At 48.1% G+C, this 69058-nt stretch overlaps 12 protein-coding genes and 1 pseudogene across 15 annotated transcripts in view; 10 read left to right on the forward strand and 3 right to left on the reverse strand.

Annotated features, from left to right (window-relative positions):
* Nucleotides 1-321: 321 nt before the first annotated feature.
* LOC308237543 (histone H3.1) lies at nt 322-732 on the forward strand (the record flags this gene model as incomplete). The annotated part of the gene is made up of 1 exon (XM_080648287.1): nt 322-732. One exon carries the CDS (start codon nt 322-324, stop codon nt 730-732), a length of 411 nt encoding a protein of 136 aa, XP_080504413.1.
* Nucleotides 733-7131: 6399 nt separating this feature from the next.
* LOC308237195 (histone H4) lies at nt 7132-7443 on the forward strand (the record flags this gene model as incomplete). The annotated part of the gene is made up of 1 exon (XM_080647763.1): nt 7132-7443. The coding sequence occupies one exon, from the start codon at nt 7132-7134 to the stop codon at nt 7441-7443; it is 312 nt and encodes a 103-aa protein (XP_080503889.1).
* Nucleotides 7444-9036: 1593 nt separating this feature from the next.
* On the forward strand, nt 9037-9447 carry LOC308238013 (histone H3.1; the record flags this gene model as incomplete). Its single annotated transcript, XM_080649508.1, has 1 exon — nt 9037-9447. One exon carries the CDS (start codon nt 9037-9039, stop codon nt 9445-9447), a length of 411 nt encoding a protein of 136 aa, XP_080505634.1.
* A 3080-nt stretch (nt 9448-12527) lies between these two features.
* Nucleotides 12528-13208, forward strand: H1-5 (H1.5 linker histone, cluster member; the record flags this gene model as incomplete). Its single annotated transcript, XM_080648207.1, has 1 exon — nt 12528-13208. The coding sequence occupies one exon, from the start codon at nt 12528-12530 to the stop codon at nt 13206-13208; it is 681 nt and encodes a 226-aa protein (XP_080504333.1).
* Nucleotides 13209-13533: 325 nt separating this feature from the next.
* On the reverse strand, nt 13534-13926 carry LOC308237132 (histone H2A type 1; the record flags this gene model as incomplete). Its single annotated transcript, XM_080647645.1, has 1 exon — nt 13534-13926. The coding sequence occupies one exon, from the start codon at nt 13924-13926 to the stop codon at nt 13534-13536; it is 393 nt and encodes a 130-aa protein (XP_080503771.1).
* A 10645-nt stretch (nt 13927-24571) lies between these two features.
* Nucleotides 24572-28983, reverse strand: LOC308237176 (histone H2B type 1-C/E/F/G/I-like; annotated as a pseudogene). Its single transcript has 2 exons — nt 28881-28983; nt 24572-24848 (listed from the first exon to the last, which is right to left on the reverse strand). The product of its transcript is annotated as a histone H2B type 1-C/E/F/G/I-like (transcript).
* Nucleotides 28984-29303: 320 nt separating this feature from the next.
* Nucleotides 29304-29696, forward strand: LOC308237191 (histone H2A type 1; the record flags this gene model as incomplete). The annotated part of the gene is made up of 1 exon (XM_080647759.1): nt 29304-29696. One exon carries the CDS (start codon nt 29304-29306, stop codon nt 29694-29696), a length of 393 nt encoding a protein of 130 aa, XP_080503885.1.
* A 1186-nt stretch (nt 29697-30882) lies between these two features.
* Nucleotides 30883-31293, forward strand: LOC308237388 (histone H3.1; the record flags this gene model as incomplete). Its single annotated transcript, XM_080648045.1, has 1 exon — nt 30883-31293. The coding sequence occupies one exon, from the start codon at nt 30883-30885 to the stop codon at nt 31291-31293; it is 411 nt and encodes a 136-aa protein (XP_080504171.1).
* Nucleotides 31294-34006: 2713 nt separating this feature from the next.
* On the reverse strand, nt 34007-34405 carry LOC308237316 (histone H2A type 1-H-like; the record flags this gene model as incomplete). The annotated part of the gene is made up of 1 exon (XM_080647879.1): nt 34007-34405. The coding sequence occupies one exon, from the start codon at nt 34403-34405 to the stop codon at nt 34007-34009; it is 399 nt and encodes a 132-aa protein (XP_080504005.1).
* Nucleotides 34406-34723: 318 nt separating this feature from the next.
* On the forward strand, nt 34724-35104 carry LOC308237442 (histone H2B type 1-C/E/F/G/I; the record flags this gene model as incomplete). The annotated part of the gene is made up of 1 exon (XM_080648124.1): nt 34724-35104. The coding sequence occupies one exon, from the start codon at nt 34724-34726 to the stop codon at nt 35102-35104; it is 381 nt and encodes a 126-aa protein (XP_080504250.1).
* A 10157-nt stretch (nt 35105-45261) lies between these two features.
* Nucleotides 45262-46333, forward strand: LOC308237550 (solute carrier family 25 member 44-like; the record flags this gene model as incomplete). Its single annotated transcript, XM_080648294.1, has 1 exon — nt 45262-46333. Exon 1 carries the CDS (start codon nt 45407-45409, stop codon nt 46331-46333), a length of 927 nt encoding a protein of 308 aa, XP_080504420.1. The 5' UTR covers nt 45262-45406.
* Nucleotides 46334-51909: 5576 nt separating this feature from the next.
* On the forward strand, nt 51910-52842 carry LOC308237317 (putative olfactory receptor 2W6; the record flags this gene model as incomplete). Its single annotated transcript, XM_080647880.1, has 1 exon — nt 51910-52842. One exon carries the CDS (start codon nt 51910-51912, stop codon nt 52840-52842), a length of 933 nt encoding a protein of 310 aa, XP_080504006.1.
* Nucleotides 52843-63565: 10723 nt separating this feature from the next.
* ZNF165 (zinc finger protein 165) overlaps nt 63566-69058 on the forward strand; it is an 8579-nt gene continuing 3086 nt past the window's right edge. Inside the window, exons 1-4 of one of the 3 annotated variants that reach the window (XM_080647580.1) lie at nt 63566-63621; nt 66909-67388; nt 67644-67782; nt 68366-69058. The exon at nt 68366-69058 is cut by the window's right edge and continues 3086 nt beyond it. In XM_080647580.1, coding sequence (XP_080503706.1) covers nt 66981-67388; nt 67644-67782; nt 68366-69058 — 1240 coding nt within the window. In that variant the 5' untranslated portion in view covers nt 63566-63621; nt 66909-66980. Of the gene's footprint in view, nt 63622-64006; nt 64492-66908; nt 67516-67643; nt 67783-68365 lie in introns of those variants that run through there. The other 2 variants (XM_080647579.1, XM_080647581.1) reach the window with 2 other exon arrangements.

Consider the following 69058-nt stretch of genomic DNA (forward strand, 5'->3'; position numbering starts at 1 on the left):
TATAATTGTAATATTTACATTAAATTCTGCGGAGGAAAGACAGAGAACACTGCAAAGAAAATGCGCACAGACCGTAGCGACGAGAAAGGGTAGAAAACAGCTTCTGTTGGAAGGGTGGGTGGGAGGAAGAAGTTAATTTCTGACCCAAACGCGCGGGCGGCTCCGGTGATCAGAAAGCGGACGCGGCTTCCAATCACTTCACTGCGGGCCTTGATGGGCAGGTGCCTCCTCCAATCACAGTGGCACTTGCCTTATATATATTTCCTTGTTGCGAGCCTGCGTGGTCACCTTACAGCAGTTTTGTGCTTCTGTGTGTTGGGAATGGCTCGTACGAAGCAGACGGCGCGCAAGTCCACGGGCGGGAAGGCGCCCCGCAAGCAGCTGGCCACCAAGGCGGCCCGCAAGAGCGCGCCGGCCACGGGCGGCGTGAAGAAGCCGCACCGCTACCGGCCCGGCACCGTGGCCCTGCGCGAGATCCGCCGCTACCAGAAGTCCACGGAGCTGCTGATCCGCAAGCTGCCGTTCCAGCGCCTGGTGCGCGAGATCGCGCAGGACTTCAAGACCGACCTGCGCTTCCAGAGCTCGGCCGTCATGGCGCTGCAGGAGGCGTGCGAGGCCTACCTGGTGGGGCTGTTCGAGGACACCAACCTGTGCGCCATCCACGCCAAGCGCGTCACCATCATGCCCAAGGACATCCAGCTCGCGCGCCGCATCCGTGGGGAGAGGGCGTGAGCTCTTCGCGAGCGGCAACCTGGAACCCAAAGGCTCTTTTCAGAGCCACTTCCATCCTCACTGACAGTGGCTGTCGCACTCCTACTTTACGTGTTAATAACGCAAGCTCAGCGCACAATGGACGGAAATGGGGACGGGTTTCTGGCCTTCCCTCCCGAACGTTGGGTATCATTTTCCTCAACTAATTGGGTGTAAATGTTGGCAAGGCCTCACTTTCAGTGTTTACATTATAGTAGCTATTTGGGGAAACTAAGTTGCTTAACAAACTCTTGCTTAACACTGGCAGTTTCAAAGGAAACAATGTATCTGCAAAGATATAGTCACCTCTTGACCCTTGTTATCCACGTGGAAAGAGGTAAAGGGAAGGAATCTGTCCACAGGAAAGTAATTACTACAAGCCCATCCCGTAACAAGGGATTCAGAGTATATATATTGGCACCTCCCTTACCCACTTCTGATATTCACAAATTTGCTAATTGAACCTGAAAATAGCTCTCAGGGTCTAGACAGGCAATCTGTACTCCTCTAGCTCTAGAAGTATTTTTTCCAAAGGCCCTCAACCATTAGGGATAAAGCCCATGCAGGTTCCTTTCAACAAATCTGGGAAGGAAAGGAGAAGATGGGAGTTCATCCTCCATTGACTGTAGGAAAACAAAGTTGAATTAGGGTTATTTTGGTTTTCACTTGCCCAAGTGGCCTAAATGACAGGTCAGGTCTCTAGTAGTTTATTGTTCACTTTGAAGGGAAAAGTCTTATTTTTTAATATATATATTTTTATATTTTATTGGTGTTTTTTTAACAGAGTGGAAAGGAGAGGGATAGAGAGTTAGAAACATTGATTAGCTGCCTCCTGCACATGGGGATGTGCCTGCAATCAAGGTACATGCCCTTGACCAGAATCAAACCTGGGACCCTTTAGTCCGCAGGCCGATGCTCTATCCACTAAGGCAAACCGGTTATGGCAAGTCTTATTTTTTAAATGGAGACAGCTGAGTGGCTAGCAATTGCATGAATAATTTTTAAACCTCACTTGTAATCAGATAATGCAAAATAAAACAACAGTGCATAATACCCAGCAGATTATCAAAATCAGAAGTTAGGTTTGCCAAGCATGAGAGGTGGAGAAACTTGATTTTATGTGGTGGTTTACTGATGGTGGTCTTACCTACACAGACATTTAAAGAACCATCTAATTTAGTAAAATTGGGTGTGCCCAGGACTGTGCCCAAGGAAATTCTACAGATTCATTAGAATATTCATCAGAATGTTATTTGTGATAGCAAAAAAGGCATAGATAATTTAAGGCAATGAATAAATAAAATACTCTTCTAAGGTCAAGGAACAAGTAAATGGGGGGGGGGGTAAGAGACATATACAATACTGTCAACAATAAAGATTTATTTAAAAAAGAAAGGTGGGGAAGTTCCTGGGCAAGTGGAATGGGGAAACTGAGGTGAGATAATTAAGGAAGGCCAAACAATTTAAACAATTTTCCGACAGCTAGTGGATTGACAGACCTTATCTTCCCTAACTAAGGACACTTGAGGACAGATGGTTTCTATCTCTCCTCCCTAACCGGAGAATAAAAAGCTTAAATTCCTCTGGTCAGGGAGCTAGACAACAGAGATCTTTTTCTTTTTCTCTTACTTTCCAGTAAGCTAAAAGCAGCCCCACCTTGGCTCACTTCTTTCTTATAATGTTTTTATGGAGCCAAAGCAGACTACCACCTTGGCTCTCCCATGCTGCTTCTACAAGCCCTTCCTTCGTTTCACTGTCCCCAGCTTTAATAAACATATTCAAAGAAGAAGAAGAAGATGAAGAAGAAGGAGAGGAAGATGAAGAAGGAGAGGAAGATGAAGAAGGAGAGGAAGATGAAGAAGGAGAGGAAGATGAAGAAGGAGAGGAAGATGAAGAAGGAGAAGGAGAAGGAGAAGAGAAGGAGAAGGAGAAGGAGAAGGAGAAGGAGAAGGAGAAGGAGGAGAAGGAGGAGGAGGAGGAGGAGGAGAAGAGAAGAAGAAGATGAAGAAGAAGGAGAGGAAGATGAAGAAGGAGAAGGAGAAGGGGAAAGAGAAGGAGAAGGAGAAGGAGAAGAGAAGGAGGAGGAGGAGGAGGAGAAGGGGAAGGGGAAGGGGAAGGAGAAGGAGGAGAAGGAGAAGGAGAAGAGAAGGAGGAGGAGGAGGAGGAGGAGGAGAAGGAGAAGAAGGAGAAGAAGGAGAAGAAGGAGAAGAAGAAAGAAGTAAATGGCAAAAACAAGACCTGAACCCCAGGCTCAGTTAATCTTGCTACTGTTATTCAGTTCACACCTGGACACTTGTACTATGATCTCCAACCGTTTTCTAGCTTTACTTCCAAATTACCTGTAATAAACACCAAAACCAAAGGTAGTAAATCTGAGTACTTTTTACCCGTTGCTTGCAAAACACCAGTGGCCCAGTCCGTTCAGGCTGCTATGCCAGAATTCCACAGACCCTGTGGCTTACAAACAGCAGAAATTCAATCCTCACGGTTCTGGAAGTTGACAAGTCCAAGAACAAGGCCCCGACGGACTTACTGTCTGGTGAGAGCCCGCTTCCTGGTCCAGGGACAGCCATCTTCTCCATATGTCCCCATGAGATGGAAGAGGGGATGGGTGGCGGGGTCCTCTGACAGGGGCTCTAACCCAGTCAAGAGGGCTCTGAGTTTATGGCCTAAGAAGCAACTCCCAAAGGCCCCACCTGCAAACATCATCACATTAGGGATTGGGTTCCAACCTAGGACTTTTGATGAGACACCCACTTTGTCTATAGCAGAGTCGGATTTCAAAGGACAGAAGCTGAGGCACTGTGATCTCCACCCCTGTCCCTATTCTAAAGCCCTGGAGGTGAGACAGCAGGGGAGCCCTACACCGGGACGCTCCCCTTCACCCTAATTCTTGTCCTGTCAACATCCAACCCTGAAGATAGGAGAAGGAGAAGGAGGAGAAGGAGAAGTGCATGAAAGAAAATCAGAGCTTCTGCAAGGTATTATTTGATATATTCCAGTCATGAAAACCAGCGAAATTAACAGAAGCTTAAGAGGAAACATGAAGATCATCCGTGGTCATATGTAGGAAACTGCAGAAGCATGGTAGGGTTTTACGTAAAATAAGGCATGAACAGCTTTATAAATTGGAGGGTACTTCTGGGTCCTGAGAGAGTCTCAGGAGAAAGTAAGGGGTACCTCTGGAAGGCAGTTTTAAAGCCATAAGCAGACAAGAGCATGGTACAGTGAACCCCAGGAAAGGGGGTGGTAAGATGAGGGGAGAATGAGGCCTGAAGTTTGGGGGACAGTGGAAGTTTGTTTAATTGATATTTTAGCACCTGGAGGCAGCAGAAGCTCAAGTGAGTTTAAGGATGAGAACAGAGATGGTGATGGCTCTCAGGTATGAGCAAGAAGAAGGGACGCTCCATGCGATCATGCCTCGTAGTTCAGATTTTGACCCGGACACTGTAGAACGGGAGGGAGATCTGAGGGCATAAGTTCATGGAGTGGGAAACTCTCCAAAGGGCTTATGCATGAATGAGTATGTGTTTTCAGGATAGAATAAATGGGAATTAAAATAGGAACTAATCACTAGTAATAATGTTGAATGCAGAGCAAGAGAAAAGTAAGAGACACAGCACAACCTACCAGCCAACTCCAAACCCTTAGCCCAAACAAACGAAACAAAACCAGGTGCTAAGGGAATAAATATGTGGCATAAGAAGTTGGAAATATAACCATATTGAAAAGGATCGACTCCACTTGTCACTAAACATTGCACAATGGTCAACTAGGGACGTGTGGACCCGTAAGTAACCCTCAGCATTGCTAAGGCCAGTATAGCTCATGTGTTCATCTGACTAAAGGGCAAAGTAAAAGTCTGCCAAATTTCTCTTGGAAAAGAATGTCTCCTATTGTGTGAGAGAAAACGTTATTTACCACAGTTATTCAACAATAATGTATTGGGAAACTCATGTCATTCAGCATTATGATTTACTGAGAAAGACAAAAGGAAAGCATCCGAATCATACTTTATTTAAATAAAATGAAATTCTTAACTTTTTTAAAGCTAAGAAATCTGCAGAGCCTGTCTCTGTGTCTCTTCCACGAAGCTGGAAGAAGAGAATTAACAAGTCTCTGATTTAACAGAGAGAAGCATAGATGTGACTGTTAATATCATTTCCAGAGCAAAGCACCGTTACTGCCATTAAGTTACAGACCTTTCAGAGTGTTCCCGGCACCAGATGGAGAAGCACTGGTAAGTTTCCCCAGTGTTTCCAGAAACAACAAACAGGAGTCCTCCCTCATCCTCCGGAATGTGTTTCTAGACCCCGCAGGGCCTGCTAATCGACTCTCCAAAGAAAAACAGCAGACCTTCCTCAAACAACTTTAGAAAATGGAAGTGTTTCTAACCGAGATGAAGTCACCCCCACCCCCACCCCACCGGACAGCAGCGGGGGACAGGATGTGTAGCAGGTGAGGCAAAGGATAGAGAAGCCAAGGGGAGCAGTGAGGAGCCCACCTGGACGTTCCCTGTCATCAGGGCCATCACTGCCTCAGCCACTGATTCAGTTACCATTCCCTAGAAAGCACTTTGCATACAAGGCTTCCCAAGTGGCCCAGCGGACTGCCCTCACCGCTCTTGAGACGGGCCACTCAGATCCAGCAGTCACAGTCACTAGAGCCGTGGATGCTGAGCGGGCAGAAAATAAAGACCAAAATAGACAAACAAACAAAGTCACCCCAAAACAGCAGCAAAGCCGGACCCGGACAGAGGCATGGCTGTGCAGGAGCGGGCAAGCACAGAACTAGAAGAGAAGGTGGACTGAGGAGTTTTTTTATATTTGTATTGATTCCAGAGAGGAGGGGAGAGGGAGAGAGAGAAACATCAATGATGAGAGAGAATCATTGGTCGGCTGCCTCTTGCAAGCCCCCCCGACTGGGGATTGAGTCCACAACCTGGGCATGTGCCTCTGACCAAAATCAAACTCGAGACCTTTCAGTTCGCAGACTGACGCTCTGTCCACTGAGCCCAAACCGGCCAGGGCAAGGAGTTTTTAATTAGGCTGTAAAACATTTATCTTTGAAGAATTTGTCTTTCTCTATCTGACTTATTTCACTTAACATAATACCTTCTAGGTCAGTGGTCCTCAACCTTTCTAATGCCGTGACCCTTTAATACAGTTCCTCATGTTGTGGTGATCCCAACAATAAAATTATTTTCATTGCTACTTCATAACTGTAATTTTGCTACTGTTATGATCGTAATGTAAATATCTGTGTTTTCTGATGGTCTTAGGCTCTACAGCAGCGGTTCTCTGTGAGAAAAAGATGTGAGATATATATATATATCACATCTTTATCCACTCGGCTATTGATGGACACTTACGTTGGTTCAATAACTTGGCTATTGTGAATAGTGCTGCGACGAACATAAAAGGATGCATATAACTTTTTGAATGATTGTTTTGAATTTCTTTGTATAAATACTCAGAAGTGGGATTGCTGGGTCATATGGTGGTTCTATTTTAAATGTTTGGAGGAACCTGCATACCTTTTCCCATAGTGGCCGCACCAGTTTGCAATCCCACTAGCAGTGCACAAGGGTTCCCCCTTTCCCACATTTGCTCCTTGGTGATTTATTGATGATATCCACTCTGGCAGATTCCAGGTGGCATCTCATCGTGGTTTTAATTTCTGATAGTGTTATTGGTGTATAAACATGAAACTTATTTCTGTGGTTTTAATCTCTTTCTGATAGTGTTATTGGTGTATAAACATGAAACTTATTTCTGTGGTTTTAATTTCTTTCTGATAGTGTTATTGGTGTATGAACATGAAACTTATTTCTGTGGTTTTAATTTCTTTCTGATAGTGTTATTGGTGTATAAACATGAAACTTATTTCTGTGGTTTTAATCTCTTTCTGATAGTGTTATTGGTGTATAAACATGAAACTTATTTCTGAATTCTAACTGTATTCTCACGCGTTACTGAATTCATTTATTAGTTCTAAAAGGTTTTTTTGTGTGGAAACATTAGGGGTCTCTAGAATCATGTCATGTGCGAATAATGAATTTTACTTCTTACTTTCCAACGTGGATGCCTTTTATTTATTTTTCTGGTTTGATACACCATGTTGAATAAGAAATGGTGAAATGGACATCCTTGTCTTGTTACTGGCATTAAAGAGAAGGCTTTCAGCTTGCTATCCTTGCATATGACGTCAGCTGGGGGGGTTTCTAAACCAAGAGGTTTGATGAAGCGCCGCCCTTTTCTTTTTCCGGAAAAAGAGCGCAGGGTGTGGGGGGGGCGAGTCGGTTCCCAAACAGGTCCGCAGAAGATGTATATAAACGGAGCTTGCCGGGGTCGAGAGGCCGTGTTCTCTGTCACTGCAGACATGTCCGGTCGCGGCAAAGGCGGGAAGGGCCTGGGGAAGGGCGGCGCCAAGCGCCACCGCAAGGTGCTGCGCGACAATATCCAGGGCATCACCAAGCCCGCCATCCGGCGCCTGGCGCGGCGCGGCGGCGTCAAGCGCATCTCCGGGCTCATCTACGAGGAGACGCGCGGGGTGCTCAAGGTGTTCCTGGAGAACGTGATCCGCGACGCCGTCACCTACACGGAGCACGCCAAGCGCAAGACGGTCACGGCCATGGACGTGGTGTACGCGCTCAAGCGCCAGGGCCGCACCCTCTACGGCTTCGGCGGCTGAGCCCGTCCCCCCCCCCCCCCCTCGTCTCCCCCCAAAGGCCCTTTTCAGGGCCGCCCACTCCCTCTCGGAAGAGCTGAGCGCCCAGTCCTGCTTTAGGTTTAGGGGAAAGGCGGGAGAGACCCGGTTCACCCTCGGGGTCCCAGCAGTCCCAGGACGGGACGTGAAGGTTTGTGGTGGAAACCCCCACTACCCGGGCCCCAGGAAAGGGGTCAACTCCAGGCTCCGCCAACAAACCCTAAGTCCCTCCTGGGGGTTGGGGGTGGTGTTTTGGGAAGTTATTCTGCAACGGTTTCACCTGACGCCCATGGAAACTGCATTAAAGCAGGACATTCTCGGAAATGCGGGCTGTTCATGCCTCACCTGCTTGCCTCGGGCGTCAGGAAAGTGGGAAGGTAAAGCCCATCCATCTCCCCGGCCTGTTTTGGGTCCATATCTCACTGCCTTAAAGAGGGACCGTCTCCGGGCAGGCCCCTCCCAACGCCCCAGGCTAAGCAGTTACTGCTATTAGCTCCGGGTCAGGGTATTAACCGGTATCGGCATTTTTTTAGGTGGATTGACCGTTTCCCGGTTAATGCGGATTTTGTAATCAAAGAAAATACAATTTCAAGAGAAACATCAAAAGTGCTTTGTTCAAAGTAATGTCCATCGCCAGCTACACATTTCCCCCATCTTTCAGGTAATTTGTGGATACCGTCCCAATAGAACTTTCCCTGTTTTGAGGCAGACCAGCCAGAGACCCAATTTTTCACTTCTTCGTACGTTTTGAAGTGCTGCTCAGAAAGTACGTGTGCCATCCATCGGAACAAGTGGTCATCTGAAGGAGCAATACAACAAAATAGCATACATATCAAACCACATGTATATCAACGTATGTGTAACGCCATTGGAAAAAAAAAATCCGCATTATTAACCGGTACACCTAGTGAAACCCTTTATTTCTCAGAGCACCGCCCTCGGGAGTTCGCTTAGGGACTTAGATGGTGTAACTTGCCCCAGTTTCAGTGCATTTGGTTATGGCCATGCCCCCCCCCCACCCCCCGGCCCCGAGTGCCCATCACCTGGGCTGTGGCAGGTTCCAGTGCCCCCAGCCCACCCCGCGGGGTCTGATACCCTCATGGGAAGCTAGTGTCCGGGACAGGAATGTCACCGCCTTTTACAGAAGAGCTGGCCGCCCTGTCACACGCTCTTGGAGCGATTACTAAGCCCGCTCAGGTGTAAGACGGGGCGACACAGTGACGGGAAGTTGAAACCACAAGTCCTCCGTTTAAATGGTTTATTTCCCTTTCATGCTCAGTTTTGTCAAGAATCCCATTAGGACATCTTTTACTTAAACCAGTACCAGGAGCTTTCAGATTCTCAAGACCGCCTTTTCTGAAGAATTTTTAATGCATCCTAGAGGCTTCTTAAAGGTCACCGAGATATTTTCTTTGTACATCATCACAGACCTCGAAAAGGGGGGAAATGTTTCCCAAACTAAGAACTAAATCCGCGGGGAGGCCATGGGAGGAGCAGGTACCAACCAATCGGAGCGCGAGAGTCGCTATAAATACAGGGCGGGCTGGCTCTCCCATCACTGGAGGTGAAACCCTCGGCATGGCCCGGACCAAGCAGACGGCGCGCAAGTCCACGGGCGGGAAGGCGCCCCGCAAGCAGCTGGCCACCAAGGCGGCCCGCAAGAGCGCGCCGGCCACGGGCGGCGTGAAGAAGCCGCACCGCTACCGGCCCGGCACCGTGGCCCTGCGCGAGATCCGCCGCTATCAGAAGTCCACGGAGCTGCTGATCCGCAAGCTGCCGTTCCAGCGCCTGGTGCGCGAGATCGCGCAGGACTTCAAGACCGACCTCCGCTTCCAGAGCTCGGCCGTCATGGCGCTGCAGGAGGCGTGCGAGGCCTACCTGGTGGGGCTGTTCGAGGACACCAACCTGTGCGCCATCCACGCCAAGCGCGTCACCATCATGCCCAAGGACATCCAGCTCGCGCGCCGCATCCGCGGGGAGAGGGCGTAATTGCGGCTCCCAATATTCCCCCCGCCCCAAAGGCTCTTTTCAGAGCCCCTCAACTATTATCTGGAAAGAGCTGTTGTTTCTAGAGACTGCATGGCATCCTCATGGAAAAATTAAAGTGTGGGCACGGGATTCTGGGCACATTTCCCGTCTTCCACGCTTAATGCACACGAAGGCTGCCCTGGCTTTTCACAGCTGCCTGTGTGTGCCCCGTAAACTTAACCGAAGCCTAGGTGGCTGGCACCTGCTCCTCTCAGCCGTGAACAGCATTTTGTGGGAAAACACTCTTAGCCAAACCTCAGCCATGTTATCAATTGTACATTCAGCTACAAGAAGTGTTTGAGAGGAGACTGCACTTTTAATTTTTACAGAGTTTTTTGGTGCCTTGAGATGGGTCCCATTTGCTTCCCTGTCTCAAGGAAGTAACAAGTATTACCCCGAATGTGTAAAATGTTGCTGGTTTTTGTTTCAATGTAACGTTTACCTTTGTGTAGGTGAGACCAGTGGGCAGATGGCCTGCAGGCTGTCCTTTGTAAGATGAATTCCCAAGACTTCTGAACATTGTTTTCCAAGCCTTTTTCTCAGTGTTTTAAATATGTCCTTGTCCGTGATTTTTTTAAAAAATAGGGTCAGACTAGGGGTTATATCTGAGAATTTTTAAAGCTGTTTCTTGTGTGCACTCATAATTTTCTGGGTTCTTTTTAACAGAACTCGGCTCTATTTACTTTGTACAATATTTCCAGTTTTTTAAAGTCTCGTGTGCTCTTCAGATATGTCTCATTTTGCTGCTTACCTTGTGGGGGTTGGCATCTTCGCCCCAGGAGGTAGTAGGGTTATATGGAAGCAGTTGTTCTCCAGTGTTTTCAGTCAGGGCAGCCATGGGGGCCTGCCCTTCCTGTTTTTGGATTTGGATTTGCCCTTCCAGAGTGCCTTACATCCCCACTATCAGCTCCTTGGAAAGCGTTTGGAAGGGGCTCTGAATGGATTCAGTAACCATTCTGGGCCATGGGGCCGAAGCCTCTTCCTGCAGAGGAGTTTGGAGCTCCTGGAAGCTGTCAGGTGTAGGGACAACTTGGTGCTGCCTGTTGTGAGCTTCAGAGATTGTCCTCTCCCCACACCTCGGATTTCCCATCATAATGGTCTATGTTCAAACCTCAGAGCCACCAATTAGTAAATGTACAACCTTTGACAAGTTACCCGTTCTCTCTCTCTCTCTCTCTCTCTCTCCCTCTCTCTCTCTCTCTCTCTCTCTCTCTCGACTGTATAGTTATAAAATGTGGTAAATGAATTAAAATCTGTAGAGCATCCTTAGATTAGCTCCTGGCACATAGTAAATGCTCATTGTACATTAGCTGTTCTTATACCTCTCTCCTGCCCCTAAAGCATAGAGGCTTTTACACACACACACACACCCTACCCCCTGGCCGCAGATCTTCTAAAAGTTTTATCATCCAAACAGTGAAAAGTGCTTGGCTGGAACGTTTTCTCATTTTTTTTTATTCCCATTGTTCTGAAGGAGGCAAGCTTGTAACTATATTCCATGATCCATGTCTATGTGGATGAGTTCAAACACAGCAAAAGGGACAGATAGTAAATATTTTAGATTTTGGTGGCCAAATGTGGTCTCTATCACATTTTTTTTCTTACATAAAATTCCAAACACCACTTTTAGCTTGAGGGCCTTACAAAAACAAGACACTGTCCACATATGGCCATCCATGGACACATAGGTCCACCTCCAGGGATGCTGAAAGAAGCGTGTTGGCTGTTTTGCTACAGTGTTGCACAGGGAGCACCAACTATGGCTGAGTGTGTGAGAGGTCACAGTCATCATTTCATCTCCCTTATCATCCGGGCCAGGCACAAAATCCTATTCATTCCCCATCCTACATGCCTCCAAGTAAATGGCAAACTTCTCCGCCCTCCATGCCAACCTCCTGTTGGTTGCCTCAGTTCCATGGATGGTAATGTTTTTCTGAATTCTTCTGAGGGTAGGAAATCCCCAATCCACCTTTCTCATAGTCAGTTGCCAATTACTTTTGTAAAATACAGGTCTGTGTTTGCTTAAACACAATAATATCCACATGGATGTCTCCTGTCTGCTAACAGAAGGGGTGCCCTTTGTTAAACGTCGATGGACAGGAGGCGTTTGAATGAGAGCATTGAGAAAGCACCTTGAAAATGGACAAAGTCCCTTTTTGCGCTTTTGATAGCTACTGGAAGCCCTTGAATAATTTTTTTTGGCAAGTTCCAGAGTTTTTTTTTTATAAAAGATTATCTGGACTAAACATTTTTTTTTCATCCTTATTTTAATAGATTTGGGTAGGGACTAAAGAGAGAACACATCTTAATCATAAACATACCAAATTCACGTTTGAGTTTGAATCTATATCTTTGGATCATGAAGCCAAAGGAATTTATCTTTTTCCTGGTGCAGCTGAACTTTTCCGAGTTGCAAAATACCCGCGTCCAAAGACTAGCCTCCTGGAACCTCCTAGGAAGCAGAATCGGTTTCAAAGGAAGGTCTACCTGGTGACCAGGTGCCCTGAGACCTGTGTTACTTGCTACAGTTAGAAACAAAGTTTATATCCAAACCAAGGAACCTAGTGTCTTTCCTCTTGTAAAAATCAAAGGCCAAATTGAGGGACGAAGCTTTTTAAAAAAGGTTCCCTTGATACTTAGTAGAAATTTGTTGCCACAGGCAACTAAGTAGCGCGATGCTCTAAACCAGGTGGACTCCTATGGAAAACGGTAGCGATTTTTTAAGAAAATCTTTCATCCGTTACAGGGGAGGCATGAAAACACGAGTAAGTGAGCCGGGAGACTGTTTTCCGCTTTAGGAGCTCCAAAGCGTCACATTCTGTACCCCAGTTTCGAACATTTAACCAGAATTTTGGGATGAAGAAACACAGTTTGTAAATCCAGCCGTTAAAGGCGGCCGCCCGAGGGCGGTGGATTGGACGCCCCACCAATCACAGCACAGCATCGGCTTATATAAGTCCAGGCCCCAGCCGGCAGCCAGCAACCTCCCTCTTTGGGTTTTGATTTGAACCTTCTCTGCTCTCCCAGCGACTCTCACCGCCATGTCGGAAACAGCTCCCGCCGAGGCCGCCACCCCGGCGCCCGTGGAGAAGTCCCCGGCCAAGAAGAAGGCGACCAAGAAGGCGGCGGGCGGGGCCGCGGCCAAGCGCAAGGCGTCCGGGCCGCCGGTTTCCGAGCTCATCACCAAGGCGGTCGCCGCCTCCAAGGAGCGCAACGGGCTCTCGCTGGCCGCGCTCAAGAAGGCGCTGGCGGCCGCGGGCTACGACGTGGACAAGAACAACAGCCGCATCAAGCTGGGCCTCAAGAGCCTGGTGAGCAAGGGCACCCTGCTGCAGACCAAGGGCACCGGCGCCTCGGGCTCCTTCAAGCTCAACAAGAAGGCGGCCTCCGGGGAGGCCAAGCCCAAGGCCAAGAAGGCGGGCGCGGCCAAGCCCAGGAAGCCTGCGGGCTCCACCCCCAAGAAGCCCAAGAAGGCGGCGGGCGCCAAGAAGGCCGTGAAGAAGACGCCCAAGAAGGCGAAGAAGCCTGCGGCCGCCGGTGTCAAGAAGGTGGCCAAGAGCCCCAAGAAGGCCAAGGCCGTGGCCAAGCCCAAGAAGGCGGCCAAGAGCCCGGCCAAGCCCAAGGCGGTGAAGGCCAAGGCGGCCAAGGCCAAGCCCGCCAAGCCCAAGGCGGCCAAACCCAAGGCTGCGAAGGCCAAGAAGGCGGCCCCGAAAAAGAAGTAGGAAGTTCGCCTCCTGAGCGGCCCCAAAACCCAAAGGCTCTTTTCAGAGCCACCCAGAGGCCTCGAGAAACGGCTGGGCACTGCCTGCTTTAGGGCCTGGATCTCCTTAACGACATTGACATCCAACATCTATGATTGGTTAGAATCTCCTCCCACCACTCAATTCCCTTTTCTCGCCCACTCCCCCATCACCTTCATTAGATACCCAGCTCCCCACCCCCTCTTCACATTCCTGGTGCCACATACACACACAGAAGCAAGCCCTTCAGTGAAAGCGTGGGTGGCTCTGAAAAGAGCCTTTGGTGTTGAACGTTGCGGTTTGCTCCTCACTTGCCCTTGGCCTTGTGGTGGCTCTCGGTCTTCTTGGGCAGCAGCACGGCCTGGATGTTGGGCAGCACGCCGCCCTGCGCGATCGTCACCTTGCCCAGCAGCTTGTTGAGCTCCTCGTCGTTGCGGATGGCCAGCTGCAGGTGGCGCGGGATGATGCGCGTCTTCTTGTTGTCGCGGGCCGCGTTGCCCGCCAGCTCCAGGATCTCGGCCGTCAGGTACTCCAGCACGGCCGCCAGGTACACGGGCGCGCCCGCCCCGACCCGCTCGGCGTAGTTGCCCTTGCGGAGCAGGCGGTGCACGCGGCCCACGGGGAACTGCAGCCCGGCCCGCGACGACCGCGTCTTGGCCTTGGCGCGCGCCTTGCCGCCCTGCTTCCCGCGCCCCGACATCCTGACTATAAACTTCACTGCAAAGAGCTGCAAAAGTGAAAGTGCTCGGCGGCACTTTTTATAAATGTTTGTGGCGCGAAAAAGCAGATGTGTCATTGGTTAAGGTCTCAGTCACATCTTAACCAGTGAAAGTGCAAAGTTGGGATTCTGGCGCTCTGATTGGGCAGAGCTAAGCTTTTGAGATTGCTCTCCAATAACCAACAGCCACAGGATTTTGATTTATCACCTTATTTGCATGCGAGGTTGTATATCAATCGGACACAGCTCCTTCTGCTCTTATGTTTCCTTTCACCCACCAGGTCCGCTGAGAGAAGACTATGCCAAGTCGGTGCTGGTCCCCAAGAATGGCTTCAAGAAGGCAGTGGCCGAAGAGAAGAAAGAGCCAAGATGCGCAAGCGCAGCCTTACAGAATCCTGGAATGAACGAAGGACATCGAAGTGGTCATAGGGTCTAAATGTGGTTTTAGTGAATTGTTTTCTTGTGTGTTTACAGTGATTCTATTTGAGGATATTTCGAATTTACCCGCGGGCGAGGTGCCTGGGAAATGGAATTTAGCCCAAAAAAACCCCCAGACACCCACCCAATTTATCTTTGAGTCAAATATAAACATTTCCTACTGTACTGCCTCACGAACACCCGGAGTGTGTGGTTTCGTGGCGCAGTGGTTAGCACATCTGCTTTACAAGCAGAAGGCCCTGGGTTCCATTCCAGTGGGACCAGAGAAGGAGTCTTTTCTTCTCTTCCCCCCTCCAAGGCAAACAGGGGTCTCTTGTTTGCGATTCTCTCCCATCGCGTCTCTGTGAGACCCACTGACACCTAAGCTCAGATGGTCACCAACAATCGTCCTGTGACTTCCGCTTCCAGACACAGGGGACGTGGAGAAAGGTTTCAGGGAATCCTGAGGGCTGGAGTCACTCACCATCCCTTTTTTTTTTCCTTTTAGTTTTTATTGTTGAAAGTATTATAGGTCCTCCTTTTTCTCCCACTAACCTCTTCTGGCCGCTACCGGCCCCATGCCCCCACCGGTGAGGCCTATATGCACACAAGTTCGTTGTGGACGTCTTCCCACCCACCCTCCCTGCCTTCCCTCGGAGGTTCAGCAGTCTGTTCATGCTTCTATGTCTCTGGGTCTATCTTGTTCATCAGTTTATTAGGGTCATTAGATTCCACATACAAGTGGGATCATGGGATACTTATCTTCCTCTGACTTATTTTCCTGAGCATAATACCCTCCGTGTCCATTCATGCTGTTGTGGATGGTAAGAACTCTTTCTTTTTTACAGCCGTGAAGTACTCTATTGTGTAGATGTACCCGTTGTGTGTTTTTTTATCCACTCATCTGCTGATGGGCACTTAGGCTGTTTCTGTCTTAACTGTTGTAAATTGTGCTGCTATGAACATAGGGGTGCATATATTCTTTCTGATTAGATTTTCAGGTTTCTTAGGATATATTCCTAGAAGTGGGATCTCTGGGTCAAATGGGCGTTCCATTTTTAATTTCTTGAGGAAACTCCATACTATTTTCCTTAATGGCTGCACCAGTCTGCATTCCCACCAGCAGTGCACAGGGTTTCTTTTTCGATACATCCTCGCCAGCACTTGTCGTTGGTTGGTTTGTTGACGGCAGCCATTCTGACAGGTGTGAGGGCTCTAACCATCCTTTTCCTAATCCACAGGAATTCCTAAAACCTTGAACCTGGGCAGAGGGCTGAGGACCCAGGGGAGAAATGTGTGGATGGGCCTGAGTAGGAGCTGCTGGCCAGTCCTGCTCAGTCCTGGGGTTCGGGGCCTCTTTCCAGAAATTTCCACTCCAGCCCATGCCTGGCAACTGCCAGGAAGGAGACCCCTGGGTTATCCCCCTCACACAGGTCTCTGGTCTGGGGTGGGTATTTGATGCATTTTCCTTAGTGAAAAGGAGAAATCTACAAAAACCTTACCCAAGGAGCCCTCCCTGACCTCACTCCTACTCACAGCAAACATGGGCAAAATCAACAGGAATCATCATTTCTCTCTGCTCCTGTCCTGGAGGCGTTTGCTAGCTCAGCTCAGGTAAGAGCCTGCGTTTGCAGCCCCCTGTCCACAGGAACTGTGTCCCCGGCCTCACACTTAAAGACCTAGACGTGTTGTGTAGGGAGCTGCCAGGCCATACGCATGCTCATAAACACACCGGGAAATGCCCGCCAACCTTGTCATCCCCCTGCTCCATCAGAGCTCACTCACCGCCACCCAACGTCACTGTGGCCCTATAACAAGTGCTTGGCACCGCGTACCGCACGGCCCCTGCCAGGCACCCTCAGCTCTGAGCAAACCAGGGCGTCTGGGCCTTCCTCCCCTGCTCGCTCACCTGGCACTACAGGTTAGTTCTGCACCAGGCGCAGGACTCCGACCTTCTCCCCAATGTTAGGCCTGGTCAAATAATTGAGTCAGTGCCCGCCCCTGGGAACTGACCTTTAGGCCCCTTCACCACAGAGTCCCCTTTTGCTTAGACCACATTCCACTTGCTAAGACCATAATCTCTCCCCTCCAGACCTTCCGAGGACCCAGACCTGCACAGAGAGTCCTGCCCCCGAAAAAGCCGCCTAGAGTCCTTTAAAACCTCTGACGCCCCGTCTTTGGGTGCTGGCACCCTTTGGGGGCTCAGCCCATCTGGTACCCAGACGACCTAACACATTTATAATTCTTACCGCTTCCAGCCTCATGTATTCCTCCTTCGGCGACCATGACATACGTCTTTCCAGAAACTGTCCCAGATTGTCACATTCCAGAACAATATTTACTCCCTCCAAATCCTTACAGCAATTAACATTAATGTTATTGTAATAATCTATATTTAATATTAACTATACAAAGCATATTTTATATGTCATTACATATGTACGTAACAGGCACAGATACATATTTTATATAGAAATGTAATAGCATTATTCTGTCACTTACAGTATGTTATTTTATTAAGTTATAGTTCACACTTCAGTCATTTGAGTTCCACTTTCACAATATTTTTTGTTCCTGTATCTGGATATAATCTAAACTGTTATTTACTTAAGTTTTTTCTTTAAATATACTCTTTAGAAAACAGTATTTGAAAGGCAACTTTACATCGTTGTAGAAGACCAAAGAAACCCAAGCGACACTTAGAGAAAGGGGGTTACACAGCTGTATTACGGTCTCAGAGGAGCTGCCTCCAGAGTCTGAGCAAACCAATGTGGTGATAGCCCTTTTTCCCCCTCTTGGTTTCTTTGTCCCCCAAATATGGATGGGGACTGTGGGTTGGGATGGGGGTCTTGAGATCATATCTAAGGGCCTGGCCTGGCACCACCGCTGATAACCCCCAGTAACAATTCATGGATTATGGCCTCTATAAAATGTGAGCATTTAGGTAACAGGTCTTGCAAGACCAGATTGTGGGGAAAGGGGCAGTGACTTAATTATAGGCTATCAAGAATGTACATTAGGTTACTGCACAGATTCACATTGCTAGCCCCCCCAAATATCAGTTTACATTGGAATTCGCCTTTTAGCCTTCTCAACATCTCTACCCTACCTCTGACCCTGAACAGAAAGAAAATCACAGTGGAAGAATATTTTTTTCTTTATTTCCATCACCACTTTGGATCAATATTTTAAAAAAATATCATGCAATTCCAGGTATATGCTGTTTACTGCATTACAAAGAGCTCCATACAAGCTCTTTGTTATAAAGTTGAAAGAGGGCAGGGTGGGTGGGATTAGCAAATGTCAGTGGAGTACCCAGTTGACACTTTACCGGTTAGTTCATCAGAAAGATTTAAGGAGCAGGGAACAAAGAATGATATTTTGATTCTCTATTTCAATATTTTAACCACTAAAGTTCACATACTATTTACCATAATTTCCTGGGCTCCCCATGGCACTTTGTACAGATTTAGGAAAAGGTTAGTTTAATGATTGTATTAAACGGAACCACTATTATATGCCTAACTCAGGAAATAAAAAATTTATAACTCAAGAAGTTCACATTGTGATAAAACATTTATAGTGATACTTTTATTTCTCAAACTTTTAAAAAATATATACTTTTATTGCCCTAGCTGGTTTGGCTCGGTGGATAGAGCGTCAGCCTGCGGTCTGAAGGGTCCCAGGTTCAATTCCGGTCAAGGGCATGTACCTTGGTTGCAGGCACATCCCCAGTGGGGTGTGTGTGCAGGAGGCAGCTGATCAGTGTTTCTCTCTCATTGATGTTTCTAACTCTCTATCCCTCTCCCTTCCTCTCTGTAAAAAATCAATAAAATATATTTTAACCGGTTTGGCTCAGTGGATGGAGCGTCAGCCTGCGGACTGAAGGGTCCCGGGTTCGATTCCGGTCAAGGGCATGTACCTTGGTTGCGGGCACATCCCCAGTGGGAGGTGTGCAGGAGGCAGCTGATCGATGTTTCTCTCTCATCGATGTTTCTAACTCTCTATCCCTCTCCCTTCCTCTCTGTAAAAAATCAATAAAATATATTTAAAAAAAATATATATATATATACTTTTATTGACTTCACAGAGGAAGGGAGAAAGATTTAAACATCAATGATGAGAGAGGGCGTCATTGATTGGCCACCTCCTGTATGCCCTGGGGATCCAGCCCCCAAATCAGGTATGTGCCCTTGACTGGATTCAAACCTGGAACCCTTCAGTCCACAGGCCAGCACTCTATCCACTGAGCCAAACCAGCTAGGGCTATTTTTCAAACTTTTAAATCATTACTTAATCTGTTGAAAGAAAAAAAAAAGAATGTGATACATTTTCATGGTAACGTTTATATGTGTACCTCACCCAGGGCTCAGGAAGATCCTTGGACTCAACATTGTTACCGTAAGGAAACATTCAAACCTGTAAAAAAATGTTGTGTTTCTTGGAGCCAAACTGTCGACAATTGCCAGGAAGCAGAATCTCATCGCATTGAGACAATGCTCCGGACGATGGCGGGTTTCACCTATTTTTATCCATTACAGTCACAGGAGGAACATAAATGGGTTCATAAAGTTCACTGGTGGTAGATTAGGAAGGCGGGAGAAAGCAAGGCTGGAAAACCTCCGGAATTCTTCTACACGGTGGGTGCCGGGTAGTTAACAGTCCACGATTAGCGCCATAACAGTAACAATTTAGGAATCTGTGGTGTCCATCCTGGCGCCCTGGGGCATGGGTGGTGCCCTGAGGGGTCCGGGAAAAGGGACACGAGATGGAAAAGACGACAGACAGGCTTAGCTAAGGTAAAGACAGACTCTTGTCGGGGAAGAATCTAGCCTAGGACATGACTACCTGCCATAACCTGCTTTCAGTTACAAAGTTTTCATTTCAGACCATCCTATGTGGTGACTTTAGGTCTCTGGAGAGTTTGCAAAGGCCACCACCACACAGGCCTCCCAGAGCTCGTGAGGCTGGCATGTGGCCCCCTTGTCCGCAGTGTGCACCGTCTCATGAAGCCCTAACAGCATCGGGCCTGTGATTGTCTCCGTTTTGCTCAAGAATCACAGGCTCACCCTGGCTGGCAGGGCGGCTCGTTTGAAGTGTCGTTTCTCTCTCTTCCTCCCTCCCTCCCTCCCTTTCTCTCTCTCAGAAAAAACCCCAAAAAACAAAAAACAAAAACCACCAATAAACATATCCTCGAGTGAAGATTAAAGAAACAGAGAGAATCACAGGCTCTTTGAAGTATCCACAACACCCAGCTAGCAGGCATCAGTCTACCCAGGTGAAAAACTCAGGAAAAACTGTCCTTTGGAATCAGATTTTTCTCATCCACTTCTATGCTTCAATCTCTTTCTCTCTGTTCTATAAATTATTGTTTAGGTAAAAAATATTGACGAAAATTATTTGGAGCAAATCATGTGAATTATTGGAGCTACCAGCTATAAATTCCAATGAAAAACAATAAAGTGACAAAATGCTGGTGTGTGAGGGGCCTGCGGTGTGAACCTTGTGCAGATGGGCCAAAATGCCCTCTGCGTGTTCAATCTCCTTTCTGCTGACTTTAGCCACCTCCCTCCATATTCTTCTAGACATCGTCTTCTCTGCCGACCATTCCAGGTCACTCAAGCTGTCCCTGACACAAAGCCCACATATCTACTGTTAGGTCTGATCAGATAATTGAATCGATCCTCCCTCCCTGGGAACGGACCTTTTGGCCACTTCACAACCAGCATTCCCTTTCGCTTGGACCACATTCCACTTGCTAAGACCATTTCCTTCCCCTCCAGACCTTCCTAGGATCCAGATCCGCCCAGAAAATTTCCCGCCCAGAGAAAGCCGCCTGGAGTCCTTTAAAACCTCTGACTCTCCACCCCTGGGTGCTGGCACCATTTGGGGACTCAGCCCATCTGGTCTCCAGATGACCTAACACATTTATCATCCCTTTACCGCTTTGGCCTCGCGCGTTCCTCTTTCGGCGACCCTCACATATTCCCATTCTCCAGGCGCAGAACGTAAGTGTTTAGGTATCTTAAATGTGGCCTCTAAATTCTGTTCCCGTTTCCTCTCCTCGAGACTATCTGCTGATTCCCTCATTCCACAAGACAAGACAATATCAGAATTGGCTGTTTATTTTCTGCATCTGTGCACTCACGGCCGGATCAAAGGCACCTGTGCTTTGAAAAGTAGTGACTTAAAAACCCCAAATGTATGGGGAACTTACCCACAAATATCTTGAGATGGGGAAGGAGAGAAGATACTTTTTTTTTTTAAAGTGTGATTTCTCTTATAACAGAACTAGTGGCCCGGTGCACGAAATTCATGCACATTAAAAGGGGATTAGAGGAAATAATTTAATATTGCTATTTGCCCTTTCTCTATAACAGAAGTGTCAGAGATGAAAGAAAATTAGTAAAATGTATATGAAAACCTTCCTCTTGTCAGAGTCTGGGGCACACCACGGGGCCCAGAGTCAAGTCCCCGCCCACCCACATGCACCTCAAAATTGAGTGAGACCCAGACCTGGCCGGCCCCCCTGCCCCTCATTGGGATAGATCCAGACCTGGCTGGTCCCATCCTTGTCAAGCCCCGCCGGGCAGGGAACATAGCCTCAGGTCCCCTGGCCTGGCACCAGGACGTGGGGTGTAGCCTGAGGTCCCCCAGCCCAGACTGGGGTGGGGGGGGGGCGTGCCTTGAGGTCCCCCGTCAAGCCCTGCCAGCTGTGGGACATGGCCTGAGGTCCCCGTCAAGCCCCACCAGGCGGGGGGGGGGGGGCACAGCCTCAGGTCCCCCGGCCCAGCACTGGGAGGGGGGAACAGCCTCAGGTCTCCTGTCAAGCCCCATCAGCAGGGGGGTGCAGCCTCAGGTCCCCCCTGGGCGGGGGCGCAGCCTGAGTTCCCCCAACCCAGCAATGGGGGTGCACCTTGAGGTCCCCTGTCAAGCCCCACCAAGCAGGTGGGCACAGCCTCAGGTCCCCTGGCTCGGTGCTGGGGCAAGGGGTGCGGCCTGAGGTCCCCTGGCCTGGCGCTGGGGCCAGGGAAGCAGCCTGAGGTCCCCTAGCCCAGCACCAGGACGGGAAGCGCACCTTGAGGTCCCCTGTCAAGCCCCATGGGGGCAGGGGAGGGTGTAGCCTCAGGTCCCTGCTGATTGCTTGTTAAGGCTCCTTATGGGAACTTGGCCTCAGCTGTGGGTGCAGCCATCTTTGTGACAGAGTGGTGGTCAATTAGCATATTCCCTCTTTATTAGATAGGATTGAGGGAAAGGTAGACACACATATAGTTACAAAAATACATATCAGTATAGACTAAATACATGCATGTGTGTGCAAACACATGCATGGCCCTGCAGAGGCTGTCAGAGGTTCTGTGGGAAGCTGAGTTAACAGCTGGAGAAGACTGGCTGCTGACTGAGCTAAAATCTTTTGTTTTCTGAATCTACATGTCCTTCCAGTGACCTCTGTCAGTCTTTTTCTTCTACACTCTCGAAGAGAAAGTCATACTATCGAGAGATGAGCCAGTAGGTGTGGGGTCCTCACAGGATTTCCATGTGACTGCATAGATGATGCTTGGAACTTGTTTTATGCAACTTCTATTTCTACCTCGGAGCTTTTCTTCATTCATTCCGTTGCCCTGCCTGGATCAGAGGTAGGCACTGTCTGATATTTAAAAACAGTTACTTATGAAACTACCTCTTAAAATTAAAAAAAAAAAAAAAAAATCACACACCTGTGCTTCAAGAGAAATTTGGTTTTATTTTCAAGCTTATAAAAAGGTACCACATATATATCAACCTTCTGAGGTTTATGTTTCTAAAGTGCTGTGTATTTCAATCCTTTTCTGTGCTATATGCTATCCCACTGTGTGAATGCACCCCAATACACATATTGGCCATTAACATGTGGTTGCTTCTAGTATTTTGTTATTAAAAATAGCATTGCTCGGCCCTAGCCGGTTTGGCTCGGTGGGTAGAGCGTCAGCCTGCAGACTGAAGGGTCCCAGGTTCGATTCCGGTCAAGGGCATGTACCTTGGTTGCGGGCACATCCCCAGTAGGGGGCGTGCAGGAGGCAGCTGATCGATGTTTCTCTCTCATCGATGTTTCTAACTCTCTATCCCTCTCCCTTCCTCTCTGTAAAAAATCAATAAAATATATTTTAAAAAAATAGCATTGCTCGGTTCTCATGTACTCACTGCCAAGTGTGCAGAATACTCACAAGTAAACACCTGGGAGTGGAATTGAGTCACCAGGGGACCGTAATTGCATACAGGGCGTCGTCAGAACCCCTCAGCAAATACAATTAAATGTGGAAGTCATTCCACGACAATCCTGGGAAAAGACCCAAAGTTGTCAATAGCTATGCTGTCCCCAAGGGCTTGCAAGGGAGAGGTGGGTTTTGACATCCTGGCTGGGGGCGGGAATGCCCATCTGCTCCTTTTTACTTCTCTGTGCCCGAGCGGCAGCTGCCACAGGCACAGGCAGTCCCAGGGCAGGGATGCCATCGAGGGCTTGCAGCACGCGTTTCCAAAGCCTGGCCCACTGCTCTTGTTCTTTTTTTTTTCCTGCTCTACTTTCCAGTCTTTAAAAATTTCTTCCAACAAGTAGAGAAAGAGCACATGCCAGGGAAGCAGAGAAAAAACCTGGGTTCAATTTGACAGGAAGAGTAATTTCACTCAGAGAAATGAGAAAGTGGGTAAAATGGCAGTTCCTCTCACAAAGCCTCAAGGCCCATAATTCTCCAATGAACCCTGAGTCGCTTTAAAGTAATCCTATCTAATAAAGAGGGAATATGCTAATTGACCATCACTCCATCACAAAGATGGCTGCCCCCCCCCCGCCCCCAGCTGAGTCCAAGTTCCCATAAGAAGACTTAACAAGCAATCAGCAGGGACCTGAGGCTACGCCCTCCCCTGCCCCTGTGGGGCTTCACAGGGGACCTCAGGCCACGCCCCCCACATGGCCGGGCCTCAAGGTGTGCTTCCCATCCTGTTGCTGGGCTAGGGGACCTCAGGCTGCGCCCCCTGCCCCAGCACCGGGCCAGGGGACCTGAGGCTGTGCCCCCCTGCCTGGCTGGGCTTGACTCGGGACCTCAGGTCATGCCCCCCACCCAGCAGGGCTTGACAGGGGACCTCAAGGTACACTCCCAGTGCTGGGTTGGGGGACCTCAGGCCATGCCCCTCACCCAGCAGGGCTTGATGTGGGACCTGAGGCTGCGCCCCCCTTTCCAGTCTGGGCTGGGGAACCTCAGGCCACGCCCCCCATCCTGGAGCCGGGCCAGGGGACCTGAAGCTACCCCCCCCCCCCCCACCCAGCAGGGCTTGACAAGGGTGGAACTAGCCAGGTCTGGATCTAGCCCAATGGCAGAGGGAGGGGGGAAGTGGGGCGGGGGCAGCCGAATCTGGGTCTCACACGATTTTGAGGTGCATGTGGTAGGCGGGGACTTGACTCTGGGTCCCGTGGTGAGCCCCAGACTCTGACAGGAGGAAGGTTTTCATATACATTTTACTAATTTTCTTTCATCTCTGACACTTCTATTATAGAGAGAGTGCAAATAGCAATATTAAATTATTTCCTCTAATTAATCCCCTTTTAATGTGCACGAATTTCGCGTATCAGGTCACTAGTAACAATACTAGAATCGCACAGGGAAACCTGTTGTTCCTTCCAAACTTCCTGTATGCCTGGATTGGCTGTTATTGCTGCCCACCTGAGCTGACTGATGTGTGAGGTTAACTGAATGGGGTTCTCACTCTTCCTTTTGCCTTTCTAACTTAATATTTAAGAAACCAGCACACAGACGAGCACTGCATCGTCCACCCCGCCAAAGGGACACAGGACAATCGATGTTTCCAGTGGGTGCGAAGTGCCACACCAACAAGGAACACATGGAATTACTGGGACATTCAGTCCTTACAGAGGCCTTCAGCAGGTTTACATGCTTAAATGTAATTGAGTTGTCTTAACGATGAGGACTTTGCTTTTCTTTACTGCATTTGTCTGCAAAGAACCTGATGCTTCTTGACATAAACCAATCTCAAAATGTGGAGGGCTGCCTGGCATGTGCAGCATTGAAGTTTACAACCAGATCAGGAAAGAAAACACGCCAACTACTCTGCGGCGAATAACACTTATCGGCCCTGTGTAAAAAGTGAGTCACAGTTCTCTTTAGAAGACTGAGCGGCTCTGAAAAGAGCCTTTGGGTTTGACAGCGGCCGCAGCTCCTCACTTGGAGCTGGTGTACTTGGTGACGGCCTTGGTGCCCTCGGACACGGCGTGCTTGGCCAGCTCGCCCGGCAGCAGCAGGCGCACGGCCGTCTGGATCTCGCGGGACGTGATGGTGGAGCGCTTGTTGTAATGCGCCAGGCGAGACCCCTCGCCCGCGATGCGCTCAAAGATGTCGTTGACGAAGGAGTTCATGATGCCCATGGCCTTGGACGAGATGCTGGTGTTGGGGTGCACCTGCTTGAGCACCTTGTACACGTACACCGAGTAGCTCTCTGTAGGGAGCGGTTATAGGGTTAAGCCTCGGACTGACCTGCTGGCAAAGTCGCAAACAAGTCCCAGCTTGGAGGGCACAGCCCTCTAAGCATAATTAAGCTTGATCTTGTGACTGCTCCCTAGATCCTTCCTGGGTAGCTAATGGGCTGTGGGAGGGGCAGCAAGTGCTGCCAAAACAAGTGAAACTTATAAGAACATTGTGAATTACCTTGTTTACCTCTGACTATAAAATAAAGGCTCAGCTTGCAGTCTGGATCTGTTCTGTGGTCTCAGCCAGGCACAGGAGATCCACCTAGACCCAGCTTTTCTCTTTGTCTGTCTTTTTCCTCATCCTTCACCGGCCCTCCCTCAGGATCCCCGAACCCTTGGCTGTGCTGGCGCGGCACAAGTGGCGCCCAACACGGGGCTGAGTTCAGCCCAAGTGGCTCTCAATGCGGACCTGAGTGTGAGGGAACTGCAATTGTCAGGTGACAGGAGGCCCCAAGGCGTGCGCACGCAGTAGGTAAGGGAGGGGTGTAGTACTAGCTAGGTGTAAAACATGGGAGATTCAGGATTGCAGGGAAAGAATGTATGTGTATCCATGCTTAAGGCTATGCTCCAAGCAAGGGGCTGTTCTGTGAGGTATGAACAGCTTTTCGACTTTTTAGACTTTGTGGGTAAAATCTGCCCATGGTTTTCTGAGGAAGAAAAGGTAAATATAGAGGCATGGGAGAAGGCAGGAAAACAACTTCGCGATCATTGTATAGCTGAAGGTCCAGAGGAAATGCCTGCCTCTACTTTCAGTCTGTGGTCCCTGATTCGGGACTGCCTAGAGCCCACTCCAGAAGGGAGTGGAGGAATGTGGCAGGGGAATCAAGACAGATGGGGGAAGGTTGCCAAAGGCTTCCGACTCCACCATCGGCGCCTCCTCCAGTCCCTGGGGCTATAGCACCTGTGGGAGAGAGCCCTCTGGACGATGGGCTTTCTCCCAAATATGAGCAAAAATTGGAGGAAGAAAGGGAACAGCGCCAGTGGGTTTGGGATGATGAAGGTGGAGATATGCTAAAGTATTGCCCCAGGGCATGGCCAATAGTCCTACCTTATGTCAGGATTTTTTTTTAAATATATTTTTATTGGTTTTTTACAGAGAGGAAGGGAGAGGGATAGAGAGTTAGAAACATCGATCAGCTGCCTCCTGCACACCCTGAGGCTTATATTATTCATTATATGGATGACATTCTCTTAGCTCATAAAAATGAAACACATCTAAATAATGTCTATATAGACTTGCAGGATTCCCTCCATTGTGCTGGATTATGCATAGCACCTGAAAAGGTTCAAAGGACATTTCCTTTTTCTTATCTTGGCAGCATTATTGAGGGGAAAACAATAAAACCTCAGAAAATCCAAATTCGAACTGACACTTTACTTACATTAAATGACTTCCAAAAATTATTAGGAGATATTAACTGGGTTTGACCTGCTTTAAAATTAACCACTGCTGACTTAAGCCCTTTATTTCATATACTAAGGGGAGATTCATCTCCGTCATCCCCACGCTGCTTGACCGAGGAAGCCAAGACAGCCTTACATAAAGTTGAGGATGCCTTAAGTTCAGCACAGCTTACTAGAATTGATTACTCCCTTCCCTTACACAGGTTTTAATTTTCCCTACGACACATACACCCACTGGGGTCATTTGGCAAGCTCCTAGAGTTGTTGAAGGGCTGTATTTGGCTCATTCTCCAACTAAGGTATTAACTCCTTTCCATGATTCGGTTTCGCAGCTAATAGCTCGAGCCCGCCTTTGAACAGGCCAATTAGTGGGCCAAGACCCTGACCTTATTATAGTGCCATTTACAGCAAGACTGGCTCTGGCAACGATCAACAAATTGGCAAGTTGCACTTGCTAATTTCTCCGGACAGGTTGGTAACCATTATCCAGCAAATAAGGTTTTACAATTTCTCTCAGTTACTACCTTTACCTTCCCAAAGATAGTGAAGTCACAACCTATACCTCAGGCATTAACCGTTTTTACAGATGGATCCAGTTCTGGAAAAGCTGGATACTACTGCAGCAGAGGTGCCAAGGTCCTTCAAACCCCTTATATTTCAGCACAACGGGTGGAAATACAAGCTCTTATCTACGCCTTGACAGACTTTGCTACGGAGCCCATTAACCTATATAGTGATAGTGCCTATGTGGTAAGTATGGCCAAACTAATTGAAACGGCTACTATAGGGCACACTAATTCAGAGGAACTCTTTCATTTATTTTTCAACCTTCAAAAAGTCATTAGAGAACGGCAATTTCCCTGCTTTATTGGTCATATTCGATCTCATTCAGGTCTCCCTGGTCCATTAGCTATAGGCAATGATGCTATTGATCACGTCTTTGCTGTAATGCAAGAGGCTACCCCATTTTCTCTTGCCCAGTCCTCCCAATGCTTTGCATCATCAAAATGCTGCTGCCTTATGCAAACAATTCCGTATTTCTAGGGAGCAAGCTCGTCAAATTGTTAAGCAGTGCTCTCAGTGTGTAATTCATTGCCCTCTACAATTGTTGGGGGTTAATCCTAGGGGTCTTAAACCTAATCAAATTTGGCAAATGGATGTCACCCACATACTGGAATTTGGTAAGCACAGATGGGTACATGTTAATGTAGATACCTGCTCCCGCTTTGTCTTTGCGACTCCCCAAACAGGAGACAGTGACAAGCATGTAATTAATCATTGCCTAGCTGCCTTTGCGGTACTAGGTCCTCCCTTAGAGCTAAAGACAGACAATGGACCCACATACACTAGCTCTGCTTTTCAACATTTTTGTCAGCAATATCAAATTTGTCATAAAACTGGTATCCCTTACAACCCTCAAGGTCAAGCAATAGTGGAAAGAGCAAATCGTACTCTTAAAATGCAATTACTAAAACAAAAAGGGGAGACGGATGTTATGTGTCATCTCAAAACAAACTCAGTCATGTTCTTTATACTTTAAATTTTTTGAATTGCGATGCAGAGGGTCATACAGCAGCCGAAAGGCATCAGGCCGCCTGTACAATAGCCTCCGTGGGGTTAGCCCTATGGAAGGATGCACAAACTGGACAATGGTTTGGACCAGATCCAGTAATGATGTGGGGAAGAGGTTGTGTTTGTATCTTTCCAGAAGGAGCAGCGCAGCCAATTTGGGTGCCAGAGCGTTACGTACGTCACCGCAATGGACCCAGAGAAGCTCCTTGTCCCATCGTTCAAAAGACTGAGAGTTGCCCCGATGACATCAAAGCGGAAAAGGAAGATGACGAAGGCTATACAAAAGACCAAGGTGCCAACGTGGGGTCAGCTGAAGAAGTTAACAACTGAGGCCCAGCAGATGGCAGAAAAGCAAGACGTGGAAGCTACTCCCTCAATCATGTTTCTGGCCATGCTAGCATTGTTAGCTGCCAGTCTTCTGCAAACTCTTGCACAGCCAAGTCCGAGGACGCTTGAGTAAATCAGCAAAAGAAACTTTCATTTAGTAGAAAAATGTTACTGTAGTTTGATTTCTCTATTATGTGTTGCATTGGCATTGTTTTATTAATAGCCATGTCTGGGTTTTACATTGGCATTGTTTTGTTAATATTTTAATAGTCAGAACTTTGTTCTTGATGTTTAAGTTTTACTTCCAATATTAGTAACTTAAAATTAAAAGGGCGAGATGTAGGGAGCGGTTATAGGGTTAAGCCTCGGACTGACCTGCTGGCAAAGCCACAAACAACTCCCAGCTTAGAGGGCACAGCCCTCTAAGCATAATTAAGCTTGATTTTGTGACTGCTCCCTAGACCTTTCCTGGGTAGCTAATGGGCTGTGGGAGGTGCAGCAAATGCTGCCAAAATAAGTGAAACTCACAAGAACATTGTAAATTACCTTGTTTACCTCTGACTATAAAATAAAGGCCCAGCTTGCAGCCTGGATCTGTTCTAAGGCCCCAGCCAGGCACAGAAGATCCACCTAGAACCAGCTTATTCTCTTTGTCTGTCTTTTCTTCATCCTTCACCGGCCCTCCCTCGGGCTCCCGAACCCTTGGCTGTGCTGGCCCATCTTGCCGTCCTTCTTCTGCGCCTTGGTCACCGCCTTCTTGGAGCCCTTCTTCGGGGCGGGCGCCGACTTGCCGGCTCGGGCATGGTGGGGGGAACCGCCCAAGAAGCTGGGGAACGAGGGGAAGAATCGGTGTGAGGCTGCGAGTGTCCTCCGGTTCCAGCTCCTTAGAGGAGGCAGGAGTAAAGGCGTGTCTGACTGGTGGCGAGTCCCGGAAACGTCACAGGGAATTGTCCACTGAAAACAAGTGCATTTCAGAACCGGGATCCCATTGGTTTACGTGAAAGGGCAGTAACTTGCCGCCAATGGCACAGATTCACTTTCGCGCCCTGGCGCGACTATAAAGAGGGCAGCTCCGGGCGGTTGAGCTCAGACCCAGGTCTGAGCGGAGGTTTGTCTGTTCGTCATGTCGGGCCGCGGGAAGCAGGGCGGCAAGGCGCGCGCCAAGGCCAAGACGCGGTCCTCGCGGGCCGGGCTGCAGTTCCCCGTGGGCCGCGTGCACCGCCTGCTCCGCAAGGGCAACTACGCCGAGCGGGTCGGGGCGGGCGCGCCCGTGTACCTGGCGGCCGTGCTGGAGTACCTGACGGCCGAGATCCTGGAGCTGGCGGGCAACGCGGCCCGCGACAACAAGAAGACGCGCATCATCCCGCGCCACCTGCAGCTGGCCATCCGCAACGACGAGGAGCTCAACAAGCTGCTGGGCAAGGTGACGATCGCGCAGGGCGGCGTGCTGCCCAACATTCAGGCCGTGCTGCTGCCCAAGAAGACCGAGAGCCACCACAAGGCCAAGGGCAAGTGAGGAGCAAACCGCAACGTTCGACACCAAAGGCTCTTTTCAGAGCCACCCACCTTTTCACTAAAGAGCTTGCAGTTTCCGTGTTACTGTAACAGCGACTTGGAAGTGATCACTTCCATCCGCCAGGAGATGTCGCTGTAAACATCCTATAAATGGCAAAGTAACTCCAGTGAACACAGCAACAGTGTAGTTACTGAGGGGGAGACACTCTGCACCCGGTAATTAACGGTGAAAGCTGCAGGCCCTCGGGCTTAAACCAGCAGAAACCACGACCGGAACACGCTGGGTGAGAGGCGGCTATTTAAATGCAAATCGAGTTAGGAACCCACAGGGCGATAAAACCACTCCTGTCTCTTGTTCGAGGTGTTTTGCATCTCCATGGGACACCTCTGCGCCAACGCCCACCTCCTAGGGGACCCAGTGGGTTGTAAATGGGAAAGCAATGTGCCCGCCCCCGAGTCGGGTCCCTTCCGCGGGGCCCAGCGTCACTCACGCCGTCATCTTTCTGCCCCACTTGCTCGTTTGAGGGTGCTTTTTCTTGGCCCTTTTACACAAGTCTCAGTGCAAATGGTTAAACGTAGCGGGATGCTGCCTATGAACATGGCAAGGAAAAGTAAGTGTTAATCTAGCTATGATATCAAGTGTGAAATTGAGTTCAACAGACATTTAGAAAAGCCTACAAAACATGTTTAAATCTCCGAGTTTAAATAGAGAAATGAAGAAACTGACGGGAAATCCTCCTTCCTAAACCTGAATGAGGCTGAAAATCACTTGGCCAATCGCACGTAGCGCGCGCTTTTTCAAAAAGATCAAAGGAAAGCCAGTTTCCGGCGCCAAATTTTAAGATTTTTATTCCGCCAACGAGATATATAATTGTAATATTTACATTAAATTCTGCGGAGGAAAGACAGAGAACACTGCAAAGAAAATGCGCACAGACCGTAGCGACGAGAAAGGGTAGAAAACAGCCTCTGTTGGAAGGGTGGGCGGGAGGAAGAAGTTAATTTCTGACCCAAACGCGCGGGCGGCTCCGGTGATCAGAAAGCGGACGCGGCTTCCAATCACTTCACGGCGGGCCTTGATGGGCAGGTGCCTCCTCCAATCACAGTGGCACTTGCCTTATATATATTTACTAGTTGAGAGCCTGCGCGGTCACCTTACAGCAGTTTTGTCCTTCTGAGTGTTGGGAATGGCTCGGACCAAGCAGACGGCGCGCAAGTCCACGGGCGGGAAGGCGCCCCGCAAGCAGCTGGCCACCAAGGCGGCCCGCAAGAGCGCGCCGGCCACGGGCGGCGTGAAGAAGCCGCACCGCTACCGGCCCGGCACCGTGGCCTTGCGCGAGATCCGCCGCTACCAGAAGTCCACGGAGCTGCTGATCCGCAAGCTGCCGTTCCAGCGCCTGGTGCGCGAGATCGCGCAGGACTTCAAGACCGACCTGCGCTTCCAGAGCTCGGCCGTCATGGCGCTGCAGGAGGCGTGCGAGGCCTACCTGGTGGGGCTGTTCGAGGACACCAACCTGTGCGCCATCCACGCCAAGCGCGTCACCATCATGCCCAAGGACATCCAGCTCGCGCGCCGCATCCGCGGGGAGAGGGCGTGAGCTCTTCGCGAGCGGCAACCTGGAACCCAAAGGCTCTTTTCAGAGCCACTTCCATCCTCACCGACAGTGGCTGTCGCACTCCTACTTTACGTGTTAATAACGCAAGCTCAGCGCACAATGGACGGAAATGGGGACGGGTTTCTGGCCTTCCCTCCAGAACTTTGGGTATCATTTTCCTCAACTAATTGAGTGGGAGGATTGGCAAGGCCTCACTTTCAGTGTCTACATTATAGTAGCTATTTAGGGATACTTCAGTTGCTTAAGGAACTGTTGCTTTGAACACTAGCAGTTTCAAAGGCAACAATGTATCCGAAAAGATAGTCACCACTTGGCCCCTTGTTATCCACGTGGAAAGAGATAAAGTGAAGGAATCTGTCCACAGGAAAGGAATTAAGCCTATCCCGTAACAAGGGGTTCAGAGCATAGATATTGGCACCTCCGTTACTCCAGATATTCACAAATGTGACAATCATGAAAAGGTTTACAGTTTTCAGTGTTTTCACACGTCTTGTATGTGAACCTCACAATAGCTCTTGGTCTAGACAGGCGATCTGTGCTCCCTCTAGCTCTAGAAGTTTTTCTTCCAAAGGCCCATGCAGGTTCCTTTCAAAAAATCTGGGAAGGAAAGGAGAAGATGGGAATTCAGCCTCCAATGACTGTAGGAAAACAAAGTTGAATTAGGGTTATTCTGGTTTTCACTTGCCTAAGTGGCCTAAATGACAGGTCAGGTCTGTAGTAGTTTATTGTTCACTTTGAAGGGAAAAGTCTTATTTTTTAAATGGAGACAGCTGAGTGACTATATGAGTAGTTTTTAAACTTCAGTTTTAATCAGATAAAAATGCAAATTAAAACCTTGAAATATTGCATAACACCCAGCAGATGATCAAAATCAGAATGTTGGGTTTGCCAAGCGTTGCATGAGAGGTGGAGAAATGTGGTGGTTTACTGATGGTGGGGGCTGGGTTAAAATCGTGAAGGGATTAATTAAAAAGATTTGGGAGTCATTAGTAAGTAAAAATATTTAAAGGAAGAAGTGCCTACAGATCCCTCCTGGCTCTTTCCTACCTCTTAACCTCTAATTTAGTGCCAATATCCAATTTCGAATCATTTGTGTGCACACATCAGAAGCCCTGGATCTGGCAATGCTAATTCTGTGCTGGAATTCCTGTACTTTCCTTCAATTTCCAATTCCTTTAGCCCTCAGCCCAGAGGTTACCTCTTACAGATCTGACTCCTCCCTTTGTTCCCCTAGCATTCTATGTCTACTTTTCTTGCTACATTGTGCTTTATTTGCTTTTGTGTTACGCCCCCTTAGATGGAGTTTCCTTAGAACAAGCAGTGTCTTACTAACATATTCTTAACTGGTGGGACCTAAGGGCGAAGTACATTATTTGTTGAAAGTATAGATGCATTGTAATTTACAAAAAGACGAACAGAAGAATAGTCTTTGTGCATTTCTTGAAATGGCAAACTGGGAAGTGGCCTGCACGTTCCAATCTTTCCCAAGGCCTAGCCTGAAAGGGTCTCGCCATGCCGGTATAGACACGGGAAACACACCCCAATGTTTGACCTCTCTTTTCTCAAAACAGCCTCAGCTTTATTCAGAGCAGTTGGTTCATATTGTTAAAACTGTTGGTCCCCACCATCACTGCTCTTGGGATCCACTCCTTAGCATCTACTCGTCATTGCTACTGTCACCGGACAATCAGTGGGTCAGTGCTGCCTGTCATACTTCAGCCAATTCAGCAGAGACAGGGTTGAATCACATATGAGCATTTATTCCAATACTGCTGGCAGTATGGGAGAGCAGTAGGTCACCCACAAAAATCTGCCCTGCACCCCACCATAAGCCAGCTGCTTATATTGGGTAGGACAAAGATTACATGGGGAGTTAGCAAAAGGGTATGGCAAATGGGCTGTTGACAGGTAATGCAGGCTGGAGATTTGCAAAGGCCTGCAAGTATGAAAAGGCTGGGGGTCTTCGAAGGGCTGGTAGTTCTGGTTTCTGTAACAAGGTTGTTAATCCTTCCCTAAGAATAGGCAGCTCCCTGATGGGGAGAACAGGCTGCATTTCCAGGTGAGCACCCAGGTTCCACGGGCAACTCCCAACCAGGTTAGAATGTGCCTTCTTTAACCAGAGCCAAACAATCCCGGCGAACAGAGCATGATTCATATTTCTTACAATTATAGCTGGGCCCCAACCTTGTATTCCTGCCCCCTGTCACTATGACATGTGGACATCTAGCATGCCTGTGGTAATACATATACTGTCAAGTAGTCCTAGAAACTAGTCAGGTGCTTTTAGTTAACACACTCAGGACAATAACTGATTAAAGGTTCAAGATTTGCCACCTTCCTACTGACACACAATGGGTATCTATGGAAACCACCCCTGCTAATGTCCCAAGAGATGCTCGGATTTGGTGACACCTGTCACTTCAGCTAATTTCCAGTATGGACCTGGGTGGACATCTCGAGCATGGCGTTGAAATTCTAGCACGTACACAACAAACATAAAAAGTCAAATTGTCTGCATTGCAAAAGCTGCTCAGTGCCTGTTCTGAAATGTGGACAAATATACACAGACAAGGACGGTGCCCTATGTTGGGTCACAAAGTGCACTGAAGAGGTAAGAGGCGGGAGTGATTGCGAACGCGGCTAGGTCGTGCTGCCTTTCTGGTGACTACGGAGGGGCTCTGAAGAGACCCTTTGTTCACTTGTTTTCAAACGTGACCTTGTGGTGGCTCTCGGTCTTCTTGGGCAGCAGCACGGCCTGGATGTTGGGCAGCACGCCGCCCTGCGCGATCGTCACCTTGCCCAGCAGCTTGTTGAGCTCCTCGTCGTTGCGGATGGCCAGCTGCAGGTGGCGCGGGATGATGCGCGTCTTCTTGTTGTCGCGGGCCGCGTTGCCCGCCAGCTCCAGGATCTCGGCCGTCAGGTACTCCAGCACGGCCGCCAGGTACACGGGCGCGCCCGCCCCGACCCGCTCGGCGTAGTTGCCCTTGCGGAGCAGGCGGTGCACGCGGCCCACGGGGAACTGCAGCCCGGCCCGCGAGGACCGCGTCTTGGCCTTGGCGCGCGCCTTGCCGCCCTGCTTCCCGCGCCCCGACATCCCGACTATAAACTTCACCGCAAGGAGCTGCAAAAGTGAAAGTGCTCGGCGGCACTTTTTATGAACGTTTGTGGCGCGAAAAAGCAGATGTGTCATTGGTTAAGGTTTCTGCTCCATCTTAACCAGTGAAAGTGCACATTTGGGATTCTGGCGCTCTGATTGGGCAGAGCTAAGCTTTCGAGATTGCTCTCCAATAACCAACAGACACAGGACTTTGGTTCATCACCTTATTTGCATGCGAGGTTGTATATCAATCGGACACAGCGTGCCCTGTCCTTACTATTCCTCCCACCGGCCACGTCCACTGAGCTCCCGACCATGCCCGAGCCCGCCAAGTCTGCGCCCGCCCCGAAGAAGGGCTCCAAGAAGGCGGTGACCAAGGCGCAGAAGAAGGACGGCAAGAAGCGCAAGCGCAGCCGCAAGGAGAGCTACTCGGTGTACGTGTACAAGGTGCTCAAGCAGGTGCACCCCGACACCGGCATCTCGTCCAAGGCCATGGGCATCATGAACTCTTTCGTCAACGACATCTTCGAGCGCATCGCGGGCGAGGCGTCCCGCCTGGCGCATTACAACAAGCGCTCCACCATCACGTCCCGCGAGATCCAGACGGCCGTGCGCCTGCTGCTGCCGGGCGAGCTGGCCAAGCACGCCGTGTCCGAGGGCACCAAGGCCGTCACCAAGTACACCAGCTCCAAGTGAGGAGCTGCGGCCGCTGTCAAACCCAAAGGCTCTTTTCAGAGCCACCCACACTTTCCCATAAAGAGCTGGCTCATTTTCCCTGTATCTGAGTTTTCTTAAAAGGCGGGGGCTGGTTGGAGAGGAACGTACCCGGAGAGAAGGAGTTAGTGCCGGGGTAAGTGTGGTGCCAGTGTCTGCCGTTCAGTCGGGCTCTTCCAGGCCATTTCAGAGAGGCGTTGCCTTTGGCCTTCTGCCACATCAGCCAGCATTTCCTTGTCGCTTCCACAACCAATGCATGAACGCCCCGCTCTCACTGGGCGTGGGGACTGTTTGAAAAGCCCGCCCTGGGTGCCAACGTGCCGGACAGACGTGCGGGTGCTTTTCCTGGTGGGTCCGCCTTAAGTGCAGGAATCCTCGGGCCCTGCAGCCAGGCCCCTGAGCCACACAGGACGGTCGGGGGCTCCCCAAACAGAAACTGAAGGAGGAACCCAGCAACTCGGCCGAGTTCTCCCTGTTTCCCCGCATGAGCGGGAGGGAGGGACGCCCGGACTCGCTGAGCAGGGCCAGTGCTGGCTGCGATCGGAGCGTCCGCGATCAGAAACCCTGAGACTCCAGTCAGACCCCGTGTAGAATGAGGAGCGGACCCGGGCTCCCTCCCAATCGTGCCTCCGTTCTCATGTCCCCCATTTCAAAGAGATAGCACACTCAGCCGTCTCTCATCCCTCCCGTAGCGATGGAGGTGTGACCACCAGCTCCGTCTCTGTGTCCCGGGTGTCATTTCATTTTTGTTCCACGCTGTGACCTTTGACCAACGTCACTGACCTTAGCCAGCATAGCCAGGGTTGCTAGTGATGACTCCGTTCCTTACAACACAGCTGTTCACATGAGGAACATTCAAACCTGTGAAGAATGTGAGTTTATTTGACCCGAACTGTCAACCATTGCCGGGAAGCAGAATCTCAATGAATTAAGATAATGCTCCAGAGAATGGTGGTTTTTCACCTGTTTTTATAAATTACCATCAAGTGGGTTACACGAAATCCGTTGGTGATAGATCAGGGAGGTGGGAGAAAGCAAAGTGGGGAAACCTCGGTGATTGGCTAAACAGTAAAATGATAGACATATGTTTCCTTTACACACATAGATGAGTACAGGATAGTTAACAGGCAACAATGAAGAGATAACAGTAACAAAGAGGGAATGGTGGTCTCAGCCCTGGTGCACTGGTTGTGCCCTGAGGGGTCCGGGGAAAGGGAAGTTACAAGTTACCCTGACATTTCACAGGGATGTTATCTTAGAGGCAAAAAGACAGCAGGCTCAGTAAAGATCCAAGTTGGTCTTTGTCAAGGAAGATACTGGCCTAGGACGTGCCTACCCACCATAGACTGCTTTTTAGTAAAAAGGTGTTCATTTCAGACCACCCTTTGTGGTCACTTTAAGTCTCTGAGTTTGCAAGGCTGCCAGGCAGGCCTTCCCGGGGTGAGTCAGGTCAGCATGCGGCCCCTTTTCTTCCGCATACCGTAAGTATATATTTTAGCAATAGCCATAATGGCATGAACATCGAGATAAATATCAAACTGGTTTTAGTATCGAGGATAACCAATCATTCATCACAAAACCACCAGGAGTCTATGCCCAGTGCTACTCCATTCTTTGTCCCTCTGTCTTGTCCATCATCAGTACCTGAATCACACGATTTTAAAAGGCCCTGCAACAGATAGCGAGCATATTTTGTGCAATATTGCTGGGCTGGCTGTCTGCTGCGGCCCATTGTCCTGTAAGTAAATCACCTGCAATGAATTCTGTGGATTGCCTGCTCTGATCTTGTGAAGGTGCCTTCTCGTTACAGTGGCCATTACAGTCTTTCTCTTCGTCAGACACCAATGCTAATGAAATGCAGTGGCTCTGGCTGAGCAGTATGGAAAGGTGGGGGGTGGGGGGGAAGGCAGGTAAGCCAGTCTCAGTCCCGTTTTCCTCCTCCCAACCTCATCAGCAGGCACTCGGGTCTCTGCGAGAGGGACATGCCCCACACAAGGAGTTTCTAGGCCTCTGGGGTGGGTGGGGGAATTCTGAAGCTTGGAAATCTCTATGGTCAGCACCCGAAACTACAACGTGAAGTCTGTAATGGGAGACTGGTAGTTTGAGGAATCCTGGCTGCCCCGATGCTCGGTCATTTGCCACATTGTTTTATCTCCCCAGTCTTTGCTCCTCCACTGAAAGTTATCCCCAAGTCCCTTCCCACAGAAATACTCTTCTCACGGGGCACCTGAAGCTATTGCTAATGATGACATATGACATAGCTTTGTTTCAGTCTTGAAAAACGCAGTACAGTAAGTCCTCCTTATCCCAGGGGTATTATAACCGGACAACCAAGGGGTCCGGACTGCCTGTCACTACTTCAGCCAATTCAGCAGAGACGGGGCTGATTCCTACACAAGCATTTATTCCAATATTTCCGGCAGTATGGGAGAGCAACAGGCCATCCACAGAGATCTGCCCTTCCCCCCCCCCCCCCGCCCCCCATAAGCCAGCTCTTTATGTTGGGCAGAAGGACAAAGATTACGTGGGAACGTAGGAATTACAGGCTGGGACGTGGGCATGGGATACTCATTACAGGTTACAAGTCATGCGGGCCGGTGGGGGGTGTCACAGAGGGCAGGGCCTCCGGGGGCCCCAGGACCAGATTACAGGCAATAAATGGGTGGTAAAGAGCAGGTGCCTTGGGACTGGATTGTCTCAGCCACAAGGTCGTCAATCTTTCCATAATGATAGGCAGTTCTCCCGATGGGAGGAGGAGGATGGCTGCATTCCGATGTGAGCTCCCATGTCCCAGGGCGTACAGCTCCCAGGGAAATGGAAATGTGCCTTCTCTAATCAGAAAAGAACAATCGTGGTTAACAGAGTATGATTACTGGTAATATTATACTGGTAATATTCCTTAGTTAGTTTCTAACATTCTATTTCTGCCCCTAACAGTCCCAAGGCCTCCATCAGATGCCTGAAACCATGGATAGTACCAAACCTTACATGTACCCTTTTTTCCCTATACACACATATAATGAAGTTTAATTTATAAATTAGGCACAGTGAGAGATTAGCGACAATAATACTGAAACAGAACAATTATAACAATATACTATAATGAAAGGTATGTGAATGCGGTCACTTGTTTTAGGGGGTCCCTTCCCGTAGGCCCAATGCTTTCTGGTGCAAAACATGGGGGTCAATCAGAACACGTTTCCTGCTCATGCCTTCCACCTGCACATTAATGTCTTTTTTCCTCTTAACTAAGCACTTACCACACCCTGTGGCTGTAACTTTTGCCGTTTGAGGTGCAACAGCAAAGTAGCACAACCTTCTTTTTCCTTCCTCCCAATTTTACAGACGGAAGATTTATTCTTACTGTCGATCTTAGCAACTTCAGCGTACAATTTCCCCCTCTTTCCTTATTAAGTCAAGAACTTACACCTTTCCAGCCAAAGGAAGCACTTTACAGCATCTCTTTGAAATATCTGAATTGCCAGCATCACTACTCTTTCGATTTAGAGCCATTATTAAGTAAAAGAAGAGTTCTTAAACACATGCACTGTGATCCTGTTAGCCCTGATGGCTACAAGTTAACAGTTGAAGAATACTTTAACTTTATGTGTTTTTGTCTTTAACTATAAAGAAGATTTATAGTTAATATGTTCTAATGTTAAACAGTAGATCGATCCTGTGTTGTCATTTTTGTACTCTTCTGTGATTTTTTTAAAAGGTGAAGGAAAAAGGTGAAGACTAATGCCGTATCCTGGTGTTGGGTGTGTTAGAAATTCCAGCTTCTGACATGTAATATTTACCAAATCACCACCGAGTAAGATGTGCCAGCCCGTGTTCTAGATGGTATAGTAACCACGGTGTGAAAACAGACAAAAATCTCTGTTCTTAAAAATTTACAGACCTTCGGGGGGAGAAAATACTAAATATTCATTTAGTATTCAAATAAAATATACAATCTACTACACCGTGGTAAGTGCTAAGGAGCAAAGATTTGAGATTGTTGGGAGAATTATTATGTTAAATATTCCCAACTCCCTTTAACTGAATCTCTGAAACGGAAAATCTATATCTATATCTATATCTATATCTATATCTATATCTATATCTATATCTATCTATATCTATCTAAGATAGATATATACAGTCCTTTCAAACTCTAAACTTACATTCTTGTTTGGTGGTAGGCAGAGATGGACATCCCTCAGCTGATGGGTTAATGTTCTCTGCTCTCAGAGAGGGTACATATGACATTTCCTCAATTAGAACCTTTTCATTATGTTATTTATTTTGCATGTAAAAGGACATTTAAGTTAATAATCCAGTTTATCCAGTCTACAAATACATGGATTTAAAAACAAAACATCAAAATAAAAATGTAAACTTTTAAGATGCTTTATGTCATGTACAAAAATATGTGGTGTATTTTATTTATTTTTTTTGTCTCAAAAGTTCCCTGCAGTTATCTAAGATTTCATCAGCTAGAGACACCGCCGCAGTTGTGGGGAGCAGGGGAGGAGGAGAAGACATACACACAGAAGGTTGAATAAAATTACTTTCTAAATGCCTCCGACATAATTTTGGAAAAGTAACTAGCAGAGGATGGTTTCGATCCATCGACCTCTGGGTTATGGGCCCAGCACGCTTCCGCTGCGCCACTCTGCTCCCTGCAGGGAGCGGCTGATTTAAAATCACTCCTTGATTCTACTTCCCTTTAAAAGTTTGTATGTTGAAAATGACTTTTTCTTCTTCAAGACTATTTATTGATTTTATTGTCTTTGAACAGAACAATGAGTCCAGAATACATCGAGTCCAAATATTCTGGAGGCAAAAACTTTGATGTTTCTGTTAGAAAACAGCCGGTTTCCAGCCTGCCCCTCGCCTAGCATGAACAACTCCAGTCCTATAGCCGGGATGTGCAAGGAGGCCAAAATTCGAGTGTGGAAAGTCCCCGACTTTTGAACTGGGTATTTCAACATGATTAGAAGGACATTTGGGAAAAAGAAAAAAAAAGACACAGCTGCATTGGCCGGGAATCGAACCCGGGCCTCCCGCGTGGCAGGCGAGAATTCTACCACTGAACCACCAATGCCCACATGCTGAAGTGGCTGTGCTAGCGCCAGAAATGTATTTTTTCCTGCTCTTTTGCCGAACTATAATTCATTTTCTTTTAAAAAAACATGTTTAGATGGCGTTTCGTTCTTATTGAGTGGAACCTAGCTTCGATTCCTTTCTCCTAACAAAGAACAGGTAATGACTCTGGCGCGATGTTTCTTTACCAGTACACCTGCAAGACCGGGAAGAAACACCTGGACACACTCCACACGCCCGAGAGGTCTGCACACACGCTTCTGCATTTGAGTGTAGGTTGGGGGCCCAGGAGGGCTCACAGCTCCGGTGGTTCTGGGATTTGTGTTTGTAACCGCAGGAACAGCTCAAAATGGCCCCATTCTGGTCACACGATACTGAAACAGAACAAAACGGCAAGTCATGAGGCATGCTAAGAGGGGAGAACTTCTCGGCGTGCCCCTCCACACACCCCCCACGTCCCCCCATGGAACCCAAGACCCAGGACATGACAGGACCTTGACCCTTTCGGGGGGCGGGGGGAGGGGGGGATCCGCTGTCCAGGAAGACCTGGTGCTGACGCCCCTTTATTCCAACGTCCTCCAGGTAAACCTTGCGGGTCTGGCTCCCACTGACCTGTCTCCCCTGAACTTTCATAACCCGCCCTGGACTCCGGACCCTGGATGGGGTTTGGGCTGTTGAGCAGTAACTTCCCCGCACTCCTGGCTTAGTCTCTGAACACAAAGCGACTCTGATTTCCCCACTGCAATTCTCAGTGTGCCGTGTTAGGCTCTGCCAGAGCTGGGTGGATGAACTCTTGGTTTGGTAACATAACCCCCTCCCCCGCCCCCTTTTATATGATTTTTAAAATCTTTTTTGTTGAAAGTATTACATGGGTTCTCCTTTCCCATCCTCCCCCCAGGCCCTCACCACCCCATTGGCTGTGTCCCCGGGTTATGCATGTATGCACAAAAGTTCATTAGTGGGTCTCTTCCCAGCCACCATCCCCTGCCTTCCCTCTGAGGTTTAACAGTCTGTTCCATGCTTCCACGGCTCTGGGTCTATTTTTGATCATCAGCTTATTTGGTTCATTAGATTCCACATATGAGTGGGATCATGTGATACTTATCTTTCTCTGACTGGCTTATTTCGCTCAGCATAATACTCTCCAGGTCCCTCCAGGCTGTTGCAAATGGTAAGAGTTCTTTCTTTTTTATTGCTGGTAACATAATTCTTCATGTGGGCCTTACCACAACCTTGAAAACAAGTATTACTTCCATTTGTTTTCAGATTTTAAAAAAAGTCACTAATGTTAAGTAACTTGACTCGGATCATTGGGTTCTAAGTAGTGTGCCCTGGTGCTTCTCTTTGGAATAACTAACTTCATTTCTATTTCAGACTCTGGTTTCCCATTCAAACTATTCCTTTTTCCAGGGTTAACTTCTGGGTTTGTGTGTGTGTGTGTGTGTGTGTGTGTGTGTGTGTGTGTGTGTGGTTTTCCCCCCATTGTTAACTTCTGCATGACTTTCCCCCAAAGGCTTGGCTATAGCTACCTTGGTCACTGTTGCTTGATAATTATGCAAAACTATAATGAGAACTATTTGCAAACCCTACTTGGAAAATTGAAATACCGTGTTTTCCCGAAAATAAGGCAGTGTCTTATATTAATTTTTGCCCCCAAAGACACACTAGGTCTTATTTTCAGGGGATGTCTTATTTTTCCATGAAGAAGAATACGGTACACATTTATTGTTAAATGAAAATAAAGGAAATTTATTACCTGTATACGGTACGGTAGTACGGTAGTTGTCAACACAAACCAGACAAACTGTGAATCCTACAGTATCAAGAATTTACTCATTTATTCAATGACAATCATGTCATCATCTTCTGGAACATCATCATAACAATCCAATTACTGAATTTCCTGGTGAATTTCTTGTGACTACATTTCTTTCAGAATCAGTGGACCAAATCTCTCATGTTTAGCAATAGCACTGTCTTTAAATGAGTACTTCTTGTCAAGGTAGTCTGCTCGCAGTGCATTTGCAATGCAACTGTCAGTGATTTTCTCCCATGAATTCTTCACCCAAGTCACAACTTCTTGCAGTTTAGGTTTCACAAAGTTTCCACGCTGATTTCTCTCCATTCTATTTTCAACGTAGTCATTAATTTCCATGCGCAAATTGTCTTTGAATGGCTTGTTTATTGCAATATCAAGAGTCTGGAGATAGGCCGTCATTCCTGCGGGAATCATTATCTGATCTATTTTTCTTTCGTGAAGAAATGTCTTCATGTCTTTAGCGCGGTGAGTGCTGGCTGCATCCCAGACTAGCAGACCTCTTTGGCTTCCTCGCATAACAAGCGGCAGCATGAAATCGACCCACTTCCTTAGAACTGCTTGTGTGGCCCAGGCTTTTTCAGTTTCAAGAATAAAAACGCCCAAAACACGTTCAATCTTTTCCTTCTTGCCCTTAGAAATGATTAAGGGTGGGATTTTAGTGCCATCCAGACGAATTGCCAAAATACAGGAAACACGTGCACTTTCGTAAGCAGTGGAGGGAATGTATGCCAAGGAGGCACCCCGCTGTTCAATTGTTGTTTGAGATGATTGGCCCATAAACACTGCAGTTTCATCCATAGCAATCATGTTGGAAAGACTGTATTTAGAGAAGTCAGCATCATCAATAAAGGACTTGAATGCAAGTGCTCACTTAATAACTTGAGTATCTTCCAACCTAAACAATGTTGTAGATCTTCTTAAAGACAGTTCACTTCGCTGAAGGAAATTATCTAGCCAGTGTTGTGATGCTTTAAAGTCTTCGGGGGCTATGTCAAACTGTGGTGCCATTGCAAGGGCAAATTCTTGAATCTGAGCCCTATTCACAACCAAAGCCTTTGCTCTCCTGTCAACAACCCATTCACAGATCAGGTCTTCCAGCTCAGAAAATAATGTTTGCCGACCTGATCCACACTTGCGCTTTTTAGCATTTCCCTTGTCCACTTGTTCAATGAGGTTACCATACTCTGCTCGCCATTTTCGGACCAATCGGATACTCAACATCTTCTCTTTGCAGAAAGCAGTAAGATTTTGGCCCCAAGAGTCTTCCACGATTCCTTTCTTGTACTCCACAGAGTAGCTTTTTCTTTTTGCGCTCATTTCTAGGGGTAAAAAAAAAAGGAATTGGGGTATCAAGGTGGGGGAGGGGGATCACTCAAAATGACACAGGGGGGAATCAAAATGGCACAGGAGAATCAGAGGGGGGATTACCATTTTAGTAACCCCTTTTGATCCTCCTGTGTCATTTTGATTGCCCACTCTGATCCTCCTGTGTCATTTTAAGTGATCCCCCTCCCCCACCCCTGTGCCACTGAACACCTTCACCAGACATCCCCCCTACCCCTTTATCAGACATTTACCCCCTGGGGCCTGCCTGGGGACTGTCACTGGGCTTGCTGGGGCCTGGATCTGGGCTGGAGCAGGGTCTGCCACTGACCGAGAACCTTCAGTCATCATGAAGGTGGCCGCGAGCATCAGGTAGTGTCACCAGAGACAGACCAGCACTCACCACCTTCGCCGCGTCCTGTCCGCTCTAATCCTCTTGTTCTTCTACATGCATCTGCGAAAGTCTCCTCCTCTCTCCCGCCCCGCGATCACCACTCACTCCGACCTCCGCTTTGCCTCCACACAGCAGTGACGTCAGGACTCCGCATAACTCACTGGTTGCTAGACGCCAGTCGGGGTGGCCCTAGCGACCAGTTTACGGTAAATTAATTTTCATTCTGAGACAGAGCCTGTGGGCCTTATTTTCGGGGGGATGCCTTACATTTCACTCAGAAGGAAACCTGTAAGTAGGTCTTATTTTCAGAGGATGTTTTATTTTCGGGGAAACACGGTAGTAGTCAAATAATACACACAGGTTTTCCACTTCAAATTCACCCTTTTGCAAAGCAAATTCACTTTGGGGTGAAAACAGAGTGAAGTAACACAATAGAGCTATTTTCTCTTTTTTTTTGTGATTGTATTCATAGTTAATGCATGCGTTCAGGCCAGTCGTATTGACTAGCATTCGCTAGGTGATCAATTGATACGTATACATATAGTGATTTGATCTTACATTATAAACAGTTTTCTTTCAATTGGCGAGCCCCCGTTACTTCAAATCACAAAGTACTTACAAAAATTACACTTTCCTATAAATGGTATGATACTAAGGCAAGTTAAATGTTAATATGCACATGTAATAACTGAGTCCAGTCTAGAGAGTATGCATCTGGGAAAGACAGACCTGCTTAATTCTATGTGGTTTGTTACATTGCTGCCGACAAGCTGCCGGCGGTGCCTTTACTGCAGATTGCACTCGTCTCCAAATCCTGAGGATGAATATGGAGGACGCTTTCCCTTTATACTTTGGTTTCTTTGTTTCCCAAATGTGGCGGCTTCCGGACCTTTCTCAGGCTTTGCAAAAAGCCCCGTGTTTGGGGTGGGGGACGGAGATTACACCCAAAGGCCTGGCCTGGCGCTAGCACTGATAACCCCTCCAGGGGTTGTGTATGGTTCATGGTTTAAGGCCTCCGTGAAATGGGAGTGTTCTGGGAAACAGGTTCTGCAAGGAAGGACAGGCATCAAAGGAGTTAATAATCGGCCAGCAAGAGTGTGCGCTAGAAGGCAGGTTACTGGCACAGATTCAGATTGCTAGCCGTGCCCCCCTCCCAATGTCTTATTTCCCCCTTCATTATACTGTACACAAGGAAAAACATACATCACATCAACATGTTCTCTTTTTTCTCTGAACCTAACTTTGTGATACTGTTAATAGGCTTTTTACATATTTTGATTCCATTAAGGTATTTTTACATAAATCTTGAATATTTTTTCAGACCCTGAAAATGGATACATCAAACACTGAATCAAGCTCTGGAAGCTCATTGCCAACACGCGTACGCTGAGGAATGCATTGGAAATTGAGGGATCCAGATCAAGAAGCCCTGTTGTCCGATGTAATAATCTGCCCACATACGATCGTACCAGCCACAATTAAAAAAAAAACACACGGCTTTGAGTACCAGGAGCCCGGTCGAGATGGAGGCTGATGTACACCGAAGCTGGCAGTCGCTGGGTACCGCGGATAGATTGGGAGCTGCGGCCTAGCGGTCTGGGCGTGGAGTTCGCCTCAGACGCAGCGGGACCGCCCTGATCTGAGAAGGACTTCGGGCACAATGGAAGACAAACGCAACATCCAGATCACTGAGTGGGAACACCTGGACAAGAAGAAGTTCTACGTGTTTGGTGTGGCAATGACAATGATGATCCGGGTCAGCGTCTACCCATTCACCCTCATCCGCACTCGGTTGCAGGTTCAGAAAGGCAAGAGCCTCTACCATGGGACCTTTGATGCCTTCATTAAGATCCTGCGAGCAGATGGTGTGACTGGCCTCTACCGGGGGTTCCTGGTCAACACCTTCACCCTCATCTCGGGCCAGTGCTATGTCACCACTTACGAGCTCACCCGGAAGTTTGTATCTGACTACAGCCAGAGCAACACAGTCAGATCACTAGTGGCTGGTGGCTCGGCCTCTCTCGTGGCCCAGAGCATCACAGTGCCCATTGATGTGGTCTCCCAGCACCTGATGATGCAGCGTAAGGGTGAGAAAGTGGGCCGCTTCCAAGTGCGAGGGAACCCAGAGGGACGAGGGGCAGTTGCCTTTGGCCAAACCAAGGACATCATCAGGCAGATCCTGCGGGTTGATGGGCTTCGAGGCTTCTACCGAGGCTATGTGGCTTCACTGCTTACCTACATCCCAAACAGTGCTGTCTGGTGGCCCTTCTATCACTTCTACGCAGAGCAGCTCTCATCTCTCTGTCCTAAGGAATGCCCTCACATTGTGTTTCAAGCCATCTCAGGGCCCCTGGCTGCAGCTACTGCTTCCATCCTCACCAATCCCATGGACGTCATCCGAACCCGAGTGCAGGTTGAGGGCAAGAACTCCATTATCCTGACCTTCAGACAGCTGATGGCAGAAGAGGGGCCTTGGGGCCTCATGAAGGGCCTCTCAGCCAGAATCATCTCAGCCACGCCCTCTACCATTGTCATTGTGGTAGGCTATGAGAGCCTCAAGAAACTGAGCCTCCGACCTGAGCTGTAGACACTGGTAACCTGTGTGGGAGAGAAGCCTGCTGTTTCCCACACTACTCTGGGTAGGGGACGGAGTAGGGAGGATAGCACCCTCTCTAAGTGCCCCTACCACATACCTAGCCCTGCCCTGGGCCAGGTGCCCTGTAGGGGGCAGGAACGGACACTTTGAACTGCTCTTGCTGAAGAGGCTCCACACCTACATCTCCTGTCCCCATTATTTAGTTTTCTTACCAAACTGGCTCCCTCACTCAGTCCCTGCACTCAGTTCCCTGCCCTAAGGAAACCCACCCTCCCCGCTAGTCCCACTCTATCCCTCCCGTTAACCCTTCTTCTGGCTTCCCTTTCCATCTGGGTCCCTGAGATCCTGATAAGAGCTGTACATAGAGCTTGCTTACTGCCACTGGTTCTTCCACGTGGGTCGTCAGCCCAGATTCCAAGCAGTTGCCATCAAGCCTTTTCCTGCTTCGTCTCTTAGGCTTATTTTTATTTTGGGACTGATTCGCCGACCAGACTGCTCTGCTTTTTCCTGCCCCTGGGGGCAAGGTGCCAGGCACTTTTGCACAGGGAGTAATAACAGCGAAAGCTTCAGAGTGCTCATCCTCTCTTTGGAGTTATTAGATTGGGAGAAATGTTAATACTTTATCTTGTGTGTTTATATTGTTTTAACATCCGTGTACCAGGTTACTGTCTTTGTCCTACTAAAGCACCTATCCAATCCTGCAAAAAAAAAAAAAAAAAAGAAAGAAAGAAAGAAAAAAAAAAAAACAAACGGTTTTAATAAAATGTTATGGTGATGGTAGAACGGTAAATGAATCAGCTGCAACCACCAGTATTAAAAACAATATGACAAAGTCAATTATTTTCCAGTTTAAGAATGGTTGTGTTTATAGAAAAAAAAACATGGAGGTGAGAGTAGTAGCAAGTTAAACACCTTGATATTAAATGAAATCGAGCAAATAATTGAAGAAAATCTGTGCATAACTTTAAAAGGAATTCGTGACAAGATTCTTGAATCTGAATATGCAAAACCATTATAAGGGAAATTATAAGTAAATACGTATTTCTGACATTAAAAAAGTATTTTATGTTTATTACTATATACATGCAATAAAATATTTAATTTTAACAACTTTGAATAAGATTTATTTTTGTTACAAAGCTTTTGAAATTATTTTAGTGCAAAATTTTGCTTTGCAAAGGGTGAATTGAATTTCATTTGCAAAAGGTAAATTTGCTTTGCAAAGGGTGAATTTGATTTGCAAAAGGGTGAATTTGAAGTGGGAAGCCTCTTCCTACCTTGTTCACCCAGGACTGTAACAGACAGTAAAGCGATCTGAAGGAGCACAGGCATCCTATTTTTTTTTTTTTTTTGTCTTTCTTAAAAACCAAAACCTGCTCATCTATTCTAGTGACAGCTGAAGTCATTTGTCAGTCAGATACATAGTAACTTTCTTAAAATAATCCTAATAATTTTACACCAAACTTGGCAAATTGAAAAAAGGTTATTCTAATATTTTGGACTCTTTTGTTTTTGTACTAATTTTAAAATTCAATCTCTCCACTTTATCCACCCTCCTCTTGACACATCTGTCTTAAATAGAAAGTATTCAAGTTAAACTTTATTATTATGGAACTTAAAATTGCAGAGGAAACCCATCTGAGTAAATAAAATGGTGAAGGACTCTGACCAGCCCTTCTCTGCCCTGTTGGCCCCAAGCAGGGGGCAGAGGACACGGGTCACAGAGGAGACCACACGAGCAGGTCCTCCCACATGTTTCATCGATTCCGGGCTCTTCTGAAGGAAAGGAGTGAGGCGGCCACTTTCTGAGCCTTAATGCTCAGTACTGACTCCTGGTCTTAATGAGTTCCAGTGAGAAGCGCTCTCTCTCTCTCTCTCTCTCTCTCTCTCTCTCTCTCTCTCCCCCTCTCCCCCCCACCCCGTGTGTGTGTGTGTGTGTGTGTGTGTGTGTGTGTGTGTGTTTGCGCGCGCTTTGGGAAGAGTAATCTTTCCTCGGAGACCTCACACTCTCCCAACCCTTGTTAGAGATAATTAGTTCAGGGAATTCTTTAAAAAGAAAGTTTTACTCCACAGGGAGAGGCAGAAAAGGAAGTGTCCAATCCTATATCAACTCTGAAACCCATAAGAAGTTCTTTCTTTTCCACCTCGAACCCTGGGAACCGGCTGTGTTCCCTGTGCTGAGGGAACCTCAGAGCCCATCTCCCTTCCGAGAGCGGGAGCCGGGTGGGTGTTCAGGGCCCCCGGGTGGTGTAGCTGCTGTTTGCTCATCAACATTCTCGCTCCTTCCAGGTCCAGCTGCTCTTTCTCTCCTTCCCCTCCTCACAGCTTCCCTGGATGCCACCTTCGCTTTCTCCTTGTTTCCACTCTGGTCATCCCAAGTGAAGTCCCAGGAACGAGAAAGAACGCTGGACATGGCATGTCTCAGGCTGTCGTCAAATCTGGTAGGTTAATGATCCCCTTGGAAGAAATGGGACTCAGGCCTCTGCCCATTCATCCGCTTTTGGCTTTAGTTGTTGTTGTTTTTTAAACCATAGACTAGAGCTGAATTGTGGGCCGTTAGACATAACATGCACTTTAACGTCGGCTTGATCAAGTAGTAAAGATGGTGATTAAATGTCACGCATTCTATGAGAAAGCTGGAGAGAGATGAACTCACTTAATAGAGTTATTATCAAAAACATGAATTAAAAGAGGAATGGAATCTAGTGAACTGGAAAAACCGTAAGAATAAAATACTGAGCCCCAACCGGTTTGGCTCAGTGGATAGAGCGTCGGCCTGCGAACTCAAGGTTCGATTCCAGTCAAGGGCATGTACCTTGGTTGCGGGCACATACCCAGTAGGGAGTGTGCAGGAGGCAGCTGATCGATGTTTCTCTCTCATCGATGTTTCTAGCTCTCTATCCCTCTCCCTTCCTTCCTGTAAAATATCAATAAAATATATTTTAAAAAAAATACTGATTCTGGTCTGTGTCGCCAGAGAAGATGTTGAATAACAGGCTCTCAGTAACTGTGCTGTTCATGTTAACACTGGACTTTTAGCTCCAACAAGGAGGGTCTGGGTTACTCTGGACTCGGTGGATTATTCTGGGACATTCCATAATGACCCTCTGACCTCCTGGAGCTGCTTTGAGCATGAAATGAGGTGAGCTATGTCAACTGGTGAACATTCCTGCCTACTTCACGAGGTCCATAAGCATTAGTTACATTAATATTGAAATGATTTGTACTTTATACTGTTTTTTCTTTCCTATTTTGAGATATTTTAAACATATGCAAACTTACAAAGACTAGTAGGAAATGTATACATATACTCCACTCTTCAGAATTAATAGTTATTCATTATGATTATACGTCCAGCTATTTTTAAAGAAATAAAATGTTGTAGATATAAAGAAGGTCCCCATCTCTGACTCAGTTTCCCACGCTAGAGACAGTCACTGTCATTGGTGTGGTGTCTACCCTCCCAGGTCGTTTGTATACACATATTTGTTTTTTCTGAATCGTTATGTATGTAATTTCCACTTTGGAAGAGGCGGAGAGAAAGCCCGCAATGGTGGCGTGCTGGCTTCGCTGCGAGTGTTGGCCATCAGTTACCTAATCACTGGACGGTCCTCCCCCGAGATGGTGTCACTGCGTCCATTGCACTGGGGGCGCTGCTGCAGCCTCTGGAGTGAGGACTTGGACGATCCTGTGATTTCCAACAAGCGTCCGTTCCGAGGTGCAAAGCCTTAGTGAGAACTCTTGTCGGGAACACGTGCCACCCGCTGATTTAATTTCTGAAGCACTCCAAGAGCCGCGGAACCCTATTCTGTGCCCGGTCACCTGAGAGATGGGATACATTCCCTTTCACTAAGCGTCACAACTCCATTACTTCTTAGGAACTGCTTAGGTAAGCTTGCAAAACGATCAGAATGATACTTTGCCCCTGAATAACTTACATTATTCAATAAATTCCCCCAAGACAGAAGAACACTGCCCAATAATTAAACGTGTAAAGTGTCACAAAGCGCCTTGCCAGAGAGGCTCAGTGGCTGAGCATCAACCTGTGAGCTAGGAGATCGCAGGTAGATTCCCAGTCAGGCCACATACCCAGGTTGCGGGCTCAGTCCCCAGTGTTGGGCATGCAATTCCCAGTAGAGGGGGTGCAATCCTCAGTAGGGGGTGTGCAGGAGGCCGCTGATCAGTGAATGATTCTCTCTCGTCACTGACGTTTCTCTCTCTTCCTCTCTGAAATCAATAAATATATACGTATTTTTTAAATGAAGTGTCAAAGACCCAAAAAATCTTTCATTTCTGTGGGTTCATAAGAGATAGATGCATACAGAATCCATGTAGCTTTCCTGGAAGTGGACTTCTTTGTGAGGAAAATGTAAACAAGAGGGTAGAGAGACTCTTAACACAACACTGACTATTAGTTCCATTGGGATTGAGTTCTGGCAACAGCTTGACTTCTATGTTTTTTGTCTTTATAGGAAAGCATTCCCACTTCAGAAATATCACCCAACCCCAGGGTCAAAACACACCATGAGGATTTAAACATCATTTCATCAGAGGTTTAGGATAGGGCTGGGCAGGGGACATGGTGGGGTCATGGTAGGGTCCTCCCCCGAGATGGTGTCACGGGGGAGGACCCTACCATGGTGGGAGGGGGGTGCTGAATAAAGAGAATGGATGGAATTGAATGCTGCTCACAGTAATGAGGTCATCTTCTTTCCAAGATTCCCTGGGTCCGTGGTCGGCAAACTGTGGCTCGCGAGCCACATGCGGCTCTTTGGCCCCTTGAGTGTGGCTCTTCCACAAAATACCGCGGCCTGGGCGAGTCTATTTTGAAGAATTGGCTTTAGAAGAAGTTTAAGTTTAAAAAATTCGGCTCTGTTGACTAATGAGTTTGCCCACCACTGCCCTGGGTCCCTTTTGCCCTGGAGTTGGATATGACTCTGGTTTCTCCAGTGTTGATGAGACGTTGTCTAGAACGAGATTTCAGCCCACAGCAAGCTGAGTTCTCTGATGCGGAGACACAAGCCATCCGTCCTATCTATGGATTACATGTGACTAGACGATTTGGTGCTTCCTCATTAAAAAACAAAAAGGAAAAGGTAGACAATCTGGAGTGTTCATTCCTGCCAATCTGAGAAGAATGATGCAGCCCTCGCTGGTTTGGCTCCGTGGATAGAGCATCAGTCTGTGGACTGAAGAGTCCTGGGTTCGATTCCAGTCACAGGCACATGCCTGAGTTGTGGGCTTGATCGCATGAGGCAGCCAATTAATGATTCTCTCTCATCACTGATGTTTCTCTCCCTCTCCCTCACCCTCTCCCTCTCTGAAAATTTTAAAAGAATGATGCAGAAGGTTGGTGAATAATCACAGCCAGGAGCCTGAAAATCCCCAAATACTGTACTCCTCAGACCAAACAAAACAGGAGCGCCGCTGATGGAAACTGGGTGGGGCACCCAGCACCCCCACCTTTCCGTGGTTCTACTTCACCAACCACCCACGGGGAGGGAGCACAGCCACACTTGTCACAAGTGCTCCTCTCTCTCCTGACAGGTGGCACGTGGTCCCAGGTGATGGACAACGTGAGTTCTCCCGAAGGCTTCGTCCTGGTGGGCTTCTCGGACCGCCCCCGCCTGGAGCGGGTCCTCTTTGTGGTCGTCCTCGCGTTTTACCTGCTGACGCTGCTCGGGAACGTGACCATCATCGCGCTGTCCGCGCTGGACTCCCGGCTGCACACGCCCATGTACTTCTTCCTGGCCAACCTGTCCTTCCTGGACCTGTGCTTCACCACCGGCTCCGTCCCGCAGCTGCTCCACAACCTGCGGGGCCCGGACAAGACCATCAGCTACCTGGGCTGCGCCACGCAGCTCTTCTTCGTCCTGGCGCTGGGCGGCGTGGAGTGCGTCCTGCTGGCCGTCATGGCCTACGACCGCCGCGCTGCCGTCTGCCAGCCCCTGCGCTACGCCGTCCTCCTGCGCCCGCGCCGCTGCGGGGAGCTGGCGTCCCTGGCCTGGCTGAGCGGCTTCGGCAATGCTCTCATCATGGCGCCCCAGACGCTGATGCTGCCCCGCTGCGGGCACCGGCGGGTGGACCACTTTCTCTGCGAGATGCCGGCCCTGATCGGCATGGCCTGCGTGGACACCATGGCCCTGGAGGCGCTGGCCTTCGCGTTGGCCATCGTCATCATCCTGGCCCCGCTCACCCTCATCCTCATCTCCTACGGGCACATCGCGCGCGCCGTGCGCAGGATCAGGTCCGCAGCCGGGCGGCAGAAAGCCTTCCACACCTGCAGCGCCCACCTGACCGTGGTCTCGCTCTTCTACGGCACCATCATCTACATGTACCTCCAGCCGGCCAACACGTACTCCCAGGACCAGGGAAAGTTCCTGACTCTTCTCTACACCATCGTCACTCCCAGTGCCAACCCCCTCATATACACCCTGAGAAACAAAGACGTCAAGGAGGCCATGAAGAAGGTGCTAGGGAAGGGGGGTGCAGAGATGTAGTCAGAAGTGCTCCCAGGGGGGCTTCTCTTTGGACCAGCCTTCCGTACCTGTGGGCAGACCAAGCACATACAGGAGTGCTCTGACACCACCGGCCGGAGAGACACTTAATGAGACGTGGAAGTCACTGGCTCTGCTGGGTTGGGACAGTGCGGTGTTCCTAAGCTGACAATCACTTGCATTCCTCTCAGGTCCCTCTAAGTCAAGCCTTCCCCACTGGGGACGCTCCAATCTGGGACCCGGCCAGAGCTCTGCTTGCAAAAATGCCTGGTGTCCTGAATGTAGAAACGGGCATTTTGTGCCTATGCCAGCTTCCATGACAACAGTTTATAACGAGTAGTCCTCAAGGTATCTGAAAAGAACGCACTTAGAAGTAGGGAAGTAGTTATTCTGTCTAGAAAGTTCAGTTGTACTTTTGTAATAAGTGCCAAATGCCTGAAGAAGAGGCACAACAAATTGTCCGATTATCTAGCGCTCGGTGCCTCCAACACCGCAACCCGGGTCCCTAATGTGGGTCCTGCATAGTTGGAATAATTTATGTAATTGAGTTTCATGATATTTATGTTTGACTTTCTGAGGCTATATGTGTGTGTGTATATATATATATATATATATATAGAGAGAGAGAGAGAGAGAGAGAGAGAGAGAGAGAGAGAGAGAGAGGTAATATGCAAATTAGGCCGGGACACCGAAACGGGTCACAACCGGACAGGAGGAGGTTGCCCTTGCAGGTGAGGCCCGGGGCGGAGACAGAGACAGGGGGGCCTGCTCCAGCCGGCATGGGCTCAGGCAGCCCCGGAGTGGACACAGGCAGAGTGGCAGGGGGACGCTGGGAGTCAGGCGCAGGTCCCGGTCCCCCCGCGGGGCACCTCCTCGCGCTATTTCAATAAAGTAGAGAATAAAGAAGGATGCAAAGAAAGACCATAAGGTATTTGTTTCAAATAAAAGGAAGAATTTCTTGCTTATAGTCAATACTTGATGCTTCATTTATGACAGAAGAAAACTAAGGTGTTGTCTTAAAACTTTTGAAGGTTGTTCATCTCTGCTTTCCCCATACATCATTAGATGATCTTGGACAGAGGCTGAGAAGAAGAAGATGGGCTCTGGGGAGCTGTTGGCATCTTTATGATTGGGTGACGTTGGCTTCTTCACGTTCACATGAGTGACTGAGGCCCCTTACCAGTCGTAACAGAAATTTAGGAGTATTGCCACCATTATCGTTAGGAACTGGATAAAAGATGAACTTAGCAATTTCTCAGTTAAACTCCCTCAAAAATTTTAAGAAAGTTCCGGTCAATCTAGAGTCCTCAGAAGAAAACAAAAGCAAACACCTAATAAATTGTTCTCCAAATATATCATTTTCAGATATAATGTACATATTTTCCTATTCTGAGCAGTAATTATTACACTTTGTTCAGATAGAATAGATTGTATTGTAGGTTAGTCAGGGCTTGTGAGAATGGCTTTGTGGTTTAGTTCTGATTAAAGAAAATATTTTGTTATTTCCCCTCAAATGCAGTTGGATCTTCCTACTTCATAAACTCAGTAAGAGATAGCCCTGAGCCGTGGTGATGTTTATTAAGGGCCTGATGAATGCAGCCAGTCTCCAGGATGTGGAGCCTTGTTGCTTAACATGTCCATCTCTTCTACTGAAAAACAAGGTATAGCATGTATCCTACGGGCACAAAAAAACACAGCACATCTGTAATAATAAAGGTGTAATATGCTAATGAGACCAGCCGTCCTTCTGGATGTCCTTCCGGACGGACGAAGCGGCAGCTGGTGGGGGCCGAGGCAGATACCTTTTGAAATGCTAAATGCTTGGTCTTGAAATGTGTGTTAATAAAGGCTGAAACAGAAAATGGAAGTTGTGGGTTTCTCTGATGAGGCCTCACCTGGAGCTAGTCCTCTTTGTGGTTCTTTAATCTCCTGTATCTCCACTCTGCTGGGAAACACCCATCACCACATTGGCCTTCCTGGGCCCACATCTTCACACCCGAATGTACTTTTTCCTCTCCGGCCCGTTTTCCAGATCCGTGCTACCCTGCCAGCATGGCTCTCCTGCTCCAGGGTAGCCCCAGTGAACAGGCAGATCTATGTCCTGTGGTGGCCGTGTAGTCCGGCTGTAATCTGTCTAAGGGTGGGACCTACAGAACACATGGTCTCAGGAGCTGTGGCATGACCGCGGCACCGCTGTGTGAAGGCCTCTGATCACACGCCCCACCCCGTCCCTGTGCCCTCTTGGCTTCTGCTTCACGGCTCACGGGTTTTGCCAGTTCTTACTCATCTTTTTGTCTTTCACTTTATTACAGCAGTGATTTTTCATCTCACAAAGATGATATATCTTTGCATCTCATTCCTCCAGCATGAAAATCACAGTGGTCAGTTACAGAGTCCCAGAGCCCATGAGTCTGCGTTTGTGACGCGGGACCCCATTGCTCCAGGGCTCCCCAGCTGCCTGGCTTTCTGACCCACATTCATGTAACCACACAATTACATTGATTACTCCATTATTTCCTCAAACACCCTGGACTTTATTTGGTAGAAAATAAATAACTTTGCCTCTTTCACAGAGTGACATGTAGTTAAAGAAAACACATGTGTTTTGTTTTTTAAAAAAAATCAAAGCAGAGAATCAATTTGTAGAACTGACCCAAATCACAATTTGATTGAGAAAATCTAACAAAGAGAGACAACCAAGATGGCGGCATAGGTAAACACCTGTACTTGCTGCCTCTCAAAACCACATCAAAACTACAACCAAAAGACAAAATAAATATCATCCAGAACCACGGGAAAGCTGGCTGAGTGGAAATTCTACAACTAGAAGGAAAGAGGAAAGTGCATTGAGACTGGTAGGAGGTGCGGAGGTGCGGAGGTGTGGAGGCGCGTGCAAAACGGGCTGGCAACTGGGTGTGCTGGTTGTTGTTTTTTTCAGTCGGGAGGGAGATACAAGCTCCCGACTGCTCTGAACTCCAGTTCCTGGTGAGACCCTGGGGACCCAGATTTATATGGGGAGAAACTGGACTGTCTGGCATTGGGCTGGAACACGAGGGCAGCTTTCTCTCAGAGGTGCTCACACCGATCATTGTTCCTGTACGGGCTGAGGGACACAGAGACCCGGGGACCTCTCTGGTGCAGGGCTGACTGGCAGCCATTGCTGTTTGCTCTGCCCTGGTGATTCCCTGAGACCCCACCCCACACAATTTACAACCCCACAAAAGCTGTGCGCAGTGGCTTTTGCATATGAATGGCCTGTCCTTTTGCAGACTAAAACCTAACACACTGCAGCTGGGTCAGAGAGCCCCAGAGATTCCAAAAGAAAGCCCAAGGCCCAGCAGCAGCAGTGGCCTTGCTTCCCAGCTGGGCCTCATCCAAACCCCAAACAAAGAGGAGGGATCTGCAGATCTCTCTGTAGCTGCTGCTGGGTGGCCTCAGGCAGAGGCTGACTTGCACCTCCTTGGAGATCCAAGAGCCAGTGTACCCAGTGGTCAGAGTGAAACCATCCAGATTACAACTCTTCACATCCATATGCGACACACTCAGGGGGCAGACTCAGTGAGCACTAAAGCCCCACTGAAGCAAGTCCTGCCCCATAGGGTGTCTCCAGCACAGCAGTCCCAGTGTAGACACAGCTGATCCTCACAGCCAATTGGCCTGGAGGTCAATTCCGCCCAGTGATACCAACAGCAATCAAGGCTTAACTACAACAAGACTGTGCACACAGCCCACAAAGGGGTGCACCAAGAGTGTCCAACTCAGGTGACTGGGGAGGCTGAGCCACTGGGCACTAGAGGACACCTAGCACACAAAGCCACTCTATCAACTCAGGGAAGCAGCCAAAATGCGGAGACAAAGAAACAGGTCACAAATGAAAGAAATGGAGGAAAGCAAACTACTGGATATAGAGTTCAAAACCACAGTTATAAGGCTTTTCAAGAATCTTCTAGAAAAGGCTGATAAATTTAGTGAAACCCTCGAGGATATGAAAAAGGACCAATCAGAAATTATGCATACACTGACTGAAATAAAGAATAATATGCATAGCTCCAACAGCAGACTAGAGGATCCCACGAATCAAGTCAAAGTTTTGAAATACGAAGAAGCAAAAAACACCCAACCAGAAAAGCAAAAAGAAAATGAATCCAAAAATATGAAGATAGTGTAAGGAGCCTCTGGGACATCTTCAAGCGTACCAACATCTGAATTATGGGGGTGCCAGAAGAGAGAGAGCAAGATATTGAAAACCTATTTGAAGAAATAATGACAGAAAACTTCCCCCACCTGGTGAAAGAAATAGACTTACAAGTCCAGGAAGCGCAGAGAACCCCAAACAAGAGGAATCCAAAGAGGACCACACCAAGACACATCATAATTAAAATGCCAAGAGCAAAAGACAAAGAGAGAATCTTAAAAGCAGCAAGAGAAAAACAGTTAGTTACTTACAAGGGAGCACCCATACGATTGTCAACTGATTTCTCAACAGAAACTATGCAGGTCAGAAGGGTGTGGCAAGAAATATTCAAAGTGATGAATAGCAAGAACCTACAACCAAGATTACTCTACCCAGAAAAGCTATCATTTGGAATTGAAGGTCATAAAGAGCTTCACAGATAAGAACAAGCTAAAGGCGTTCATCACCACCAAACCAGTATTATATGAAATGCTGAAAGGTATTCTTAAAGAAGAGGAAGAAGAAGAAAAAGGTAAAGATAAAAATTATGAACAACAAAGTGACAACAAATAGATATCTATCAACAAGTAAATCTAAAAAATCAAGTGAATAAAAAGCCTGGCCCTAACCGGTTTGGCTCAGTGGATAGAGCGTCAGCCTGCGGACTGAAGGGTCCCGGGTTCGATTCCAGTCAAGGGCATGTACTTTGGTTGCGGGCACATCCCCAGTGGGGGGTGTGCAGGAGGCAGCTGATCAATGTTTCTCTCAAGCTCTCTATCCCTCTCCCTTCCTCTCTGTAGAAAATCAATAAAATATATATTTTTTTAAAAAAGTCTGATGAACAGAATGGACTGGTGAATATAATAGAATCAGGGGCATAGAAGGGGAGTGGACTGACAATTCTCAGGGGAAGGGGGTGTGGGGGGTGCGGGAAGAGATTGTACAAAAATCATACACCTATGGACGAGGACAGTGGAGGGGGGTAAGGGCATGGGGTGGGGTGGGAACCGGGTTGAGGGGAGCTATGGTGGGGGGGGGAAGAGGAACAACTGTAATAATCTGAACAATAAAGATTTACTTTTTAAAAATCTAGCAGTTTCCACTGGGCGATTGTATGTCCCCTGTGAAGTAAACGTCGTGTTAATTCGGCTTGAGGAGGAACGTAGGGAGCAAACAGGGGCGGGGGGGCTAGCAATCTGAGTCTGTGCCAGTGACGGGGGTCCGAGTGCACATTCTTGTCAGCCTATAACTGAGTCACTGCCCCTTCCTTAGGCAATAGTCTGCTTTCCTGGGTGCTCCCTGTTGGCAGGGGCCACGGGCCAGGGATTTGGCAGCTTGGCCGGAGGGGGGTCCCTGGCACCACCCAGGCCAGGCATTTAGATACCATCTAACATCCCCATTCTAACTGACTTAGGAGGGCCTGTGAAAGCCCGCCACAAAAGCTCGGTAGTTAGGAAACAGATGGGAAACAAATAAAATGAGGAGTATTTACAAGGAGTGATCTCATTGTGTAGGGGGTTCAGGCTTTGGATCTTCGAATCCCTGAGCCAGCAGCGCTGTTTTAAATAAAGGGTTTTTCCTGAGTCTCTGAGCACTCGTTGTGGTTTTTTCAGTACTCGCTGTGTTTACTCGCCTGGTAAATTCTGCAACAGGCTCAAATGGAACCTGTAAACACACTACTACCAAAAGCATGTTTACACAAACTACTAGGGTTTTAAAAATTAAGCTAATTAGCTTAACTTCCTTTTTGCCTTTTTGCAATGTAATGGTGCACATAAGTTTGGAAGGAAGACCAGGTATAACAGTACTTTGTTTCTTACTTTTAAATATTTTGCAGTTCTTTATATTTACATAAAATTAATTAATGTAAATAACTAAGAAGAACATGCAGGATATCGATTCACCCCCCCCCCCCTTGTTTTCTAAGTGAAAAGAAAACAGAGTCTGTCTATCAGTTCATTGGACAATTGACCTATCTACCCTGACAGTTAGGTTCTAAGGATGAGAAAGGATGGGTGGAATTATAGATCGGATAAACTGAGGAATGAGAAATGCTTGGATCTATTGACAAAAGCAGTTTTTCTTAGGGCTATTTCTGCTTTCTGGTAAAATTGAACTATGGCTGCATTGACTCACTGATTCCCTCTGGGTAACTGTGGGGAGTCTTAAGAGATTGTGGATGATGTAGTCAGTGAGTAATATTTACAACGAAGGTAGCAGCAGAGCAATTTCCAACTTCTGCAGTTATGTAGGGAAGTTGGAGGAACAAAACCGTAGAGATCTCATTAGAATAATGATTAGCAAGGAGCTCCGGATAACAACCGGCTTGTCTTCTCCATGTCCACAGGGGAACTCGTCCTGAGAAGAGTGGAGCCCATTAACCTGTTCTCTGCAGGTGTTCAGTGATTAAAAGTTCCTGAAGGGTTTCATTATAATTCATAAAATGAAGCAATCTCTGGGGTTATCTGTCTCAGAGGAAGACCCTTGATTAAGGGATGATTGCCATGGGAGCGAGTGGTGTGGGCACCAGTCACTCAGCCTCAGAGCCGCTCCACAGCCCTGGGGTTCACCCAGCAATATCTTCTGCACCATCAAATCCCAACTTTCCCAAATCCCTGGAACATCATCCCTCCCTTCAGGATGGCATTGTACCCAGCAGGGACTTAGCTGGAGCAATGAGAAGAGCCGGTCTCTCCCAGGGACACTATTTTTTATTCTCTTGTGTTTGTTAGTGGCTCCTTGCTTCCACTCCACGATGTTTTCACTTCCCATCAGTATTGTGTTCACTGCCCTGCTGCTTGCAAAGTGTTCATACATAGGTCATCAATATTTGTTGATGATATCAGTTAATGTATAGAGTACAGTAAATAGGGTCTGGAAAGACTCACTACATTTTTCAAATGTCATTTTGAAACAAAAATAGCGATAAGTAATTTTTGATGGAATAAATTCTGAGAGCAAAAGTATTGACTTCATATGGACAATAAAATGGTGACTATACCGTATTTCTTCTTCATGTGTCTCTACCATTAGTACACATCTCTTAGTTTTTGACCACTGTGTATATGTAATTTAAAAATAAATAAGATGGAGAAATATAAATCTGTCAAAACAGGTCATATATAATAAACTTGAAGACTCACATATACTGTTGTTACAGAATTTACCAGGCGACTGAAAAATACTCAGGAGTGCTCGGAGAGACAGGAGAAACCCATTCATTTCCAGACGTACTAGGACCGTGACTCAGGGGAGCCTGTTCCCAAACCCTGAGCAAGCCAATAGGGAGGAAGCTTTCTCTTTATACCCTTTGGTTTCTTTGTCCCCCAAATGTGGATCAGACTTCCAGACCTTTTGTGGGCTCTGCAGAAAGCCCCGTGTGTGGGGATGGGGGCTGTGTGACCACACCTGAAGGCCTGGCCTGGCGCCAGCGCTGATAACCCCTCCAGGGGTTGTGTATGGTTCATGGTTTATGGCCTCTGTAAAATGGGAGTATTTAGGTCAATAGGTCTTGCAAGACCAGATAATTAAGGAAGGGGCGCATTAGGGATACTGATTAACTAGGTACAGAGTCAGGCTGCTAGCCCCCCCACCCCAATGTCTTATTTTCCTCATCACTATGTCTGATAAATTTCATACATATAGAAAACCTCTCCCACATATACTCAAGAGATAACTAGAATGTTATGTTTGCTTTACTTGTAATAGCAGAGAATTGGAAGGCACCTAAATGGATATCAGTAAGAGATCTGATTAGTGCCTGTGGTCTGTTCATGCAAAGGTATATATTACAGTACAGAAAATGCCTAAATAGATAAATCTCAAATTACATAAAATGTGAAGAAAGTTTTTCATTGGTTGGGGTGGTTTTGCAGGGAGCTGTGAGCCCTGTTAACAGTTTAAACTGTACAATGATTGGGCAGAAGTGAGTCCCTGCTCTGGTTTAAACTGGGATGTGCCGTTAACAGACTTACACCTTTGTACCAGCATTCTCACTGGCACGTGGGAATAACTTTGAGGGGAACAGGCTTGAGGCTAAGAGAGAAATTAGGAAATCATTGTAGTAACATGGGTGAGCCATGGCAATGGAAAGTAAAAACAAATTCAAAAAATATCGAGCTACCGAGGAGGATAACCCCACGGAGTATTTATCCCATGCAAACAATGAGGAAAAGGACTGACTCATGGGTGATGCTTAAACTTCTGACTTGACCAACTGAATCCTCTTCATAACCCCAATTTCTAACATCCCTGTCAAGCAACAAATTTATTTTTCCAGCTGACTTACTCTTTACCATCCAGCCTCTCCCACCCATTGAGTTTATCACTTTTTCTTACTCGCCTCAATCCTATCCTTCTTTTTCTTCCTTAGCCAACATTTGCAATATCACAACTTGTCAACCCTGTGCCTCTCCTAATACAGCTGAATAAGACTGGAGAAAACTCAGTTTAATTTTAAATATACACCCACATACCTCAAGTAAACTCTTAATGTTGCCAGGCAATTGTATTATACTTCCTTAACCCTTTCCTTTCCACTCTCACGAATAACTATTTCACCTCTTCTTCTAGTTCCTTAGATTACCAATACCTCCTTGCTCACTCTCTCTCAGTTGATAAACTTTATGCCTCAATTTACTGAGAAAACGGAAGCAATCAGAAAGCACTTAGGGAGTACCTCTGATGTGCATGAACTCCTGCTGTGCATTTCCACAACTTCCATATTATTTAATGTGTAGAAAGAAAATGATAGTAAGAGAGACTTAGGAAAAGCAGGATAAAATATTCCAGCTTACGTGATAAAAAATGCTAAGATAAATAAGCCGTGAATAGTTATCTTAATTAAAGAAATTAAATTGCAACATGAAATTAAATAAATCCTTTTGAGAATTTTAGTAGTTTGCATATTCCATTGCTTTAATACACTTGAATTGTTAATAATAAGATTGTGATTCCTAGGGGGCGGGGGAAGATTGTGATCCCTTCTTCCCTTTTCACAGTGAAAAGAAGCATCAGAAAGAACAAACTCCTGCCCTGACACTGTGGCTCAGGGGCTGAGCATCAACCTGTGAATTCGGAGGTCACGGTTTGATTCCCGGTCAGGGCACCTGCCCAGGTTGCAGACTCCATCCCCAGTAGGGGGCATGCAGCAGAATTAATTAATGATTCTCATCATTGAAGTTTCTATCTCCCTCTCCCTCTCCCCTCCTCTCTGAAATCAGTAAAAATGTATTAAAGAACGAACAAGCTCCTTTCCAAGTCCTTGATCGCCAGCCTGTGCTCACATCCTCCTGTTCTCTCTGTTACTATGAACTCTTGCTGTGTTCCCTCCCTGGTGGACTGAATACTTTTTCTTTTCAGCTACTCCCTTTCTTGTTTCTTTTCTGCACTTTCAGTTCACTGCTGGAGCATTCCCTTCCCTCCAGTCTATAAGCATGTCCTTTCTCTTATGTCTCTTATCTTTTGACCTTCCACCCATCTACAGGCTTTCCACTTCATATTCAGCCTTTTGCAAATCAAATTTATCCTTTTGCAAAGCTAACTCATGCTTTTGCAAAGCAAAACTTTCTACTAAAATAATTTCAAAAGCTTTGTAACAAATATAAATCTTAAGCAAAGTTGTTAAAAATTTTATTGCATGTATACTGGTATAGTAATAAACATAAAATACTTTTCAACGTCAGAAATACTTGTTTACTTATAATCTCCCTTATAGTGGTCCCTCCCCCCCACTTGTGGCAGTTTCATGTACATATTCATAAAGTAATTGTGATAATCCTCAGGCGTAATAGTCGCTACAGAATGATTAACATCTGTTAAACGTTCATGGTTTGAAGGATCTGCCAAATATTTCTCGCGCATAATTTAACCTTTGAAAAAACTTCTTCAATGGGATTCATCATTGGAGAACATGGTGGCAGAAATAATAAGGTATGCCTCGTCTGACCAACAAGATCAGTACTTCTTGGGTTTTGTGGAGGCTTACATGGTCCAAAACCAACCACACATCCTCCAAATGATCTTCCTCCAATTTCCGCAGTAACCTGCGGAGAAATGCGGGGAAAAAAAATATTTGAAGTAACTGAGGATTTTGCAAAATGGTGAATTTGAAGTGGAAAACCTGTAAACGCTTAGACACATTATCAAAGCAATGGCAGACCAAAAAGATACAAAGTAAAACTAAAAGTAGTACAAGGAAAGGCAGGGGTTGTGACCAATCCCACTGCGGTCCCGGGGTTGGGGACTCCTCCAGGGCTCGGCAAAGTCCACGGAGGCTTTGCAAGGTGAAGTGTGCGCGGTGCCCGTTACGTGGGGCTGGACTGCCCCGCCCCAGACCGCGGCGGGGGCCCGGCGGCTGCGCCAGGAGCGCCCGTCAGGACCGCCGCGAGCCGAGACCAGACTCCGCCCCTTTCAAGCTCCGGGATCTCAGGACCGGGGCCAAGAAGCCTGGGAAATGGAGTCCGAGCGCCGAGGAGACCCGGAGGCTTCTGGGAATCGCAGTCCAAAGCTGGTGTGTCTTCCGCGCAGACTCAGACGGAAACGTGAACAGGTGACGCGACGCTGTCCTTCAGCGGAAGTGTCCGATCAGAACCAGTCCCGCGGGAGAGGTGAGTCCGGGCTTGGGGTGACCGGCGCTTTATCTCCTGCAAATACCGTCCCGCCATGTTCCCTTCGGGCTGCAGCAGCCCTGCGGCGCCCTGCCCCCGAACTCAGAGGGATCCCGAGGGAAGGTGGAACTGGGTTCGGCGTCCGGAGGGCACTCGCACCCGCCCCTTGGGAGTGGAGCATGTGGTTCCCATAGTTAGCCGCGCGCTGGGGTCTCCTGAGGGACGGGGGCGTGGCCAGGAGAGGCGGGCCGGCCTGCAGTCGCGGGTTCCGGGGGCTGCCGGGCGCGGAATGGCCCGGCCGTGGGGAGACCGCGGGGGTGATGCCTGTTCCGGGTCCGCCGGGTCCGCGCTTCCGCCCGCAGCCCGCCCCGAGAATTTTTGGTCCGCTTCTCGCAGGAGGAGTCGCCGCCCTTGCGTAGAAAATTGTTCTCGCGGTTACTGCGAGTGAGCGGGTCCCCCGGGCGGGGCTGCGGCGACGCCACGCCGACTCCGCCCCTCCGTCCCGGGCGGTCCGTCCCGCGGTCTCCCGACGTCGCTCTGCACGTAGGCTTTGCGGTTCCCCCGGACGCGGGCGTGGCGAGGTGCGCGGGGAATGTTTATGAGCTCGGAGCTAGTGAGACTTAAACAGCAGCCGACCCCGAGGACCGGGTAATTCTCCCTGCAGTGCGGACTGTTTTCAGTGGGTGCGAAGTGAGGAAACACTACCGGCAGGACTTTCCCGAAGGCGATGCCAGGTGTGCGCAGCAGCCACTCGGCGGGATAGCTGGCGTCCAGGCGGGTCCCCTCGGCCACTGCTGAGTGACACGACGCCCCGGAAGCATCAAAACGTCGTCCAGGGGACCACGCCGGGCTGGGTCTCACCCGCCACAGGTCTGACCCCTCCCCCATGTCCTTGCCAGAGTCGGGTCTGACACCCACTCAGACTTTCCAAGATTAGTGTGAGCCTGTGACCTCCGTCTCCTAGGCTTGCAGAATTAGTCCTGATGTTTGTCTTCATCCGCCCTTTCTGTGGGTCTCTTCGCAATCTTTCCCTTCCTACCTCTCTTCCATTGCAATCTCATGACATTGGTTGGAAGTGTTTCTCCAAAGTGGATTTGGAGTCATTATCCTCTTAGATATAGAATCTTCAAAACATAAAGCATCTGAAACTTCCTTCATTTCCACTTTTATCCAGTGGAAATGTGGGATCCCCTCCCCCACTGATAGGAAGTAGCTGCTACCGCGTGTACACAGACAGGCATTGTCTCCCCACCTCTCAGGGTATTCAGCGTCTCCATCCTACTTGTGTTTAGTACTGAAGCTTTCAACACTTTCAGCGTGTCATGTTATTTAAGTGTTTCATATCCATGTGTTTTATGTCATTCTTTTCAACTATTTTCAAATTTCTTGCAGACTCAAACGCCTTTTTTCAATTCCTTGTAGCTATACATCAGAATCCAGATTTCCCAGGTGCACCTCATACTAACCAAGTCAGCAGCCCTGAGCCCTGGAGCTGGGCCAGAATCTGCTCTGAGAAAGTTCCCACGTGACAGTCAGGCAGGAGCCCAGCCCAGAACGCAGACTTCTTTGGGAACCTCTGTGCTGGTGCTCCCAGCCCAATGCTTTGGGGTTGTTAACGTCTATATAATAAAACCCAGCGACCGGTCGCTATGACGCTCACTGACCACTGTGGGGCAGACACTCAGTGCAGTAGCTGCCCCCAGCCTGCAGGCCCTGACTGGCAGGGGTTGGGGGGGCTGCCAAGGCAAATGGGGGCCCTGATTGCCCTGACAGTCCTCCCACAGATTGGCCCTGATTGCCGGCCAGGCCTAGGGACCCTACCTGTGCACAAATTTTGTGCACTGTGCCTCTAGTCTTCTATAATAATCTATAATAATAAAAGCATAATATGCTAATTACACCAGACGTCCTTCCAGACATCCTTCCAGATGACCTTCCAGACCAAGACGGGGCTGTGAGGGAAGCCCGGGTCCCGGGTGCCAGAGGGAAGCCAGTGCCGGCAGCCGGGGGAAGGAAGGCCGACTCTCGCACGAATTTTGTGCATCGGGGCTCTAGTTGTTAATAAAGCGCTTGTCAGTGGGACAGTCAGCAGCTGCATTGATGGAATGTTCAGTGGACAGACCTGAAACGCTGGTGTTTGCATTTTGCTATTGTACTCCAGGCTTCACCTCTAATTTCCTGTCGTTCCGGTTTTCAGTTCAGAAACCAGACAGACCATGCCCTGTGCTCACAGGTCTTGAGAAAGTGGTATTTAATAACTAGACTCACAGAAGGCAGCTACGAAAGTTATGTTGCTGGATTATAGTTTATTTTATTGGTGAGATGACTGACCTTAATGTCCAAGACCTGGACGGAGCTGTGACACTAGGAAGGCAGACACGGAACTGATGGGACAAAAGTATCTGTGAGGTCATTTTTCCCCACGAGCTTTTCCTGGTCTCCAGTGCCTAACAGATAGAGTCTGCACCTGGCATCTGACATCAGAGGCTTCCAGGGCAGGGCCTGTGCCTCTGTCATGTCCTCGGTCAAACCTATCGAACTTGCTTTCCCAGTTCTGTGTCCCCACCATTAACCCCTGTTCAAGCCGCTCTGTTGCTTTTCACTTCCTGTCTCTCCCACATCCTCTTCAAGTCCCCTCCATTCTGCAGACGTTAGTTTTCAGTGGCTTTCCCTGACCATTGCAAACTCCCGTGCCCTTTCACACCTCCAGAACCCCCTCTCGCACTGGGCGTCAGTGCGGTCATGTCACTGGAGGGTAGGGACAGGGACTCTTCTCAGACTGTCCCAATGGCTGCAGGTGGTGGTCCTTTGTCACCCATTGAGAAGTACAGAGCATTTTCCTATGTGGTGTTGGCCATTTAAAAGCAATTTTCCAAAGCTCTTCTATCGTTTTTCTCTGGTCCTTATTGTCTGTATAACTTAGAAATAATTTAACTGCATGTGGCATGTTAACATTCAGTATTGTGTTGTATTTATATTTAAATGTTTCTCATTTAAATTACCTTGGTGGTGGTGGGTTTATTTTATGAGTTTACTTGAGCCAAACTTATGGCATATGCTAGGAGCAGGGTTTCAAATGCTTCCTAAATTATCTTGCTTTTAAGTTTAAATGTTAAACTGCTTTGAGGTAAGAATTATGTAACAGTTGTATTCCTAATGCAGGCGTTTCAGCATTTTTACACATAGTAAATGCCCAGTACCTCTTTGTGTAATAGAAAATGACTAGTTCCATAATGTGGTCTTTCATCTTCTAGACAATAATAGTAATTTTTTTTTTTACTCTCCAGGAGAGCTATTGAAACTAAAAAGACCCTTCACAAGGCAGAAGTGGGTTTTGTGGTTATTCATTCTATCCCAAGATGATGACAGAATCCAAGAAAGCTGCAGCTCAGAATCCTCGGGAGGAAGAAGGGCTTCTGAGAGTGAAGGTAGAGGAGGAAGAGTTTGTCTGGGGGCAGGATGCTTGCTCAGAGAGAAGTGATTTTCTCAAGCAGGAGCTATGCCGGCAGCTGTTCCGGCATTTCAGCTACCACGAAGCACCTGGGCCCCGCCAGGCACTGCGCCGGCTCCGTGAGCTCTGTGGGCTGTGGCTGCAGCCCGAGACGCACAGCAAGGAGCAGATGCTGGAGCTGCTGGTGCTGGAGCAGCTCCTGAGCATCCTGCCCGCGGAGCTGCAGGCCCTGGTGCGAGAGCAGTGCCCGCGGAGCGGGGAGGAGGTGGTGACAGCGCTGGAAGACGAGAGCGGCAGCGGCGAAGCCGGGCTCCAGGTACAGAGATGACGGGCGAGCTGAGGCCTCCAGGACGGATGGCGTCCCACGGTGGGAGGTCTGAGCTCCTAGGTCAGGATGCATTTATGTCTCCTTTGCTCTCTGTTTGCTTCTGTGTCATATCTTACCGCTGAGTCAGGCTTGTTCTTCCTTTCCCGGTTTTGTGTTCCTACAGGAGGTTCTCTTTGTTTGGGGGAGATGTTTAGTTCCAACAGGGACTCTCTCATAAATCCAGATGTACTTTATTTCTCTCAGGTTCCAGTCCCTGGGCATGGCCAGGAAATACTCAGGAGAAAGGTTGCACTATCTGGACCAGCATTTACTGACCAGCTCCAGCCAGCGGACACCAAGGACCTTCAGGGTTCTTCAGAACCCCCTCTCCCACTGGACTTCGGTAACGTCGTGTCCTTAGAGGGAGGGACAGGGGCTCTCCCTTCTTAGACTGTCCCAATAGCTTTAGGAGGTCCTTTTCTTGGCCAACCAGAAGTGGATGGGTGGATGGATGCATGGATGCTTTCAGCTCCATGTACGCACACTCCAGAGTCTTTTGTAACTTTACTCTTCTCACGCATCTGCATCCTCATCTGCTTTCTCTGAAGATGGCGCCTCCCTCTCTTTCTCTAAGCCTAATCGTGGACGTGTATCCTAGATCCAGGGTGGAGTCCCCCTCGGTCCTCAGTCACACTCGAGTTCTTTGTTCCTACGTTGTCTTGCCCTCCTGTTCTTGCTGGTGAGGATCCTCTTCCCAGGCTTTTCTGTTTCGTCTGCTCATCCTGGTGTGTGCCTCCTCTCTGCCGACCACTGCACACAGGACCGGCTTGTGCTGATTGTTCTTCTGTGGTTCATGCCTCTCATTTGAAAGGCCACGTTTTTGGAATGGCCAAATGAAGTACCAATTTGTAACTATCTTGGGTGTATCTGAACAATTTATTTTCTTCCAGCTCAGCAAACCTCTTCTGTCATTATTGTCATTTTAGGTAATGAGAGTGAAAACAGCGTGTCTCTGTCAAGTCTGGACGTTCATGAAAACACAGGCTCACAGAGAACTGTATCAGGACGGCCTTCGACTTTGGCATCGGAGGAGTCTGCTGAGCCTCGGGACAGCTCCAGGTCTGCAGGCCAGATAAAGCAGCAACAGGAAAACGAACCTGGGGAATCTCGGAGACCATCGTCTGCTCAGGATGGAGGTTTTAGCAAAGTCCTCACCCACAAAAATATACTTTCAGGTGAAATAATAAGTCACAATGGATGTGACAGAAGCGTAAACCTGAACCCAAATGAATTTACACACCACAAATCTTGTAAACACAGTACCTATGACCAAAGTCTCAAGTGGAATTCGGGTTTTATTATGCATCAAAGAATTTATGTTGGAGGAAAAACTCCCCAATGTGGAAAGTCTCTCAAGCACTCAAACCTTATTAAACAGACAGCAGTTTTCAGTGGAGAGAAAACCCATCAATGTAGTGAGTGTGGGAAAGCTTTCAGGCACAGCTCAAAGCTTACTAGACACCAGAAAATCCACACTGGAGAGAGACCCTATGAGTGTAACGAGTGTGGAAAAGGCTTTGGGGGGAGATCAGATCTCATTAGACACCAGAGAATCCACTCTGGGGAGAGACCCTTTGAATGCGAAGAATGTGGAAGAGCCTTCAGCCTGAACTCACACC

The sequence above is a fragment of the Plecotus auritus genome (assembly GCF_963455305.1).
Source record: "Plecotus auritus genome assembly, chromosome: 12".
Classification (NCBI taxonomy): Eukaryota; Metazoa; Chordata; class Mammalia; order Chiroptera; family Vespertilionidae; genus Plecotus; species Plecotus auritus.